General features: G+C 55.3%; 1 protein-coding gene and 1 long non-coding RNA gene across 2 annotated transcripts; both read left to right on the top strand.

Moving 5' to 3' along the window:
- Positions 1–29,920: 29,920 nt before the first annotated feature.
- Positions 29,921–31,772, top strand: LOC144382515 (uncharacterized). Its single transcript, XR_013449528.1, has 2 exons — positions 29,921–30,054; positions 30,314–31,772. It is a non-coding gene; the product is annotated as an uncharacterized LOC144382515 (long non-coding RNA).
- Positions 31,773–46,000: 14,228 nt separating this feature from the next.
- Positions 46,001–56,397, top strand: LOC144382665 (uncharacterized). Its single transcript, XM_078078681.1, has 5 exons — positions 46,001–46,105; positions 52,634–53,026; positions 54,023–54,538; positions 56,173–56,264; positions 56,383–56,397. The coding sequence occupies exons 1-5, from the start codon at positions 46,033–46,035 to the stop codon at positions 56,395–56,397; spliced, it is 1,089 nt and encodes a 362-aa protein (XP_077934807.1). The 5' UTR covers positions 46,001–46,032.
- Positions 56,398–69,907: the final 13,510 nt, after the last annotated feature.

The following is a 69,907-nucleotide window of genomic DNA, read 5'->3' as shown; positions in this document are numbered from 1 at the left end:
GGGAACAAGGAATTTCAAAGATCACAAGTGCTCTCCATGATGTCGCCATCAAAATATTCCTCGAAATAATGATTCGACTATAGAATATAGTCAACCCCATCATTGTAGCTGATTAAGGACCGAAAGCTCATTGACCTGAGAAAGCCGAAGGGTGAACCATCTCATGCCCACAAGGGTGGGCTCTCAAATGATCTCACGGGTAGATGGAAGAATTCAGGACATACTTGGGAGAGGAGGCCCTCTCCTCTCCTCCCACTGAGTATTGGAAGAGGGTGGAAGGCCTCTGAGCAGAAAGAACTGGAAGCAGGACCACCAGACATAGTTTCCAGAACTCGGCCAGCTCTCTTTTCAGTCAAAAGTGGGCAAATGCAAGTTCCGCCCTCAGAGGGCCAGCCACATACAAAGCCTGGGATTGGCAGGTAGTAGCCCCCGGCACTCAGAATCTCAAATCCCGGGGAACTGAATCCCTTCCCCGGCACTCAGACCCCAAATCCCGGAGGGCTGAATCCCCTACCCCGGCACACAGAACCCCAAATCCCGGAGGGCTGAGTCCCTTCCCCGGCACTCAGAACCGCAAATCCTGGAGGGCTGAATCCCCACCCCCGGCACTCAGAACCCCAAATCCCAGAGGGCTGAGTCCCCTCCCCGGCACTCAGAACCCCAAATCCCGGAGGGCTGAATCCTCACCCCCGGCACTCAGAACCCCAAATCCCGGAGGGCTGAGTCCCCTCCCCGGCACTCAGAACCCCAAATCCCGGAGGGCTGAATCCCCACCCCCGGCACTCAGAACCCCAAATAAGGCTGAGTCCCCTCCCTGGCACTCAGAACCCCAAATCCCGGAGGGCTGAATCCTCACCCCCGGCACTCAGAACCCCAAATCCTGGAGGGCTGAGTCCCCTCCCTGGCACTCAGAACCCCAAATCCCGGAGGGCTGAATCCTCACCCCCGGCACTCAGAACCCCAAATCCCAGAGGGCTGAGTCCCCTCCCCCGGCACACAGAACCCCAAATCCCAGAGGGCTGAGTCCCCTCCCCCGGCACACAGAACCCCAAATTCCAGAGGGCTGAGTCCCCTCCCCCGGCACTCAGAACCCCAAATCCCGGAGGGCTGAATTCTGAAGTCCCTTGTTCAGGTCATCTGCCATGTCAGTGGTGGAGCTGGAGTCGGGGATCCTGGCTCTCCCAGGCAGTTTTCTGGAGGGAGTTTTCTACTATGCCATGATGTTTCCTGTACTCTCGTGGCTGAGCACAAGAGCACACTTAAGGAATAATTATCTCGCAATTCTCTGGGATCCTGACTCCCCGAGGTCAGCCTTCTGCTGAGTGGTTACCTTCCATCACTCTGACAGGGTAAGAAGGGGCAGGCGTGGGTTTGCTGTCTTTGACAGAGGTGACAGTGGCCCAGAGCAGGGGGCTTGCCCGGAGCTCAGAGCTCAGCAAGAGAAATTCCGATGCACTGGGGAGAATTTCAAAGGGGTCAGCTTCAGTCCTCAACCGTTTACTTTCTAGGTGGGGATGTGGCATCTGCTTCCTCCAAGTGGGTGGGGGAAGGCAGGAAGCCATGACTAAGCAGGTCTGAGCTGTCTCGCTGCTCCTGGAATGGAGGGGAGAAGGGGAGGAGAGGCGCCAGTCACAGAAGGCCTCTTGGAGGAGGTGATAGGCCTGGATTGGGAAGGAGGAGTGAGAGAGAATATCTAGGAGCAAACGTTTTGTGCAAAGTTTCAGAAACAGAGACAAGCACGCTCATGTTTGCGGCCTGATAAGAACGTGGCCAGAGATAGAGAGCAGGCCTGGCTGAGGGAGCAGGAGAGGTGCCATCGGAGAAATGGGGGGCCTCCTGGACGCTTGGGAGCGCTTTCTCTGATCCAGGGGCCCGGTGCCACGCGTCTGGTCCCAAGGCCAAGCCTCCAGCTCTCTCTGTTCTATGCACATTCCCACCTCCCCTCTGCCTGAGCGAGTCCCAGCAGCACGCCTGATACCTGTCGTCTGCCTCGTGCTTGCCGCGCCAGGCTCGGCCCCAGGCTCCCGGCACATTCTCCTGTGACCAAGGGCAATCTGCACGTTACCGACTAGGAGAGCACAAGTGTGAGAGCTCCGGGAGCAGGGTGACGGAGGCCTGGTACCTGGACCCAAGGAGCCCTGGTCCTTCAGGGTGGCCGGGCCCAGAAAGAGCTGGTGTCACCGTCCCCGTCCTTCCGAGTGCGGGACCCAGCGTCACCGTCCCCGTCCTTCCGAGTGCAGGACCCAGCGTCACCGTCCAGGTTGCCGCCTACGAAACCGGCTGACGGTCGTTGTGGAGACACCAGAGGTGCAGACCTGCGTTTAGCCGTCACTCCTCTCCTCTGCTCGGCCGACGCTCAGCACCCTCCTTCAGGGAGGGAGGGAAGACAGGGAATTGGTGCTGGGAGCTGCCCTTTGGCTGATCCATCCTCAAGGAGCCCTCGCTCCTGGCCGCTGGGGAGCGGGGGAAGCCGCTCCTGGGTGCGGCTCAGGCTGCGTGCAGCCTGGGTGACATGTCGTATGGGTACACCTCCCTAGGTAAAGTGTGAAAGTAGTAAATAGTCTGGGAATTTCTGCCTCTCTAGTGCCCTGTAAGTCTGTTTATTTAAGGCGCCCTTGCTGTGTGCCCCCCACTCTGCTCAGTAGCGAGGGCAGGACGCAGAGTAAGGGGCGGGGATGTCGGCACTCCTGGCCTCAGGAAGTTGTGCGCTCTGTTCGAGGATATAAGATTCGTAAACATTAAATGATCAGAAGACAATGCCAAATAATGTATAATTACACTGTCAGTTAAATATGATGAACTGCCAGCATATACGCCCCACATGGGACGTGCTGTGTGCGGTCTGGACAGAAGCCAGGTGGCTCTGGCGACTGAGCATGGAGGGCGTCCTGCCACGGTGACCTTTGTAGCTGGACCTTGAAGGAATCCGAGAAGCGAGGGGGCCGCTCACAGGTGGTGTGGGAAGTGTGGGAGAACGTTCCTGACGACGCAGGAGGAGAGAGCAAGCCTGGTGACCGCGTGAGCCCGGCAGGTGACCAGACGGGCTGAGCCCCAGGTGGGTGGTGGGCAGGTGGCGGGCTGGGGACAGAGCTCTCACGATGCACAGGCTGCAGGGAACCAGGTGTGAGAGCTTCGGCGTCACGTCACCTTTGCGAGCCGTGATTGTCTCCTAAGATGGTAGTATCTGCCGTTCAAGGTTGTTCTGAGTGATGTGGAGAACAGAGGAAAAAGAAATGTAGATAAAATTCAACTTCCTTATAACCTGCAGCCCATTGGCTAATACTCGAGGCAGGCAGAGGATAACCTTCCTCCAGGAAGCTCCCAGCTCTCTTACTGTTAACGCCTTTCCCAGGGAAAAACAACCTTAGCTTGACCATAGCCAGGCCTCCAGGATTCTGAGTCTTCTTTAACATATGAGAGTCCTTTTGGGAACTTCCTTGGTCATGACCTCCCCCAAATCCCAAGTATATAATCAATTGCTCGTCACAATCCCATAGCAGCTCTTTCTGCCCACAGGTCCTGTCCTCGTGCTTTAATAAAACCACCTTTTTGCACTGAAAATGTCTCCAGGATTCTTTCTTGGCCGCTGGCTCACGGACCCATACTCCAAACGACACCACTAAGGACTGAATAATCAACATAGAGCCTGGCACAGAGTAGAGCTAAACACAAAAGGTTAGCTGTTACGACAATTATTTGGAAGACACGGTCGCTGGGCCAAGTAGGGTCAGAACGTTGCCTGCATGAAATCCTGGCTCCAGTCCGCTTAAGCTCTGACCCTCAGTTTCTTCATCTGAACGTAGACATGATAGCATCCCCACCTTGTCGGGAGGACAAGGGTGAAAGGACACATGACATACAAACACTGAGGCCTGGTTCCTGGTGACCAGTAGCCATTAGGTGTCGTGATGGTGAGCCCTCCCCACGCGTGGTGAAGGCTTTGTCGTTCCCACACTGTTGGGGACGAGAAACAGTGTCAGTGGTTAAGTGACTAGTCCAGGGCCACCCGGGCACTCACTGGTGAGCCAGGACTTCGTCCCTTCCGTGAAGAGCAAACACACCAGTCCAGACTGCCTTCCTCGGGCCGCAGGTGGACCCCCAGCTGTCGGATTCCACAGCTCTCTGTGCTTCCAGGGTAATACTTCGCACAGTCCGACCTGCCCTGCAGTGACTCCCTCCAGGCGACTGGCCCAGTCTCACTCCTCCTGCGTGAACCAGCACCTGACATCAGCCAGCCCCTGGAAGTGCCGTTGACCTGAAATGAAATGAGGTGCCCCGGGTTGGAGCCCCAGAGCAGGGAGGGCTTCCTGTGAGCCTGCATGCCAGGGCAAAGACGACTCCTCTCCCGGGACCGAGTCTGGACCAGGAGGAGGAGGGCGGGGCTGATGGCACAGAAGGGAAGTTGGGAGAAGCTGCTGGCTTGGGTCAGAGAGCAAAGTGGGGGAAGGGGACACGCCAAGGGCAGGTGGTGATGGAGAGACAAGGGCCGTTCACTTAGGATTCTGGGCTCTGAAAAGCCACTGATGGCTCCCTACCCCGAACCCGAGGACTGGCTTGTGACCTGGCTTCACGGTCCCTGCCCGGGACTTGCTCCTGCAGGAGAGACCTGAGACACACCCAGGGAACCGCAGGACTTCGAACACGTGCAGCCACCTGTCAACGCCCAGAAAAGGAAAGGGAGTCCGGTCACTGTGAGGATGAGGAGCTCTGGATGGCGGGTGGGGAGGGGTCCGTCTAGGAGAGCTTCCTGGAGAAGGAGGGGCAGGAGGGGGGTGGGGAGGGAGAGGAGGAGGCTCAGCTTTGGCCAGGAGGGGGCAGCTAGCTGCAAAGGAGGAGGAGAGAATCGGGGGGGGGGGGGTGATAGTCTTTGAGGGAAGAGGAGGCTTCCTGCCTGTGGCTGGGATGCTGGGCGTGGTCCCCTGCCCATCCACGGGAGTTGCTGGAGGAAGAGACCATCACAGGTGTCTCGGGGGGGGGCCCAGAACAAGATCTCCAGGGAAGCAGGACGAGGATAACCACTGTCATGCACGCTTCCAGCTCAGTGGCCTCCCCTCCCCGCGGGGGCTTTGCTTTCTGCCTTGAGGACACCCTGCCAGCCACGGCCTCCATCCTCCATTCCCCAACTCTCCCCCGGGCAGACTGCGGGGAGGAGGGACCACCACCTCCCAGCGAGGGGGGCCGGCCGGCCTTGCCAGCTGTCTGTGCCCTCACCTTGGCCCATCATGATCCCTTCCTCCTCTCTCTCCCGGGGCTGGCAGCACCAGCTCTGGTCCTGACAGACAGGCGCATCCCTGCCTGTGTCCCCCACCCCCTCCCCACCCTCCCAGCTCTGACCCTCTGCCCTCAGCTGGCTGAGAGCCATATCACCCTGATGTCCATGGAGTGAAGGCCTGGGTGAGGCCGCCTCTCTCTCCCTCTTGGGTTGCTGGCCCTGGCCTGTCTCTCCCAGGACATTCTCCATCCTCCCACCCCACCCTCCTCCCCAGTACACCTCAGCTCTACCCTCTGCCCCCAGCCCCTCTGCTCTGCTGTCAGGGGACACCCTCTGCCCCCAGCCCCTCTGCTCTGCCGTCAGGGGACACCCTCTGCCCCCAGCCCCTCTGCTCTGCCGTCAGGGGACACCCTCTGTCCCCAACCCCTCTGCTCTGTCATCAGGGGACACCCTCTGCCCCCAAACCCTCTGCTCTGCCGTCAGGGGACACCCTCTGCCCCCAGCCCCTCTGCTCTGCCATCAGGGGGCACCTTCTGCCAAGAACCCATCTGTTCTTCCGTCAGGGGCACCCTCCGCCCCAACCCCTCGGCTCTGCCATCAGTGGGGCACAGCAGTTCCCTGCCCTGGTCTGGGCCAGCTATGAGTCCCTGGGGGACTGGGGCAGTTCTGCTTCTGGGATTTCCCCAGCCTGCACCAGCCGGAAGTCTGCATGGAGAGGGAAACCTTATTCTTGACATCAGGCCAGCTACGAAACCAGACCAAAGGTCAGGCCAGAAGCCTGTTGCCCTGGTCAGCTGGGGAGTCCCACTGACCTCTACTCTTCAGATCTAGGGGCTGAGGCCTCAGAGGCCCAGAGAGCAAGGTCGGGTTTGGGGCAGGAGAGAGAAGGAAGCATCGGAGGGCATGGGACCCCATGCTGACCCCCGCCCCATCACCCTGTCCTGTCTGTCCCTGCCCTTGGCTGTCCAGCAGTGGGGTGTGCTCTGTGAGCTGCCTTTACCCTCCCAGCAGGCTCCGGGCAACAAGCAGGTGTGGCCTGAGCCCAGAGTGTTCATAAAGGGTGTGTGGCACCACCACCCTCCTCCACCCCCTGGGAACCCCAGTGTGTCCCTAGAGCAGAGCGGGTAGGTGGGCATCCTCCACTCGGGTCTCATCCTGAGGCACCCAGGAATTAGGGGCAGGAGAGGAGGGTAGCTGGCAGCCAGCGCAGTCCTTTGGTGCCTCAGTTTCCCCTCCCTGGGGCTCTTGCTGTCGGAGAAGACAAACCCTGGGAGTGGGGTGGGGCATGGCCTCCTTTCCCAGTGGCTCTGGAGGGGTGAGGGCTGCCTGTCGCCGCCACTCCTCCCTACTCTGCTCTGCCCTCACCCCCACCCCCCTGCCCAGTTCCCTGGCTCCACAGGAGCCCCTGGGGACCCGCAGCAGCAAACACAAGAGGGACAGGCAGGAGCCAGCCCCAGGGAGCACGGCAGACAACACGGTGACCGTGCACATTGCTCCTGCCCAGGCCGCCCTCCTCTGCCCTTCCTCCTCGCCCCCCGCAGCCCCTGCAAACCAGGCTGGCTGCCCTCAGGGCTCTTCCCGGGGCCGTGGCCAGGAATATATCCCAAGACCCGGGCAGCGAGGCTGGAAAGGGCCGAGCCCATGGCCTGGGCTGCAGTCAGGGCACTGGGCCAGGGAAGCCCAGGAGACACAACCCTGGCAGGTGCAGGGACTGAGGGCAAAGCTCTGCGAACAGCGCCCCCTGGTGGAAGAAGCTGCAGCGACAGCCGCCTGCACCCAGGTCTCCCAGCCCCGCCTTCTGGGCCGTGGGGAGCAGGTATTTCCTGGACACTTGAAGGGAGGACAGCACAGCCCTGCCCCAGGCCCAGGCCATCTCTGCTCCGGCCAGAGTCGGGTCTGAGAAAGGTGTTCAGGAGCCAAGTTCGATCCCAGTGACCCAGGGTGTGCCTCCCACCTGTCCCCTGGTTTTCTCACCTGTCCAGCGGTGACTCGGGCTCCTGCCTCCCTTCTCGGGGGTGGGTTATGGGGCCAACTCTGAGGCCTTTCTGGCTCTGGCATCCCGGGATTCTAGGTCAGGATGGACAGGATCGGGCTCCCTGTCACCGCTCTGATCTCCATCTCCTACCTGTCTTGCCTGGGCTCGCGTATGCTCCGGCCACACTGACCTCTTGCTCCTGGAACAGGCCAGGCAGGCTCCCACCTGAGGGCCATTCCACGGGCTGTCACCTGTACCAGGAAAGTGACTCCCCCAGGTGTCCACGGTCACTCCTCACCTCCTTCCAGTCTTTTCTCAGAAGTCTCCTTCTTGAGGAAGTCCGTTCTGACCTGCTGATGTAACCTGGAAACCACACTCCCAGGTGCTGAGCCCCCACCCTGCTCTTTCATCCAGAGCCCTGCTCACCTTAGCTACTGTGGTTCCCACGCACGGCCTTTCCCTCCTAATACAAGGAGGAAGGCAGAGGGTTTGCTGGGTGCACTCGTGCATGTGTGTGAGCCCCTGGAGCAGGGCTGGTGCACAGTAGGAGCTCATGCACTGTTTGTGGAAGGAATGAGTCCACCATCCGGGGAGGATCTGGGTTGGGGGCTGACGGGTCCACCCTAAACAGCTCACAGTCAGTGCGTGGATGAGTTGTGCTACTGTGACCATATAGGGGTTCAGGGAAAGGAGCCCGTAGCCCACGAGCTGCCCTGTGGGGAGAGCGAGAAGGGGTGGAGGGCTCGTGGGGAGAACACAGCGCATCTCGGCCGCTGTCACTCACCGTGTCCGCATGCTGGCGCCCGATTTAGCTTCATCAGAGATTCTCAGTGGGATCCATGGAGCATCAGCTGTGAGAGATGCTCCTCAACAACGGGGGTGGGGGCAAAGATGAGATAAATATGGAAAGGCTACAGACCAGGTCCCTTTGAGATATTCACACTCCCTTCTCCAGAGGAATCTTCAGTTTAATGCTTTAATCTGAGATTCACAACATGTATGACCATAGGATTCAGATTCCTTCTTTGTTTTTTGGAGCAAAGGCTCTATGGAGCTTCTGCCAAGCTAGCAACTGAATCATCGCCTACTCTGGGAAATGCCCACATCCATGAAGAAGCTGAACTCTGAGCCCAGCACCCAGGACTGTGAGGTCCCTGCCCTCCTGCAGCGGGTCCTGGGTCTAGGCATGCTTGGGCGGGGGTGAAGCAGGTGCTCACTGGGGTAGGTCAGGGGTGGTGGGAGCAGGCAGCCTTCTCTGGCAGGACCTCTGGGAACTGGGCGGCGGGCGGCCGAGGAGCAGAGTTCAAGCAGGCAAGGCTCTGGGCTGGGCCTGGAGTGTAGAACACCTTCCGGGGAAAAGTCTAGAGGGAGCCTAAGGCCCTTCATCTTTGGTGATGCCCGTGGGAGGAATCCTAGGTTGTTTCAGGTGTGGAGAGTAACCCACATCTGAGCTTGGTATCCAGAGGAGAATTGTCCCAATTCCACCCCAAAGCTTCTGGAAGCAGAGTCGTCCTCACATCCATCAAATGTGCATTCTGCACCCACTACCTGAAGGGCCGAGTGACGTCTGAGGACACAAGATGGAAAGTGTGTCCTTGGCCTCCGGGGCCTGGATTTCCTATGAAGACCCCAGACTCCCCCCCAGCCGGTCTGGGACCCACAGTCTGGGAGGAGGGGTTGTTGGTCCTGGGGCTGCTGTGCATGTTCATGATGCTCACGTGGCCTGGGACATGGCTCTGCCCACGGTCCTGGCATCCCGGTCGCCGAGCTCTCCTGGCCTTAACCCCGGTCAGCGTGGCCTGGCTCTGCCTCCCTCATGTGGGCTGTCCTGGCTTCTCCTCTCTCCCCTCTGGGCTTGTTCTCACTGGATGGCAGACCAGGACCTGGCTGCAGCTCAGTCCTGCTCTCACCCGGGTCTTCAGGCGCCTGTCCTCAGAGGCCATCCTCTTAGGGCTTGGCCATGTGAGTCACCATCCCCACCCCACAGGGACCCTCTGGCCGGAATCAGAGGGCTGGACGGGGCCATGAGGTGCTGGGTTCTCCCTCCTCTGCCCTGTTTGCTCCCCTCCCCCAAGCTGAGCCCCCCCATCCCTGACCCCCTGGAGGCGTGTGAGGACAGACCGGGACACAACAAGATCCCCGGGCTCACCCCCTCCCCGTCCGTCCTTCCCACCAGGCTGCCACTACTGTAAACTTCCAAGCACGAGGAGCCTGTTTTCTCATCTGAAGTGAACTTCAAGGCCATTCCTGGCCAGCTGCTGACCCCCCTCGGAACTCGCTCCTGCAGACTCCGGAGCAGGACTCCCGCAGCGGGGAGCAGCCTGCCCTGCTTACAGCTGCCTGGGCCTCCGTCAGGAGCAGAGACCCGGCCACAGGGCCTGAGCCGCCTGTCTGCCCCCGTCTGCAGCTCCGTCCCTTCCTGGTGGCCGCGTGCACCCAGCCCCCCGACGGGTCACCCTGCATGCCTCCTCCGAGCCTCCTTCCTGTGTGTTTCCCTGTCACCCTGAGCTGCTCTGGTTCCCTGGATGAAAGAAAATGCTCCGGAGCCTCTACGTGGAGGATCCTACCCCCTTCCCTGAAAGGATCTGTGCTTCTGCCTCCCGCTGGCCTGTGGGCTCCGCTAGGACGACGACTTAGCTTCCTGTCTCTGCTTCCCCGTGCTGCACACAGTAGGTGCTCCTGACCTGTGTGTGCAGGTGAGCTGAGGTGGGAAGGCTTCTTTGCAGCGTCTCTAGCGGCAGTTCGGTCCTCGGCCGCCAGGTGGCGCTGGGGCCTGCGCTCAGGGCCTGGAGGGAGGCTGCTCAGGGAGGCTTGGGGGGCACAGGTGCTGCCCAGGGGGGCGGGGCCGCGGAGCCTCTCCCTTTGCTCCCACACCCCCTACAGGGGCAGGTCGGGGTGGTCAGCGCCAGAGAGACTGGGATGGGCTGGCAGGTGGACAGGGGCCGGCGGTATAGACCTAAAAGTGCAGCCAGGAGTCAGGGATTAGGAGCCCAACCTAGGAGATACTTGGGGGAGAAGGAGACAAGAAGGTGGATAAACTCTGTGGGGAGGGAGGCGTGCTGGGGACCCTGAGGGCACTTCCCGCCTGGTCTCTCCCTGGAGCGCTTAGAGCTGCGGCTCCTGCCTGACTTCCTGTCCAGGCTGTGTGACCCTGGGCAAGTCACCCTGCTTCTCTGTGCCTCTGATTTCTGCTGGGCCCACTGAGGATGCTGATGGGACTGAGCTCATCAAACTGTTCACAGGATTAAAGGAAAAACAACATGAATCGGTAATTAGCATTAAGTACTCAACAAGTAATACCTAATTTAAAAGGTAGTCTCGGGGCTTCTGGCTGGCTCAGTCGGAAGAGCAGGCAATTCTAGATCTGGGGGTGGTGAGTTCAAGCCCCACATTGGGCTTAGAACCTACTTTAACAAAAAGCAGTCTGAAGTTTGTGAGCTTAAATTTTAAAAAATTAACGACACAGAGGAAATAAATTGTTCTATGTTCTCTCGGGCAGGGAGCTCCTGATGACGAAGCTCATGTTGTACACGTATGATTGAAAATTGGAGCAAATGTTTCCAGAATAAAAGTCTCCCTTCCACCTGTGTTTCCCACAGCCCCTCTGCTCCAGGGGAGTCTGTCCTACTTTCTCACAGTTCACAGTGGCTACTGTGTTTTATTGAAGCTACATTGTATGGATCATGCAGATACACCAGTACTTTATGTACCACTAAGTAACATCAATGCGAACATGTATCCTGATCTCAGCAATGTCCACAGTGAGGAAACTGAGCCCAAGGGTTCTTGACCAACTGGAGCCATCAGTCCTCTGCAAGGACAATCACTTTCAATTCTTAACGATTTCTTATGGCATTTACTTCCGTGTTTCTAAAAAATGTTCTTTTGTAAAAATAATCTTATATTACTATTCTCAGACCAGTTTGAGGCAGCACGTCCTTTCCATCATGAAAGATGAGGATTTTCCTCTCTTCCATGGCTCTCCCTCACCTTCCTCCCTCCAACTAATATATATACGGCATGCTTATGGTTAAATCAATTGTATTTATAATCTATAATTCTATAAATAGCTCAACTATTCAGCATGTATTATGAGCTAGTCACCATTCTAAGGTGTGAAGATATAACTACTAATTCATCCAACAGATACTATAGATATCTCAACCTTATAGATGATGAAAACAAAGTGCCTCTTGCTAGGATTTCCGAGATCAAGAAGCCAGTAAGGGGCAGAGCTGGGATTTGAGGCCAGATAGGAGGTCTGCCTCTAGAATCTGAGCTTTAACCACTAGGCGATCCCACCTCCATAGCCTGTTTATGGAGTGCTTACTATTGTGCTCAGTGCTGGGGGTACACAAGTGAATAAAATTAATCCCCAGCCTTCAAGAACTTGTATTTTGGGGGGGACACTGGAAATGAGCAAGTGACCGAGGAGATATGAGGTCAGGGGGGCCAGTGGGAAGAACACAGGAAGCAGAATCAGGCTGGGGAGCTGGTGTTCCAGAAGGGTCTCTCTGGGGAGGTGGCAGAGGCTGAGTCGGGGTGAGCGGGAGCCGTGGAGGTGTGTGGAAGGACGTCGCAGGCAGAGGTGACGTGAGGCGAGGCCCCGAGCTGGGAGGTGCCCTCACTGCTGGAGAAGCTGCCATGGGCTTGGGCTGCAGGGGAGAGATGGGAGCAGCAGGGAGAGGGGTGGGGGAGGCGGCCCGAGCCCCCGGGAGCCCTGGAATCTTCCTAGGTGGGATGGGGGGTCAGCAGAGCATGCTGAGCGGTGCGGGGGCAGGGCGTGAGGCCGGCGGAGAGGCCCCCGTGGCCGTGTGTGGGGGACACAGTGCAGGGCTGGGCGGCGAGGGGGGACCCTGGGAGAGGACCCAGCGGAGGGGCTGCTGGTGGCTTGGCCTCGACTCAGAAGCGAGGGATCTGGAGCCAAAGAGCTAGGCTTCCAACGCGGCTCTGCCCCCTCCTGGCTTCACCACCCTGGACAGTTGAGCGAGAAGAGCTCCAGGTTCTTCACGGGTAGAATGGAGACACGGTGGAGGGGGTGGGACGTGGGGGATTCGGGAAATACTTTGGAGTCAACAGGCCTGCTGATGGGTCAGATGTGGGGTACGTGAGGAGGGGAGGTCCGAGGTGGCCCCAGGATCTGGGCCTGGGCACTATGGAGGGTGGCGGTGTCTTTTCGAGACAGGGAGCCCCGGGGGGGGGTTGGGACTGAGGTCATGCTGGACACACACTGGCCTCCACGTGGGACCCTCAAGCAGGCAATTCCACAGTCGCTTCTGGAGGTCAGGGGAAGGCTGTGTACACAGGGGCTCCCTCCTCTTCTCCCAAAGTCTCGCTCCCCTCAGACCAGGACCCCTGCAGCCCTGGGGGGCAGTGCTGAGCGCAGCCCCCCACGGCCACGTTGTGGGGCTCTGGCCCAGCCCTCTCCCCGAGGGTGCAGGGGGAGCAGTGCTGTGTCTGCGGGTGCTGACTGGGGGGCTTTGGCACCACAGTTAGTCCCTCCTCCCGGTGCACCTGCAGTGCTGGCCTATCCTGTGTGTAGATGAGGCCGCGGTGGACCCGCCCACAAGTGCTCAGCGTCACCGTGGAAGCTGGAGGAGCATCTCCGTCTGTCTGTCCCCAGAGCCCGGCCGCCAGCACACTGCGCTCCCGGAGACAGACCCACTGTGCGCCCTCAGCACGGCCAGGCTGCTGGAGGGAGACGGGGGAGCCGCCCAACCTGAGCCCCGCAGACTGGTCAAGGGGGAGGGCTGGCGAGGAGCAAGGAGCCCCCGTCTGCTTCCTGAAGGGGAGACTTCAGATTCAAGGTGGGAAAGAAGTAGTCTCAGCTGCTCTTGGGAGCCCTGCGGATGCGGCCACACTGCAGTCGGACTCGCCACCCACAGCGAGCTTTCCTGCTGCTTCCGGAGAGCCTCCTTTCCTGGCTGATGAGGCGGTGGGCCGGTGCTGGGGGCCAGGCTATGTGAAAACCGTGTCCTACCCAAGGACACATCAGGCTCCCCGCAGACGGGGTTGAGCTGGAGGTGGCCCTGGCTGCTTGGCACTGGTCTCACGACTCCTTCCCAGCTCCATGGCCCGGGGCGCAGGGGGTCCTCTGAACTGAGCCACAGATGGGCGCGTCTGCCCTGCGGGGACCAGAGACGCTAGAGTCAGGGCTCCTGTTGCTAAAGAGCCACCCGGGAGGACTTAGCAGCATCCTGCTGGCCGGGGGGGTGAGTGGAGCAGGGCGATGGGTCAGGGCCCCACAGGAACCCACAGCTGACAGCGTCCACCTCCAGCTCACTCCAGGGCCGCAATCTTTTTTTTTAAATTTATTTATTTTTATTAACATATAATGTATTATTTGTTTCAGAGGTACAGGTCTGTGATTCATCAGTCTTAACACAATTCACAGCGCTCACCATAGCACATACCCTCCCCAATGTCCATCACCCAGCCGCCCCATCCCTCCTACCCCCCTCCACTCTGGCAGCCCTCAGTTTGTTTCCTGAGAATAAGAGTCTTTTATGGTCTGTCTCCCCCTCTGGTTTTGTCTTGTTTCATTTTTTCCTCTCTTCCCCTATGATCCTCTGGCTTGTTTCTCAAATTCCTCATATCAGTGAGATCATATGATAATTGTGTTTCTCCAATTGACTTATTTCGCTTAGCGTAATACCCTCTAGTTCCATCCACATCGTTGCAAATGACAAGAGTTCATCTTTTGGTGGCTGCATAATATTATATATATATACACACACCACATCTTCTTTATCCATTTATCTGTCAATGGACATCTGGGCTCTTTCCATAGTTTGGCTTCTGTGGATATTGATGCTATAAACGTTGGGGTGTACATGGCCCTTCGGATCCCTACATTTGTATCTTTGGGGTAAATACCCAGTAGTGCAATTGCTGGGTCAAAAGGTAGCTCTAGTTTTAACTTTTGGGGAACCTCCATACTGTTTTCCAGAGTTGCTGCACCAGCTTGCATTCCAAACAGTGTAGGAAGTTTCCCCTTTCTCCACATCCTTTCCCACATTTGTTGTTTCCTGACATGTTAATTTTAGTCATTCTGACTGGTGTGAGGTGGTATCTCATTGTGGTTTTGATTTGATTTCCCTGTTGCCTAGTGATGTTGAACACTTTTTCATATGTCTGTTGGCCATTTGTATGTCTTCTTTGCAGAAATGTCTGTTCATGTCTTCTAGGGCCACAGTCTTTGAAGGGAGTACATATGCTGCACAGGTTCAAGTGCTTGTGTGTGCTCTCTTCTTGTATCTGAGGGCAAATACCTGAATCTGAGTCGTACAGTATGTCTGTGCTGCGTTTCCGCTAGACAGCAAGATGGCTGGCACGGATGTGTATTTGGGCCCAACCCTGATGGGCTGTGCTTGGTCCTGAAGACGTGGGGCACCGCCCAGGATGGGATAGGCTGTGCCCTTACCTGGTGACAGCGTACCTGACTGCCCAGGGCCACTGGGGAACCCGCAGAGAGCAGTTCTCCCTCACTTCCCCAGAAGCTGGGTGGGGCCCTCAGGCGGAGTGTCTGTCCCAGAGCAGGTGCTGGGTGGGTGTGGTTGCCTGGGAAGCCACCACGGGCTCAGGGACGGCAGCAGACGGTTACTGGGGCCGCCCGAGGGACACCTGTGCTCAGTAAACACTGCTGAACGGACACCACTGATGGTTGCCACACCCAGTTTAGCAGAAAGCTGCTGGTCTTACCCAGCACGTATGTGAGTCCACACTGTCCTCACGGGCAGGGTTGGGACACGGGGAGACAACAACACCCCCCTCAGCTGCACCTGCACCAGCCTGAGAGCAGGGCCGCCTGCCTCCCCTGAGCACAGGATCCCAGGCCCCCGTCAGAAGGGGGAGGGCAGGAGCCAGTCTGGGGCAGGACAGGGCAGGCTGCTGGGGCCCTGTGAGTTGCCCCTGGAGGGGTCAGCAGAAAGGTGACGGGGATGACGGGAGGGAAGGGTCTTACCCCAGGGAGCGGGCACAGGTGGGCAGGCTGGGGCTGTGGGGCGTCCACTCTCAGGTCTCTGAGGGTCGGGGCTGGACTGCTCTGAATGGGGAGCTATTTCCCAGTTAACTCTCCTGCTGGGGCTCCCCTCCCCTCTGTATCCCCATGGAGGGGCTTAAAGCTCCCCGGCACATTCTCGGGGGCTGCGAATGGGGATCCACAGATCCACCCTCTTCCCTGTAGGGTGGAGTGGTGGGTCTGAGCCCCTGGGTGGGCAGAAGCTGGTGCAGGTGTGGTGGTCAGTCCTTCCTGCCCCACAGAAGATGCTGAGGGCTGTCCAGCCCAGACCCCCCAAGGAGACCTGAGATAAAGGAAGCCCAGCAGGAGGGACAGACTGGTCAGTTGGGTGGGGTCCCCAGGAAGCTGGGACAGCGGCGGCAATGCTGGATTTCTCAGAGTTCCTTGTTAGGGGTCCAGACCCTGACTCTTGCTCCTCTGGGTGACCTCTGGCAGGTGGTCCAAACCCTCAGGACTCGGGTCTCACATCCATGAAGTGGGTTTAACAGCCAACAGGCTGACCACCTTGAGTGCGGGGCCGCGGGCCAGTCCTGGGATCCAGCCTCAGGATCTGAGGGTCTGAGCAGCTGAGGGAAAGCCCAGGGGGCAGGGAAAGGGGCACCAGCCGGGGTTAGTGATGGGGCTGCTCCCCTGGGGTCCACGGGAGGCCACGGTTCTCAGAGGTTGTGGGAACCCATCTGGGAAGAAGAGGCTGGCCTGACCGTCCGTAGGTGCCGTGAGTCTGAGGCCGCCGAGCCTGTGGCCAGAGCCGCGTGTCCCTCTCCACCCCTGCCTGTGTGTGAGTGCGGGTCCAGGGCTGGCGGAGCCTCACAGGGAAGGGGGGCTGTGGTGCTTCTCCTGGGGGGGGCTTGTCCTGTGTGTGGGGGCAGGGCCGGCCCTCGGCTGCAGACAGAGCCCTGGGGACCTGCAATAGGGACACGCCCACGTGTGCATTGGGGTGTGGGGGTGCACACTTCCCGGGAGCGCTTTGTTCTTGGGCTCCCAGCTTCTCACTTACACATCTGACACTGAAGTTCCTAGAAAATCAGAGAGGAAATGTGACTCGTGAAATGGTGTAAAGACAGAGGACAGGCCCAAAGCAGGAGAGACCCTGCGTCCTTGGCTCTAGGCTGTGACTCTGTGCCTGGCCATCGGCTGGCCCTGGTGAGCAGGGGTCCTGGGCTGAGTGGGAACCCAAGGACACAGGTCAGGGGTCCTAGGGGTGCAGGCTGGGAAAGGGAGACCACCAAGCTGGTTGTGAGCACAGGGACGGGACCTCTCCAGCACCGGGGCCCTGGGTGGGGGGCTGTTCCTCCATTTATTCTGCAGTTATCTCCTGAGGCCCCACTGCAGGAGCTGAGATAACATGAGAGATGGGAATGGCTTACTCTACACTGGACAGTGAGGTCCCTGAACTAACAGCCCCGCCCTTGGGGTGGGGAGGAGCTAAGGGCTCTTCTCAGTGAAGCTTTTCTTCTTTTCTTGCTTCTCAGTTCCGGATGTTTCTTCTACAGACTTCTTGGCCCAGACTGAGCCAGCAGGGAGGCAGCCGGCCATGGGCACCTGCTCAGAAGACCCCCACCCGTGTGGGGCCCCCTGGCCTCTGGGATTCACCAGCCTCCTCCTCAGTGAGTGGCCCGGGCTCCCTGGGAGGGGGGCCTCTGGGTGGGCAGGGAAGCAGGAGCTCCTGGGCTGTCTGAGGGCTTTGCTGAAGAACCAGAGAACTCAGCTCCGTGATGACTGAGCACACGCAATGCATTTGGTTTAGAGCCCTGGGGTGAATGGAAGGAACACAGGGAGCTTTTGGCTGAGGCCAGGCTGGGAACCCTGAGCCCTGGCTGCCCGGCTGCATGAAGGGAACCCCTCCCAGGGGGGTGAGGCCAGGAGAGCCCGGAGCCTCCTGGGGAGAGGGATGGAGGAGACATAGGAGGGGCTGTGGGGGACCCAGCGGTGGGGATGGGCACCCCCGCCTGCCATGCCCAGGGGACCGGGCAGCCTCTGCAGCTGCCGTATGCAGGAGGGCCGACCCAGGCCCCCGTCTGAGCTGAGGAAGCCGCTCTAGTCTGGCTCCTTGGCAAGATGAGGGCCTGAATCCAGTGACATTCTGTTTGCAACGGAAGGAAAGGAGCCTCCAGAATTCAAGGGTCTGCGCCCACCTGCGTGTGTAAGGGTGAGCCCGGAACAGGAGACTGCTGATGGGGCTCCTGGTGGGGCTGACCTGGGGGGGACAGGAGGGAAGCAGAGGGGCCCCAAAGAGGGAACTGAATGACTGTTTTTTTTTTTTTTTTAATGAAAGGAATATATTTTTTTAAGTAATTTTTTAAAAAATTTATTTTGTTATGCTAGTCACCATACAATACATCATTAGTTTTTGATGTAGTGATCCACGATCCATTGTTTTCGTATAACACCCAGTGCTCCATGCAGTACGTGCCCTCCTTAATACCCATCACCGGGCTAACCCATCCCCCCACCCCCTTCCCCTCTAGAACCCTGTTTGTTTCTCAGGTCCATAGTCTCTCATGGTTCATCTCTCCCTCCAATTCCCCCTGCCCATTTTTCCCTTCCTTCTCCTAATGTCCTCCATGTTATTCCTTATGTTCCACAAATAAGTGAAACCATATGATAATTGACTTTCTCTGCTTGACTTATTTCACTTAGCATAATCTCCTCCAGTCCCATCCATGTTGATGTAAAAGTTGGGTATTCATCTTTTCTGATGGCTGAGTAATATTCCATTGTATATATGGACCACATTTTCTTTATCCATTCATCCGTTGAAGGGCATCTCGGCTCTTTCCACAGTTTGGCTATTGCGGACATTGCTGCTATGAACATTGGGGTGCATATGGCCCTTCTTTTCACTACATCTGTGTCTTTGGGGTAAATACTCAGTAGTGCAATTGCTGGGTCATAGAGTAGCTCTATTTTTAAATTTTTGAGGAACCTCCACACTGTTTTCCAAAGTGGCTGTACCAACTTGCATTCCCACCAACAGTGTAAGAGGGTTCCCCTTTCTCCACAACCTCTCCAACATTTGTTGTTTCTTTCCCTGTCTATTTTTGCCATTCTAACTGGTGTAAGGTGGTATCTCAGTGTGGTTTTGATTTGGATTTCCCTGATGGCTAATGATGATGAACATTTTTTCATGTGTCTGTTAGCCATTTGTATGTCTTCTTCAGAGAAGTGTCTGTTCATCTCTTCTGCCCACTTTTTGACTTGATTATTTGTTTTTTGGGTGTTGAGTTTGAGAAGTTCTTTATAGATTTTGGATACCAGCCCTTTATCTGTAGTGTCATTTGCAAATATCTTCTCCCATTCTGTGGGTTGCCTCTTTGTTTTGTTGACTGTTTCCTTTGCTGTGCAAAAGCTTTTTATCTTGATGAAGTCCCAAAAGTTCATTTTTGCTTTTGTTTCACTAGCTTTTGGAGATGTATCTTGAAAGAAGTTGCTGTGGCTGATGTCAAAGAGGTTACTGCTTATGTTCTCCTCTAGGATTTTGATGGATTCCTGTCTCACATTGAGGTCTTTCATCCACTTTGAGTTTATCTTTGTGTATGGTGTTAGAGAATGGCCGAGTTTCATTCTTCTGCATGTGGCTGTCCAATTTTCCCAGCACCACTTATTGAAGAGACTGTCTTTTTTCCATTGCATGTTTTTTCCTGCTTTGTCAAAGATTATTTGACCATAGAGTTGAGGGTCCATATCTGGGTTCTCTATTCTGTTCCAGTGGTCTGTATGTCTGTTTTTGTGCCAGTACCATGCTGTCTTGGTGATCACAGCTTTGTAATATAGCTTGAAATCGGGCAACGTGATGCCCCCAGCTTTGTTTTTCTTTTTCAACATCTCCTTGGCGATTCGGGGTCTTTTCTGATTCCATACAAATTTTAGGATTGTTTGTTCCAGCACTTTGAAAAATGTCATTGGAATTTTGATCGGGATGGCATTGAAGGTATAGATTGCTCTGGGTAGCATAGACATTTTAACAATGTTTATTCTTCCGATCCATGAGCATGGAATATTTTTCCATCTTTTTGTGTCTTCTTCAATTTCTTTCATGAGTGTTTTGTAGTTCCTAGAGTATAGATCCTTTACCTCTTTGGTTAGGTTTATTCTGAGGTATCTTACGGTTTTTGGTGCTATGGTAAATGGAATCGTTTCTTTAATTTCTCTTTCTACAGTTGCGTTGTTAGTGTATAAGAAAGCAACTGATTTCTGTGCATTGATTTTGTATCCTGCCACATTACTGAATTACTGGATGAGTTCTAGTAATTTGGGGGTGGAGTCTTTTGGGTTTTCCACATAAAGTATCATGTCGTCTGCGAAAAGAGAGAGTTTGACTTCTTCTTTGCCAATTTGAATACCTTTTATTTCTTTTTGTTGTCTGATTGCTGTTGCTAGGACTTCTAGTACTATGTTGAACAACAGTGGCGAGAGTGGGCATCCTTGACGTGTTCCTGATCTTAAGGGAAAGGCTCTCAGCTTTTCCCCATTGAGGATGATATTCACTGTGGGTTTTTCATAGATGGATTTTATGAGCTTGAGGAATGTTCCCTCTATCCCTATACTCTGGAGAGTTTTAATCAGGAAAGGATGTTGTATTTTGTCAAATGCTTTTTCTGCATCAATTGAGAGGACCATATGGTTCTTCTCCCTCCTCTTATTAATGTGTTCTATCACATTGATTGATTTGCGAATGTTGAACCACCCTTGCATCCCAGGGATAAATCCCACTTGGTCGTGGTGGATGATCCTTTTAATGTATTGTTGGATCCTATTAGCTAGGATTTTGTTGAGGATTTTGGAATCCATATTCATCAGGGATATCGGTCTGAAATTCTCCTTTTTGATGGGGTCTTTGCCTGGTTTGGGGATTAAGGTAATGTTGGCCTCATAGAATGAGTTTGGAAGTTTTCCTTCTGTTTCTATTTTTTGAAACAGCTTCAGTAGAATAGGTATTATTTCTTCTTTGAATGTTTGGTAGAATTCCCCAGGGAATCCATCAGGCCCTGGACTCGTTTTTTGGGAGGTTTTTGATCACTGCTTCAATCTCGTTCCTGGTTATTGGCCTATTCAGGTTGTCAATTTCTCCCTGTTTCAGTCTTGGCAGCTTATAGGTTTCCAGGAAGGCCTCCATTTCATCCAGATTGCTCAGTTTATTGGCATATAGTTGTTGATAATAATTGCTAATAATTGTTTCTATTTCCCTGGTGTTAGTCGTGATCTCTCCCCTTTCATTCATAATTTTATTAATTTGGGTCCTTTCTCTTTTCTTTTGGATAAGTCTGGCCAGTGGTTTATCAATCTTATTAATTCTTTCAAAGAACCAACTTCTAGTTTCATTGATCTGATCTACTGTGTTCCTGGTTTCTAATTCATTGATTTCTGCTCTAATTTTAATTATTTCTCTTCTAATGCATGGCTTAGGCGTCGTTTGTTGCTTGTTCTCTAGTTCTTTAAGGTGTAGAGTTAGTTGGTGAATTCGGGATTTTTCTATTTTTTGAGTGAGGCTTGGATGGCTATGTATTTCCCCCTTAGGACCACCTTTGCAGTATCCCATAGGTTTTGGACCGATGTGTTTTCATTCTCATTGATTTCCATGAATTGTTTAAGTTCTTCTTCGATTTCTTGGTTGACCCAAACATTCTTGAGCAGAGTGGTCTTTAGCTTCCAAGTGTTTGAATTTCTGCCATATTTTTTCTTGTGATTGAGTTCCAGTTTTAGAGCATTGTGGTCTGAGAATATGCGGGGAATAATCTCAATCTTTTGGTATCAGTTGAGACCTGATCTGTGACCCAGTATATGGTCTATTCTGGAGAAAGTTCCATGTGTGCTCGAGAAGAATGAGTATTCTGTTGTTTTAGGGTGGAATGTTCTGTAAATATCTATGAGGTCCATCTGGTCCAATGTATCATTCAAAGCTCTTGTTTCCTTGTTGATTTTCTGCTTAGATGATCTGTCCATTGCTGAGAGTGGAGTATTGAGGTCTCTTACAATTAACGTATTGTTATCAATATGACTCTTTATTTTGGTTAACGGTTGGCTTATGTAGATGGCTGCTCCCGTGTTGGGGGCATAGATATTTACAATTGTTAGATCTTCTTGTTGGATAGACCCTTTAAGAATGATATAGTGTCCTTCTGCGTCTCTTATTACAAACTTTAGTTTAAAATCTAATTTGTCTGATATAAGAATTGCTACCCCAGCTTTCTTTTGAGGTCCGCTGGCATGGAAGATAGATCTCCATCCCTTCACTTTCAGTCTGGATGTATCTTTAGGTTCAAAATGAGTCTCTTGTAGGCAGCATATGGATGGGTCCTGTCTTTTTATCCAATCTGCAACCCTGTGCCGTTTTATGGGAGCGTTTAGGCCATTCACGTTGAGAGTGATTATTGAAAGATATGAATTAATTGTCATCATGTTGCCTGTGAAGACGTTGTTTTTATAGATTGTCCCTGTAAATTTCTGTTGTAGATCGCTCTTGGGGTCTTTCTCCTTTTATAGAACCCCCCTTAATATTTCTTGCAGGGCTGGCTTAGTGGTCACATATTCTTTCAGCTTCTGCCGGTCGTGGAAGCTCTGCATCTCTCCATCCATTCTAAATGACAGCCTTGCCGGATAAAGTATTCTTGGCTGCATGTTCTTCTCATTTAGTACCCTGATTATGTCTTGCCAGGCCTTTCTGGCTTGCCAGGTCTCTGTGGATAGGTCTGACGTTATTCTGATGTTCTTCCCTCTGTACATAAGGAATCTCTTCCCCCTAACTGCCCTTAAGATGGTTTCCTTGGTTCTAAGATTTGCAAGTTTTACTATTACATGCCGGGGTGTTGGCCTGTTTTCCTTGATCTTAGGAGGGGTCCTCTCTGCCTCTAGGACTCGAATGTTTGTTTCATTCCCCAGATTAGGGAAGTTCTCAGCTACGATTTGCTCAAATACCTCTTCTAGTCCTCTCTCTCTCTCCACTCCCTCCGGGATTCCAATTATTCTGACATTGGAATGCCTCATGGTGTCTCTTAATTCTCTGATTCTATTTTCATGGATTCTGAGTTGTTTTTCCCTGGCCTCCTCTTTTCCCTTTTTATCTATTATATTGTCTTCCAGGTCACTTATTCTCTCTTCTGCCTCAGTTACCCTAGCTGTTAGATTATCTAGATTGGATTGGATCTCATTGATAGCATTTTTAAGTTCTGCCAATTCCCCTTTTATTTCTGCCCTTAGAGACTCTATGTTGCCATTAATTGATTTCTCCATTCTAGCCATTGTCTTCACAATTGCTAGCCTGAATTCCATCTCCGACATCTTGGTTATATCTGCATCCATTTGTAAATCTGCAGCATAAGTCATAATCTCTGAGTCTTTTCTGTTTTGGGGGCTCCTCCTCCTAGTCATTCTGTTGATGGGTGGTTGAGGGAATGTATAGAGTCCAAATTATTGACCAGAACCCAAGCAAGATGCACCTGTTTTCTTGGGACTTAGGGTTGCTGGCCTCTTGTTTTCCCAGCCTGTCTTCTGCGGGAGGGGCCTGCCGCGCTGTTACTCAGGCAACCCTGTTTGGGTGGAGTTGCCCTGCGCCCCTGTGGCGGGGGATGGGCTCAGCGGGAATCAGTCTTTGGGGCTTTTGTTCTCTGGCGCCTTTCCCTGGCGGCTTTCCGCGTCTCTTCCGCGAGTCAGAGCAGAAGAGACCGTTTCCAACCCTCTGCCTCAGAGCAGAGAGACCGCAGTCTGTTCTTCAGTGAGCTCTCCAGGCCACACCGTCTCCGTTTCTGTCTGTGCTGCTATAAACTGCAGCGGCCTGGGTTGTGCGCCCCTCCGCAGCGCCCCCAGTCCTGCCTCCAGGTCGGGGCACGTCTCTGCCCTTTGTGCTTCTAAAACCGCCAGCCACTCCCAGTTCGTGCCCGCGCCTCCGCCGCTTGGGGTCTCCACCCCCGGGGGTTGCAGTTCACCGGTGGGACCCCGGCGCACCGGGTTTCCATCTCGGAGGCTGCAGTTCGCGTGCGCCCGACCCCGCCGGTCTGGTTTTCCACCCCGGGGGCTGCCCTAAAGTCCTTTCCCGACGCTCCCGGTCTGCGAGTCTGTGCCCGTCTGCAGCGCGCGAGGCTGTCACTCACCGGTGGTGTAGGATCCCCATGGCCAGGCTCCCTCCTGCCGCCGTTTATCCTCCGATATCTGCCCGCAGGATCACGGCTCTCCGCTTTGTACCTCACAACCAACCTCCTGCGATATTCTGTTTGTAGTGATCCAGATCTTCTTACATCTCAGGCTGGTTTCGTGGGTGCTCAGAGGGGTCTGGTAGATAGCCAGCTCAATTCTGGGGACCAGTTGAAATAGGGTCCCCTACTCCTCCGCCATCTTTCCCCCTCCCCCTGAATGATTGTTTTAATAAGAGCCACATTTTCTGTTTCTTACTTCATCCAAGGCCATCTGCTTATGTGTAACAAGTTAAATAAGAACAAAGGAGAAAACACTAAGATCTCCAGAACTGTGAATTCTGGGGTCAGCTTGAGAATCTTTTATTGTCTGTAATGTTTGGTTTGAGCGCACCAGCCCCTCCGAGCTGCAGGGATTCTAGGGAATTTCTGGAATCACAGGACATTTGTAAACAGAGACATTACTCATTAGAAAATGAGCTGTGCAAGGCATTGAGATTCTTTTTTTAACAAAATTACTTACGGTCAGTAAATGTATGCTTTCTCTTCAATTTGATCTAACTGGAGACATAATGGGAAATTACAGAGTTTCCTCCATAAATGTCTGAGTTGGAAGATTATGTAAGAAAGAAATGAAGGAAGAAAGGATGAGAGAGAGGGAAATGGACAAAATGTTATGCTGATGGTTGAATGTTGAATTTCATCTTATTTAAATAATCTCTGACTCTCTTGCTCACTGCCGCACTGCCCCTGACCCTCTGTCCCTCTTTGGGATCAGCACCTTCTGCAGATCTGAGAGCTGTCAGGCCTTCCTCCTGTCCTGAGTAGGCGTCCAGCTTCCTCAAGCTCATGCTCTCGTCCAGCTTCTGGGCATTTCCTCCCCGGCAGCCTGAGGGCTGAGCCTCCTCTCTCCTGAGTTCCCCCCTTTCTAAAGCAGGTGCTGGTTAACCCTCAGCTACCCCACGTCCCTGCCCTGCCAAAGCCCGCCGAGTACTGCAGTCCCCTCTCCCGGGACAATAGCTGGGGGGTGAGACCCAGAACTGCTCAGACCCCAGTGACCAAACAGCAGTGCTGGGAGGGAGGAGCTCTGGGCAAGGGGAGGGGAGGGGGAGGGCAGGGGGAGGGGAGGGCTGTAGGGCAGCTCCTTGTAGGGGAGGCACTGGGCTGGGGGAGAGGGAAGTTGGCTCCAGGTCTAGTTCTGCCCTGGGGGCTCCAGGACAGGTTTACCCCCGAGGGAGCCCGTCCTCTGTGAAAGGTCCCCTCAAAGGCCCTCCAGCTGTGACATCCTGGGTTTGGGAGTCTCCTGTGTGGCACCAAACTTTGCATATTTCCACAGGAGATGAGCCTTGGGTATGTTGACCTAGGGTGGGAACCAGGTCATACAGGACAGAGTTTTTCTGTCCTTAATTCATAAGGGAGCCACCAGGCTCATTTATAACAGAAATGCTCATTCCAATACGAAGTGATATTATTTTCCCTTATCAATGTTGCGAAGGGCAGAAAGTTGGGTCACCGTGTGTTGGTGGGAAACCTAAGCATTACTGGGAGGAGAGCAGCGGGGGTCGCTCTCGGGAGGGCGATGAGCAAGGTCTGTCAGAGGCTGAGATGGACCTGCCTTTGGTCCATTAGACCCACCCAGGGGTTATCCCAGTGTCTACACACCGTGTGTGCTGTCTACACAACCATGTGTGACGCATATACATGCACATCTGGCATGCATGCACTCACATGTGACTTACATGTCCTGTATGTGATGTCTGTGCCCCCCCAGATGACCTTTATAAGTCCCTGTGTGCACAGAATCCACCCAAAGCTGCTCAGGGCAACAGTGTTTGCAGGGACAAGATGAATATACTTGTCACACGAGGAGGGAACTAGAGCCCCACTTGGGCCGTGAGCGGCTGTTAAATGAGACACTTCCACGAGTGTAGACCCTGCGGACTGTTGGCCGAGGCTGCCCTCCGTCCCTCCCCATGGGGGTCTCCCCATGGGGCCGCCCACTACACGGCGGCGGGCTTCATCAGAGTGAGCAGGAGACAGAGTGAGCGCAAGACCCTGTCACACCCTTGTAGGACGTGCTGTCCCTGAGGGCCGTCCATCACGTTGGCGGCATTCTGCTCCTTAGAGTGAGTCCCTGGGGGTGGCCCCCAGTCCAGGGACAGAGCTTGCACGGCCTGTGGGCAGGAGGGGTCTCTGCAGCCCCGTGAGAAGCTGCCTCCTGCAGAGATGCACTCGGTGTGGACCGAAAATGTGCTCGTGCTTCGGATCCCAGGTCTCCTGACATCCATGCTCTCACCGTTAGGGCTCAGGACAGTGGAGGGGAGCAAGTTCACGTGACCTGTTCAAGGGACGCTCCCCGGGGACCAGGAGGGATTCCAGCCTCGCCTCAGGTTCATGGCACTGTCCTGCCTTCCAAGACTCAAGGGGAGCACATGGGATGGATTTCATGAAGAAGATGGGTTCTAGGGTTTTCTCCTTTATTCCTAGTGAAAACCACTCACGTTTTCTGTGTCCTATGTCCTAGGCGTCTACAGTGCTGTGACCCAGAGTTCTGGAGCCCTAGGTTCTGGAGTTGAGGATTCTGGAGTCCCTGTTTCTCTGAAGGGGACTCAAGGAGCTTCTGTGTGGTTTCATGTGATCGGAAGTCCAGAATTACCTCCAGAGGTGGGGCTGGAGAAGATTTCATGGGGCATTGTATCCGGGTCAAACTACATAGTCATGCTGCACGTGTTTCCTGGGAGAGATGTTCCAGAATGGGTCAACTTCCAGGACAAGTTCGAGAAGAGGGTCCATGTGCTCAACATAACGACCCTGAGGATTGACAACCTGACCCTTGAGGACAGTGGGCGGTACCGGGCTCGAGAGTCCTACAGGAGAGGAAGACAGCATGACCAGGATTTCCACCTGAGGGTCTACGGTACGTGGCGGCCCCTCCCCCAGTCCCACAGCTGACCTCCTTCCTCTGTCCCTGGGAGTGTCCATGCGCCCCGCTTGCAGGATTCCTTCCCGACCCCAGCCTTCAGACACGATCTTCTCCCCTCAAATTAGATGCCGTGTGTCCATCACAAATGCAGGCAGAGCTGAGACTCACACGAGGGATAAGTCACTTTGGTGCTTCAGGAATGGAACAGGGAATGGGGGGGAAATGGGGATTTTGCCGTAACCCTCACTGTGCCCACGGGACTCAGGGTACTCAGTGTGACTATTAGCTGTCCAGGGCTGCCGTAGCCGGTGACTGACCCCATGGCTGACCACACCACCACCTGCGCGTCCTCCTGGGCTGTGGGGCAGGAGTCAGACCCCAGAGCCTCTGCCATGAGGTCCAGGTGTCGGCAGGGCTGTGCTCCTCTCTGGAGGCCCGGGGAGAATCCATTTCTGTTCCTGTCCCCCCTTCTAGTGGCGCCCGCATCCCCTGGCTCGTGGCCCCTTCCTCCCCCTTCACAGCCGGCACTGGTGGGATGAGTCCCTCTGACGCTGCGTCCTCCCACCTCGTCTCCTGCCTCCTTCCACTTGCTAGGACCCCGTGATCACATGGGGCCTGTCCGGGGATTCCAGACCAGCTCTAGTTTAGGGTCAGCTGGTTCGCAGCTTCAGTTTCCCGTTGCCATGGAACCTAAGACACCTGTAGGTTCTGAGGGTCAGCACGTGGCCATGGTTGGGGGACACTGGTCACCTAGCAGGATCCGGAATCCTGTGTGTGGTTCTCCCTGTCCCTGTCCCCTCGTCCTTCTCAGCTCCAGCCCGAGGCCAGCTCACTCTCAGACTCCACGGGTCCAGCTCTGAACCTCCACTGATGTAGGAGAAGGTCACAGGACAACCCTTCCTCAGACACTCAGTGAACAGCTCTCTCTCCCTGCCCCCCCTCTGCACAGGGAGACGTCCTGCTCCCAAGAGAGTGGCCTTTGCAGCCTCAGGTCTGGGAGATCCCCAAGACTGTCAGTCTCTCCCTTTTCTTTGTGTGTGGACCCCAAGTTCAGGGCATGTTCTAACCACACTCAGGGAGGCCATTCGTAGGGGCCACCACTGTGTCCCCAACCCCAGTCTCTCCTGGTGGGAGGCTGGGCTGATCTCTGGGCTCCCAGATCTGGCCAGTACCCTAATGCACCAGGGCCTGTGCTGTCCCGGGCACCATCCAAGTAGGAGAAGCAGGTCCAGGGTCTGGACAAGGACAAATCCTTCTGTCCCACACTTGTACTTCTTGTAGGGGACACATTACTTTCTTGGATTAATGGGTTCCAGGTAGGTGACGCCAGCATTATTTTCTCATGGGAGATTTTTAAGAATTGTTCACTCTAGTAAATTATATAGAGCCGAACTCAGTGGCTCCCATCCTTATTGTCACGTGCTGTATATTTGGGTCATTTCTGAGTTATCTGTAAACTGCGGTCACCATCCTTAGGGGGAGGAAGCCAGAGCTTCAGGGAGATACCGCAGGAGAAAGCATGAGCTGGGATGTTCTCCATTCACGTGCAGCTCTGTCCTCTTGTCCCTCCCACCCCAGAGCCCGCACCCCTTCCCCAGATCCGGGCCATGGTTTTGTCCCTCACACCAGGCTGGTGCAACGTCACAGTGGAGTGTGACACCACGGGAACCAGGGAGGACCTGACTGTGTCCTGGGAGAGTGAGGATCTCCCCAAGGAGCTGGAGCAGAGACCCTCCCCAGGACCAGCCCCCAACCCCTGGACCCTGGCTGTGAACCTGCCCCTGAGCCAGCCCAGGTCCAGCCTCACCTGTGTGGTCAGCAACCAGGTGGACCAGAAAACTGCCACCCAGGACCTGGGGGACGTCTGTGGCCACGGTGAGTGCATCCTGCCAGAGGGGAGGGGCTCTCCGGGAGCTCAGGCAGCCCTGGGTGAGGGTTCTCCGCTTGTGTCCCCCCATGTTTATGTCACCACCTGCCTCCTGGTCCCTCTGTCCAAGACTCTGGCAGGTACATCCACCCTGCTTCTGTCCTTTGGGTTCACTCCGGTGCTGCTCTCCACCCCTCACCCTGCTGGTCCAGGCAGCACCCAGCAGGTACCTCTCCCCACCCTCATCCATCATTCCCTGTGTGTCCAGGGTGGTTCTCAGGAGAAGCGAGTTGGGGTGTCACTGGTCTGTGCCATCTGAGGGGTCTGAGCCAGTGAATCAGGATTCAGGGCTCGGGGCTCCTCTGCCCGTTTCTGGTCTGACGGACACACTTCACACCCACCTGCTTGCCTGCATTCCCGGCTGGGTCCTGCTGTCCTCAGCTTCCAGCCTCGGCTCAGGCCCCTCCCTCTGCCCTCAGCCCTTCCAAGTCAGGAGTCCTCCACTCCCCCACTTATTCCCGTCTAGGGACCCCTTCCCTGCAGCTGGCTCGGGGGGCCTGTGACCCGAGCAGTCCCACAGGGCCGCGTGCTGGGTGCAGTTCCAGCATGAAGAGAGTTTGCACAGGGGTCCTCAGCCTGGATGGCTCAGGGCCCTGCAGGAGCTGCCGCTGTCCTGCCCTCACACCTCGTCTCCTCTAAGGAGCGGTCAGTGACCCCACACTGACAGCTGATGCTCTGGCCCAGGATCAGTCTCCTCTGCAGCCTGAACCCCTGGAGGGCAGGGGCCATGTCTGCTTCTACTTTGAATGCCTGTCCCACCCTCAGCCTCAGGCAGTTGGCTCACAGTCAGTGTGTCCCTGAATGAATGAATGACCTGGTTCCCCGTGTGCCCCCTCACCCCTCCACCCCCTCCTCCAGTTGCTGGGGGACCTGCTGCCTCAGCATCCCTGATCCCAGAGGAAGCTCATGGCTCAGTGACCCACTGGACCCTCTGGAAAGAGGCTCCTGCCTCCCTCTCATCCTCCTACCCGGCTCCTCCCTGCCTGGTCCCTCTCCTGCCTATCCCAGGGGCTGCTGGATGCTCCCAGGGCTGGAGAGTTGACCCAGACATTCCTGTTCATGGCTCTCCTTCCTGAATGCCGCACCCACCCTGAATATCAGGGAATCTCCTACTCCTCCCTCGAGACAAGGTTTCCCCATCACCTCCTCCAGGAGGCCCTCCCTGAGGACCTGGGTACAAGCTATAAAGCTCTCGTGCCCTGGCATGGCTCTGGCTGGCTGCCTCTGGCATGTTCTCAGCCCTCCCCCCGCTGAGGAGCTCCTCAAGGGCGGGCACCATGTCCTGTTCCTCTCAGCACCTCGGCCCCAAGCAGGAGCTCAGGAACCGGCTGAGTGAAAGCACCTGCCATGCTCCTCCCTCTGGGGCTTCTGACCAGGTCCCTTCAGACGTCTCCATGTGCCTGGCAATGGGCGTCCTCAGTTCTCTGTGTCTTAACCTTCTTCAGTCTGTCTGTGTGACAGAAACAGATCCACCAGGACAGGCTGGTGCTGCCCTCCTGGGAGGCATCCTGGGGGCCATTGTGGTCGTGCTGCTGATCCTCGGAGCTGGACTATATCTTTGGAAGAGACGTGGGAAGAAGGAGAACTTGAAGCCTGGGAGAGGCAGGTTGCACTTTCCCTCCCCCACTGGACCCTGGACACCCTCTCTCCTGCATTTTGCGGCTCAGGGCATGTCCCTGCAGGTGGCTGCCTGGTGTGGCCTTGGCCGTGGGGGTCATGGAGTGGGGGAGGGTCCAGGTGGCCAGGCTCAGACTCAAGCTCCATCTGTGTATGACTCAGGAGCAGGATCGCAGAAGGAGCACGGGGACCCGGATGGTGGCATCCACTATGCAGAACTGAGCCAGCAGGAGGCTGGAGATAACAGGGACAAGGTGAGGCTGGGAGAGGAGGCAGCCTGGGTTCTCCCAAGTCCCTCTGTGCCTGGGTGTGTGCCTGTCAATCCCAGTCATCTGCAGGTTCTGCCCTCCATGCCTCTGTAACCCTTTCCAGACAAGGCAGTATTAACTAAGAAAATTCTCCTGGGCTCCATGCAGTGCTGGGCGCTGGGGCAGGTCTTGTCAGCAGCACTGGGTCTGTGTGGGTCCCTCTGGGGTGTCTGTGTCCCTCAGGAACCCTCTGTCTGCATTCCAGGGTAGGGGTGCACCACATCTAGAAGAGGAGACCTCTCTCACTACCGTCCACAGTGAGGTCCGCAGGCCAGGCCAGGCCATGAGCATGATTTAACGGGAAGAAGCAGGAGAATCCCGCCCTCCGGGGACACCTGTCTTGTGAGCCTGATGCCCGAAGCTCTGGTCCTGCCTTTTCCCCCTCTCACTGCTCTGAGCAGGGACTGCGTGGATCCAACTATCAGCTATTTCTATGCTAAATCGTTCTGCACAAGTTCCCCATGAGACCCAATATCCTGCCTCAACCAATCTTGGACACCAGCCAGCGTCAGTCATGTGCTGAGAGCTGTTCACAGACGATGTGAATCCGTAATCGTCAGCACTGGCTGAGGGCTGGCCCGGTGACACGCACTCTCTGACCATTCTGCCCGCTCCTAACGCACCGGGTCCTCGTGGACTGTCTGTGAGGTGGGGATCGTTGTGCCCACTTTACAGATCATTAGAGGGAGCCAGAAAGGCTGACTCTCCAGGCCACACAGCCGGGAGCCCCGGAGTCAGGACTCAGCCCAGGGAATGTGCTCCAGGGCCCGTCTCTCCAGCCCTCGGCTGTCCTGTGTCCTGGCAAACCTCCTTCTGTCCTGTCCTGTTGGTCAATGGCCCAGCCTCCCATTGCTCAGGAAAAAGCAGAAGTTCTAGTTCCTGACAGTTAGCGTTAACTGACTGCATTGGTAGACACCTGTGTCCCTCTCTCTCCTGTCCCCATGGAAGACGGTGAGCTCCTCGGGGCTCAGTGAGGACTTTTCCCTGCACTTCAAGGCCCTTCTCTGGGGACCTGTCCTCTCCTGCATTCCTGTCTCTGGCTCGTCCCCGTGACCCTGCTGCTCCTTCCCTGCAGCCCTCAGCTGGTCTCCGTGCTGCCCCTGCTCCACACCTGAGCCCCCACCTTGACCTCACCTTATGGGGACCCCTAGAGAGCCAGGAAGTGACCCCCACGTGACACCATTGATGCCCCTTTCCTGCGCCAACACCCTCTGCCCTCGGGTCCCTGACGGCCACTCTCCTGGACCCCCCGGCCCACCTGCCACCCTCCCAGACTCCTCAGCCGTCCCTTCAGGGCTGCTCTTCGTTCACAGGGCGGTGAGTCCGACGGTCTGGGCAGGACCCTTCCCATCCCCTGTGTCCTTCTCTCTCTGGGGCCCCTGCTCCAGGGATTCAGTGACCAGTCACACCGCTGATGCCCAGGCCTGCCTCCCCGCCCCACGCCCTCTGCTCAGCCCCACCCCTGCCCTCCAGCCCCATTGGCCACATCCCTGCCCCTGTGCCCTCCTCCACCCTCTCCTCCTGCGGTCACAGACCCCACTTCCCTTTCTGTAATACCAGGACCTGGTGAGAAAGAGCAGGAGCTCCTCTCCCACAGGAAGGAAAGCAGAAGCAATTATTACCCATGTAATCAGACAATAAATGTGCACATGTTGTTTGTGGGAGAGGTGTGAGCAGTTCACTTGAGCCCAAGAAAAATACTATAGGGTCACCTCTTGGTATGGGACACATTTTCTCTCCTTCCATGCTCTACCACCATTTCCCCAGGTGACGAAGAAGCCTGCGGTTTGCCCGAATTAGTAATTCAAGCAAGACAAAAGTAGGTCTCAATTGTCCCTTCCTCTCCAGTTCCAGTGGAAACAGGTCGATCCCCTGAGATCAGAGGAAAGCAGAGAAGCTTATCATCCCTAAAACCTCAGCGTCTGCACGGGCACACACACACACATGCACACGCACACACACACACACACACATGCACACACACACACACACACCAGCCTCCAGCCAGGCAGCTATGTGTGGGTCAGAACTAGGTCTGTCCCACAAACATGCAGATCACAATATGAAGGAGGACTCTAAGTGTCTGAGAACACTGTCAGCATCTGGACAGCTGGCAGAGCAGGGCCGTGTCTCTGAATCGTGCAGCCCATTTCTGAGCTCAGCTCCTTTCCCTCCAGGGTCCCTACAGCTCACCCTTGCTGGTGGGTGGGGAGCAGGGAAAAACCATTTCCTGGACACCGGGGTGCGGTAACTCCAGCAGGTGGTGGGTGATGTTGTCATTACCACACTGCACACGGTCGGTGACAGATGTTTGACGTGATTCCTATTCTCAGTCTAGACCAGACAGTGGGGGGTGAGGGCTGGAGGTGAGAACACGAGGCCACGGTAGCCCCCACAGAGCCTCACGGGGCTCCCTGGCTCCCGCGCCCTGTCCCACCCTCTCACCCTTTTTGTGGGGCTGGACTAGATGCCTCTCCAGGTCTGCAGACCACTCAGGAGCCTCAGGGTGCTCCCCACGACCCGGAGCACAAACGTCTAAATCTGTGTTCAAGTCCTAACTGGTGTAATGACGGGGGCCTTCCCTCCCTGTTGGCCTTATATCCTGCGGTCTTGGTGAACTCACCAGTCCTAGGAATTTTGTGTAGAATCCCTGGGATTTTCTGTCAGACAAACATATAAACAATGTCTATGATAAACACAGGTGTTCTCTTTCCCCTTTCCGAACTATGTATTATTTTATTTCCTTTTCTTGTCTTATTGCACTGACCAGACTTCCAGGAGAATGTGGAATAGCAGTGCTGAGAACAAACAGCCTTACCTCCTTCCCAATATTAAGGGAAAAGCTTTCAGTTTTCACCACTAAGTATGATATTAACTGTAGGGATGTTTGTAAATATGCTTTATTAGATTCATCAGTTACATTTTCTCTGCTCTTCTCTTTCTGATTTCCTTTCTTTGAATTGCTTGAATTTTGTTGCTCTTACTTTCCTAGATTCATAAGGTAAATGCTTAAATCATTAATATGAAGCATTTCTTCTTTTGTAATATCTGCCTCTCATTATATATATTACCATATAAGCACTGAGTGAGCTTCTTTTCACACATTTTTATATCTTGTATTTTTCATTTCCATTCACTTCAAATATTTAACAGTTTACCTCAAGACTTCCTCTTTGACCTGTGGATTATATAGAAGTCTTTAATTTCTAAGTGGGAATTTTCCTGTTATCTTTCTGTTATTAATTTCTACTCTAATTCTATTAACGTCAGAGAAAATATATTATTGCACATCTTTAAAAATTCTCCAGCTTTGTATTATGACCCAGGACAGGACATTATCTTGGGGAAGTTCCCGTGTGTACTTGAAAGGAATGTGTAGTCTGCTGCTGGGGTTGAATGTTCTCTAAATGTCAGTGAGATTGAATGGGTTCGTGCTCATGTTTATTGTCTGTTTTCTTGCTGATTTTCCATCCATTAGCTCCACTCTGGGGAGAGGACACTCTGGGCAAGAAGGTAACACCTGAAATCGGTATTGTTCATCAGAGCAGATTTTCGTTGTAGAAGTTTTTTGGGAAAATGCTGTTTACAACAGTAAAAGGCCGGCTGGGAAGGAGAGAAAGGCTGACAGACACTGACAGGCATGTGCCCAGTGGCTGTGGTCCAGCTGCAGCATGGCTCTTCATTTGCCACACAGCCAGAGGTAGGGGACACTGGAGGTGCAAGTCCCTGAGAAGGCACTGGACACGTGGTCTCCGAGTGGTCCAGCCCTGACCGTCCACGTTAGAGGGTTGTGGGAAGGGAAACTGAGTGGCTCCATGATGCAGAAGACAAAATCCAGGTGGATGGGACCTGAGATGTCCATAAATCTCTGAGTGGATCTCGTTCCTTCTACTGCGTCCCCATCCAGCTGGAGTGGAGAGGGACCCAGGTGTCTCTGGCCCCTCTAGTCTCTCTGCCATCTCGCTGCCATCCAAACTTCCACATTCAGGGGCATTAGTGGGATAGACCAGACCCTGGGTCCTGGTCGACTGTCCTCCAGGGGAGACTCTCCAAGACTGTAGAGTCCCTGCTTTCCTGATTTCTTTGGCAAAAGTGAGCAGATAGAACTTGTGAGAGGAACGGTCTCTCCTCTTCTTGCTTCCCTTTCTCAGCTGCTCCCTGTGCTGCTCACAAATGCTGTTTGTGCTCACGGGCGTCCTTAGTTTCAGTGTATTTTCTCCCTCACTAGTCTGCAGGCAGCCTGAGGGCAGAAGCTTCACCTTGTTCTCTGCCCCATCACCTGTGACTCGGACAGAGCTGCTTCCTGGTAGCTGTTCAGTAATTGTTGGTGGGAGATGAGAAGCATTTGCTCAGAAATCATTTGTCCCTCGTCTGGGCTGCTAGGGGAGCCCACCCAAGCCCCCACATCAGACCATGTGAAGTAATGTCATTGTCCCTGCAGACGACCTACTCTGAGCTGCCCACGTGGTTCTGCCCAGAGAAGCTCCAGGGTCTCCTGTGTCGGACCCGCTCAGTGTGCATCCAGCCATGGGAACTCAGCTGTGCTGTGATCATAGCTGCTAGGATCATGTCTCACTCCGTCTGCCCTCGTGCTGATCTCCCATCAGGGATTCCATCATGTCAATGTGACCAAGTGAGAAGGAAGTAGCAGGTACACCAGATGTCCCTGCACACACAGAAGCATCAGAAATGGATTATAAATCCCGTGAAAATCAAGAGTCCCAACATCATAGTATAGTTCCTAGTGGGTCCAATCATTTGGGGGAACATCATATCCCTTCAAAGTTACTTAAGGTCTTGGTTATCTAAAGTTCCAGGTTTAAATATTTATTCTTCTGTATCATTGTTTGTCATCCACATTTTATATAATCAACATGGTTTATTCTCATCACAGAAAGACTTATTTTTCAACTCTGTATGCCTGAAGTTCATCAGGCAGAGTGAGTCCAGTGGGGTGTCGAAGGATTCAATGGAAGGAGGGGCCCTGGGGGGCACATGTTGACCTGGTAACAGTGCCTGGGAGGGAGTAGGGAGGAATAGGTGTGACCAAGGTCTGGGTCCCACAGTTGTGGACTCCCTGTGGGGCAGCCGGTTCCCCTCCCAGACCCTGATGTTCCAGGTTAGCCTCCTCCTGGGTGAGTGGCAGTTCAGTGGGGGGCTCAGGGGTGGGTGTGACTGGGGGGTCAGGGGGGACCAAGAAGCAAGTGTGAGGGAGGCAAGTGAGCAGTGGGGGTTTGCGGGTATCCACATACTGATGTCTCCAGAGTCCTGAAAGATTGAGGGAGAGGAAGGGGGAACTAGGGACTTTCTGGGATGCCCTCAAATTCCCCAGGACAGGAAAATCACCCTCAAACCTCTCTTAGGAAAGGCAGTTCTTTGCCCTGCTCTGGGGGCCGAGGCTGAGATCATCAGTAGCTCAGTCTCACTTTCCAGAGTCCTGCTTTGTCCCCGGAGCTGTGTCTACAATCTCAGACCCTTGGGTGCACCCCCTCCGCACCCCCCAGCCTGCTTGTGTCCCCAGCTCCCAGGCTGAGGAGGGCGTGTGTGAGTGAGGGCCAGGACAGCCTCCCGTGGCCCCCGCAGTAGGGACAGCTGAGCTGTGGCACCGTCGCAGAGGGGGGTGGGGCCGGGGAAGGGGACCTTCCCTTCTTATCTGCCTGTGACCTTTCCGTGTGGTTCCAGCTGTTCCCAGGCTCTGGTGGGGGAAGGGGGTCCCCTGCAGGCGGCCCCATGTGCACCAGGCTCCCACGTGGTGGCCTGGACCCGCCCTTGTCCCCAGAGCTCCTCATGGTGCGGAGAGGGGCTGAACTGTGCCGTCAGACCCACTGGGTGTCTCGTTCTGCTTCTGCCGGAAGCTTTTGGACAAATTGTGCATATGCTGAGACACTGGCTTTACCTTTCTGAGCTCTGTGTCCTTCACCCGTCAAACGGACAGAATAATCCCTCACCCGAGGTGTTATTTGGAGATGAATGAAACAGCACCCTTTCCAGCCAGAGCCTGCCACGGGGACGCAGGTCACTCCTGCGTGTGATGTTGCTCATTTCTCACTCGAGGAGAAACCGGCCAGTAGTCCCAGGAAAAGAAGGAAAAGGGTGTTGTTCCATTTTGTCCTTGTTCCCTAACTGACAGTTTCCCCGTGATGCACTGGAACAGGGTTCCCTTTGGGGCCGGAGGGGGTCGTGGCAGCAGAGAGATCACACGCTCTCCTGTGCTCCCACCCCTCTGCCCTCCGCACGGACGTGGACGCTGAGGGCACCTTTATAAAAGCTCAGGCCCCCTCGCCCATCACGGAGAGAAGTCGAGCCACCATCGTCGCTACACGAGCAAAGGGCGTGAGCACCGGACGCGCAGAGAAGAGACAGATCAGGCGCACGAGCCCGAAAGATGGTCGTCCTCACAGCTCAGCGCACGAATGCAAACGGACCATTCTGCTCACCCTATTTGCCTGTCAAACGAACCCACTTGTGTCTGTGGTGTTGAGAGTCCTGAGTGCGGTGACGGGGTGGGGACAGGCTTTCTCCTGTCTCCCCGGCAGCTGATTAAGGAGGAAGAGCTCCTGGCGGTCGCTGTGACGTGTCAGAGACCCTGAACCATTTCACACGTTGACACCGTGTCCTTGGTCATTCCCCATCTCGGGTTGAAGCCAGGGAAGACCCCATCATGCTGAGGAAGATCCTGCACAGACGTTCATTTTGTTCTCCTCACAGGGGTGAGAACATGGAGCCACCGAGAGGGCAGGGCCCCGACAGGCACGGTTCAGCATTCGGGTGGGGACGATGTTCGCGCTGGTGGAGAGGGTGGGCTGGTGACGCAGAGGACAAGGACTTGGTCAGAGGATGGACTGGATGAAGCAGGTGTGGAGCACCTGGTCAGTGACCCAGCTGTCCCAGGGATGGAACAGCCGAGGTCGGGTCCCTCCTCGCCCACCGTGTGCTCTGCAGGGACAGAGAGGTGGGAGGGCCAAGGGGGGCCAGACCCCGCTCAGCACCAGGCCCTGCGACCTGTGTTGGGATCTGGGGTCTCCAGCAGCCCCACTCAGCAGACGTCCGCCCTGGTTGTGTGTGTGAGGAGCCCGAGGCTCAGAGAGCCCAGTGACCAGGCCTGAGCTCAGAACTACTGGGAGCACACAGGGTCCGGCAGCCCCAAGCCCCCGTCCTGCTGGGGACACAGAGAGCCGGGGACCCCGCTGCTGCCCTCACTGTCCTCCCCTGCCCCCCATGCACCGGCCTCGGGCCCCCCAGTTCAGGGGTTGGGGAGCTGCTGCTATTTGAAAGAAATTACTCTTCTCTCTCAACAGTCCCTCTGCTCTACCCTGGCCTCTGGGAACATGATGACATTTGTGTTTCTCAACTGGGAGACAGCTGCCCCCCCCCAGGGTCCCCCCCCATCTGAATCTCTTTCCTCTTCTACCCACAAATGCTGGGGTTCCTGATTCGGGTCCCGGAGGCTGTGGGGTGGGTGAGCCGGCAGGGAGCCCATCTGGGGTTCTTCTTGGAGACGCAGGTGCATCCAGGCTGCTCCTCCGTGTCCCCAGAGCTCTGCCACTGTTGAGCCCGCACAGCGTCTGTCCCCGACCTCAGAGAGCTGTGAGCTGGCAGCGTGAGGTCGGCCCCGGAAGCCATCTGTGCCCCCAACACACCCGTGTGTGTGTGTGTGTGTGTGTGTGTGTGTGTGTTCTGGGCTGCCCAGCAACCACGGGGGCCGAAGCATCAGGAATTTCACTACGGAAATGAGTGGATGGTATTCAGCAGCCATCACATTCTGCACAGGAAAATCCAGAAGGAAGTCTTTAGACTCTGTGTATATGGTAAGGTGAACCCCAGTCAGGATCCAACAACCGCTTTATCTCAAGTACATGACCGAAACAGGTTTTTAAAAAAAATCAAATCTTCGGGGCGCCTGGGTGGCTCAGTCGTTAAGCGTCTGCCTTCGGCTCAGGTCATGATCCCAGGGCCCTGGGATCGAGCCCCGCATCGGGCTCCCTGCTCGGCGGGAAGCCTGCTTCTCCCTCTCCCACTCCCCTGCTTGTGTTCCCTCTCTCACTGTGTCTCTCTCTGTCAAATAAATAAATAAGATCTTTAAAAAAAAATCAAATCGTCTTTAGGAGTATTCGCATCTTTTTTGATGCCCTAACCTTAAAAGTAAACTTTTAAAGATGTCCTCTTAGAAAAAGTAGCTAAAATGTCATAAAAAGTATAAAAAGCACATGAAATGGGGGAGGGGCAGGAAGCCATCCAAAAGGATAACAAAGAACTATCTTCAATTGCAAATTATTGCAAAACTGATTATGAGAAGTACAGAATTATATCAGAAATGTTTTTAACCAGAAAAAGAAAAAAAAACTAAAATAAAAACTCTCAAGTGACCCAAAAGGTTGGCAAAACAAAACAAGAAACCAGATATCAGAACAGTGAGGAGCAACCCCAGGAGGGAGACCGAGGGTTAGAACTCGACATTGGGTAAAACCCTTTCCACCACTTGCCCTGCATCCACCAGGGGGACCACGGATGCAGCCCCGTCCTAGACCAAGTGGAGGACACAGAAGGACCACAGGCCCGGCCCCTGAAGCTCCTGGGCCAGCGAAGACCCCCAACCCCCCGGAGCAAAGAGCCGGAAAGACAGTGCAGGGGGAGCAGGACAAAGGGAGGAGAGGAGCAGAGCCCGGGGTGTCTGCCTGCCCGAGCTCTCTCCCATTGGTCCCCTGCTCCAGGCACCATGGCGGCCTCCTCCCTGGCTTCCCTGTCCTTGGTCTTCCCCTCCAAATCCCCCTCCACCTTACTGCTCTGTTACTGCTCTGTTGAGCTTTCAGAAATGCAGCATCCTCCTGTCCTTTCCCTGCCTACAGCCAACCTGCTCCCGCCCCTACTCCCCACAGGATCAATGGCACTCAGGAGAGGGAGTCTAACCCGCCCAGGATCTGGTCCCTGGCTGTCTGTCCAGCTGTGTTTCCAACACTGTCCTCCCTGTTCACCTGTGTTGCCCTTCACCGCACCTGGCTGCCCACTCTTTCCTCCTGCCCAGATGCTGGGGGCTCTCGGGGGGCTACCCATACCTCAGCCCTTGCCTGCATAGTGGGCAAATGTTCCTGTACCCAGTCCTGTCCTGGACCATCTTTCTCTGCCTTGCACTGGAGTTACTGGGTCTGGTCTACTCTTCACCTCACAGCCCCATTCCCGGCCCCACCCTCTGTGGCACCTGCCCGAGGTTGTACCCAGCTCCCGGCAGGCACTCAGCGGGTGTCCTTCAACTGGGTAGGTGTCAGCAATATGTAAAGGAAACCTACAGAAACACCTAAAGTTTCTCAAAGTTTTGGTTATTCAAGCCTGATTCATATTCCTTCACCTGTTGAAAAGAGCCTGTAACAAACATTCACATAAACCAACTGCCGAGCATATGCATACCGAAAAGCAGCTTTCTGAATGCCTGTGTGTGCTTCCTTACACTTTGTAACAGACTTTCCTTTTGATTTTATATTTAAATTAAATTTAAATTTAAATTAAATTCTGCACCCAGTACCTGAAGGGCCCGAGTGACGTCTGAGGACACAAGATGTAAAGTCTGTCCTTGGCCACCGGGGCCTGGATTTCCTATGGAGGCCCCAGACTCCCCCCCCAGCTGGTCTGGGACCCACAGTCTGGGAGGAGGGGTGTTGGCCCTGGGGCTGCTGTGCATGTTCATGATGCTCACGTGGTCTGGGACACGGCTCTGCCCACGGTCCTGGCATCCCGGTGGCCGAGCTCTCCTGGCCTTAACCCCGGTCAGCGTGGCCTGGCTCTGCCTCCCTCATGTGGGCTGTCCTGGCTTCTCCCCTCTCCCCTCTGGGCTTGTTCTCACTGGATGGCAGACCAGGACCTGGCTGCAGCTCAGTCCTGCTCTCACCCGGGTCTTCAGGCGCCTGTCCTCAGAGACCATCCTCTTAGGGCTTGGCCATGTGAGTCACCATCCCGACCCCACAGGGACCCTCTGGCCGGAATCAGAGAGCTGGACGGGGCCATGAGGTGCTGGGTTCTCCCTCCTCTGCCCTGTTTGCTCCCCTCCCCCAAGCTGAGCCCCCCCATCCCTGACCCCCTGGAGGCGTGTGGGGACAGACCGGGACACAACAAGATCCCCGGGCTCACCCCCTCCCCGTCCGTCGTTCCCACCAGGCTGCCACTACTGTAAACTTCCAAGCACGAGGAGCCTGTTTTCTCATCTGAAGTGAACTTCAAGGTCATTCCTGGCCAGCTGCTGACCCCCCTCGGAACTCGCTCCTGCAGACTCCGGAGCAGGACTCCCGCAGCGGGGAGCAGCCTGCCCTGCTTACAGCTGCCTGGGCCTCTGTCAGGAGCAGAGACCCGGCCACAGGGCCTGAGACGCCTGTCTGCCCCCGTCTGCAGCTCCGTCCCTTCCTGGTGGCCGCGTGCACCCAGCCCCCCGACGGGTCACCCTGCATGCCTCCTTCGAGCCTCCTTCCTGTGTGTTTCCCTGTCACCCTGAGCTGCTCTTGTTCCCTGGATGAAAGAAAATGCTCCGGAGCCTCTGCATGGAGGATCCTACCCCCTTCCCTGAAAGGATCTGTGCTGCTGCCTCCCGCTGGCCTGTGGGCTCCGCTAGGACGACGACTTAGCTTCCTGTCTCTGCTTCCCCGTGCTGCACACAGTAGGTGCTCCTGACCTGTGTGTGCAGGTGAGCTGAGGTGGGAAGGCTTCTTTGCCCCAAGTCTCTAGCGGCAGTTCGGTCCTCGGCCGCCAGGTGGCGCTGGGGCCTGCGCTCAGGGCCTGGAGGGAGGCTGCTCAGGGAGGCTTGGGGGGCACAGGTGCTGCCCAGGGGGGCGGGGCCGCGGAGCCTCTCCCTTCGCTCCCACACCCCCTACAGGGGCAGGTCGGGGTGGTCAGCGCCAGAGAGACTGGGATGGGCTGGCAGGTGGACAGGGGCCGGCGGTATAGACCTAAATGTGCAGCCAGGAGTCAGGGATTAGGAGCCCAACCTGGAAGGTAGAAGCCCAGGTGAGCAATCCGGGGTGAGGTCCTGATGTAGGAGGGGTGCAGACTCCGGGTTAGGGCGGGGGATCTGCAGTTCCACGACTGTACTTGGGTCGGGTCAGCCTTCTTTGGGGCTGAGAGTGGGGTGGGTTACCACTGGGAATGGGGGAACAGTTGAGGATCCTGAGTCTGAGATCCAAGCTCTTGATTCCAGGTGTCTGGAGTGAAAGAGCCTCAGGAGTACAGGGGTCCCCGTCTCACCCCTTTAGGCATGAAGGCAGATTTCCTTGGGGGTGGGGAGATGGGACAGGGGTTCCTGGGGTGGCAGGTCATTTGGGGGACTCACCTGGCCCTGAGAGAATGTTTTGATCCCTGGAAGTGGAGTCTGCCTGGAAGGACGGAGAAAAGTGAGCAGCACACCCTACTCCCCAGTGAGGTGTCTGTCACCCTGTCCCTCCCTACCTCCTCACCTCTCTGCGCTGGCTTTCTTTTCTGGGGAGTAGATGGTCACCCAGTCAGGCAGGTGGAGACACTCTGAGAGGTAAGGTGAGGGTGCTGGGGACCCTAAGGGCACTTCCCCCCCAGTCCCCACCTGGAGCGCTCACAGCTGCGGCTCCTGCCTGACTTCCCCTCCGGGCTGTGTGACCCTGGGCAAGTCACCCAGCCTCTCTGTGCCTCTGATTTCTGCTGAGCCAAGTAAGGATGCTTGCTGATGGGACTGAGCTCATCAAGCTATTCACAGGATTAAATGGAAAAGCACATGAATCAGTGCCTAGCATTATGTACTCAACAAGTAATACCTAATTTCAAAGGTAGTCTCGGGGCACCCGGCTCACTCATTCAGTGGAACATGAGATTCTTGATCTGGGGGTGGTGAGTTCAAACCCTCATTGGGCATAGAGTCTAATTGAAGAAAAAGCAGTCGGAAGTTTGTTAGCTTAAATTTTAAAAGATTAATGACACAGTGGAAATAAATTGTTCTATGTTCTCTCGGGCAGGGAGCTCCTGATGACGAAGCTCATGTTGTACACGTATGATTGAAAATTGGAGCAAATGTTTCCAGAATAAAAGTCTCCCTTCCACCTGTGTTTCCCACAGCCCCTCTGCTCCAGGGGAGTCTGTCCTACTTTCTCACAGTTCACAGTGGCTACTGTGTTTTATTGAAGCTACATTGTATGGATCATGCAGATACATCAGTACTTTATGTACCACTAAGTAACATCAATGCGAACATGTATCCTGATCTCAGAAATGTCCACAGTGAGGAAACCTGAGCCCAAGGGTTCTTGACCAGCTGGAGCCATCAGTCCTCTGCAAGGACAATCACTTTCAATTCTTAAAGATTTCTATGGCATTTACTTCCGTGTTTCTAAAAAATGTTCTTTTTCAGAATAATGTTCTTATATTACTATTCTCAGACCAATTTGAGGCAGCACGTCCTTTCCATCACAAAAGGTGAGGATTTTTCTCTCTTCCATGGCTCTCCCTCACCTTCCTCCCTCCAACTAATATGTATACGGCATGTTTATGGTTAAATCAATTGTATTTCTAATCTGTAATTCTATAAATAGCTCAACTATTTTCAGCATGTATTATGAGCTAGTCACCATTCTAAGGTGTGAAGATATAACTACTAATTCATCCAACAGATACTATAGATATCTCAATCTTATAGATGATGAAAACAAAGTGCCTCTTGCTAGGATTTCCGAGATCAAGAAGCCAGTAAGGGGCAGAGCTGGGATTTGAGGCCAGATAGGAGGTCTGCCTCTAGAATCTGAGCTTTAACCACTAGGCGATCCCACCTCCATAGCCTGTTTATGGAGTGCTTACTATTGTGCTCAGTGCTGGGGGTACACAAGTGAACAAAATTAATCCCCAGCCTTCAAGAACTTGTATTTTGGGGGGAACACTGGAAATGAGCAAGTGACCGAGGAGATATGAGGTCGGGGGGCCAGTGGGAGGAACACAGGAAGCAGAATCAGGCTGGGGAGCTGGTGTTCCAGAAGGGTCTCTCTGGGGAGGTGGCAGAGGCTGAGTCGGGGTGAGCGGGAGCCGTGGAGGTGCGTGGAAGGATGTCGCAGGCAGAGGTGACATGAACCGAGGCCCCGAGCTGGGAGGTGCCCTCACTGCTGGAGAAGCTGCCATGGGCTTGGGCTGCAGGGGAGAGATGGGAGCAGCCAGGGGAGGGGTGGGGGAGGCAGCCCGAGGCCCCGGGAGCCCCGGGATCTTCCTAGATGGGATGGGGGGTCAGCAGAGCATGCTGAGCAGTGTGGGGGCAGGGCGTGAGGCCGGCGGAGAGGCCCCTGTGGCCGTGTGTGGGGGACATAGTGCAGGGCCGCGCGGCGAGGGGGGAGCCTGGGAGAGGACCCAGCGGAGGGGCTGCTGGTGGCTTGGCCTTGACTCAGAAGCGAGGGATCTGGAGCCAAAGCACTAGGCTTCCAATGCGGCTCTGCCCCCTCCTGGCTTCACCGCCCTGGACAGTTGAGCGAGAGGAGCTCCAGGTTCTTCACGGGTAGAATGGAGACACGGTGGAGGGGGTGGGACGTGGGGGATTCGGGAAATACTTTGGAGTCAACAGGCCTGCTGATGGGTCAGATGTGGGGTACGTGAGGAGGGGAGGTCCGAGGTGGCCCCAGGATCTGGGCCTGGGCACTAAGGAGGGTGGTGGTGTTTGCAAGGGCGTTCTGGAGCAAACAGGAGTCCCCTGCAGCCTGGGTGAGCTCACTGGCCCCCCACAGACCCGGGGACTCGCCCAGAGACCCCTGCAGCAGCTGCCCATCCCCCCTGTGCTGAGAGCTCGGGGGCTGGGGGCCGTCCAGCCCTGTGTCCAGGGACACGCAGGGAAGGTGTGGGGAGGAGGGGACTCAGCCTCACTGTGTCTGGTCCCAGAGCCCGCGCTCCCCCGGCCGCAGACGGAGTCTCTGCATCTCCAGGAGGGTGTCCAGCCCGAAGCCCAATGTCAGCACAGAAGCCACACTGCCTAGTGCGTGTCCTCGCATGAGCTCTCTGCCCACCAGGGAGCTGTGTCCAGGCAGGATGGAAGTTTCCGGAAGTGTCCAAGAGTGGGAGAAGCAGCCCCCACCCTGAGCTGGGCTGGAGGGGTGGCCGTGTGTGACGCAGCAAGTGTAGGGCCGGTGGGCGGCTGTGGTCGGCAAAGGGCTGCTGTGGACCTCAGAGGCTGCAGAGAAGCAACCACAGGCCTCCTGTCCTCCGCCTGGGGGTGTGAGACAGGAGAGAGGCTGCCCTGGGTCAGGCCTGGACTCCCTCCCCCTCAGTGTGGCTTCTCAAGGACTGCCAGGGACTTGGGACTGGAAAGACCAGTGGCCTAGAGTTGTAAAAAGTCCCAGGGGCTGCCCCAGCATGGCATGTGGGCTGGCTGACTCTCCGGGGTCCCCGGCCTGCAGCTGCTGGGGGCTCCCTACTGGGCCCCTGCGCCCCACCCCAAGCTGTGGTTTCCACAAGCAAACAGTTCTCACCCTGAGAGGGCTGGCCCAGGGCTCTGGGGACAGGGACAAGGGCATAGCTGACTTGGTCCCCATCACCCTGAAAGGACCAGGGCATGGGCTGCCCAGATTAGAACTCCATCCGAGGGGCTTCTCCACTCAAGGCTCAGGGACGGTCCGTGGAAGGGATCCCCCCATCACTGGGTGGGAGGGGGGAACAAGGCAGTGCTGAGTGCTCTCTGGTCTGAGGGGCGCAGAGCAGTTCGGGGGAGCCCAGACGGGTTGCGGTGACTCGCTGGAGGCCACACAGTGGGATGGGACAGCGGCAGCAATGCTGGATTTCTCAGAGTTCCTTGTTAGGGGTCCAGACCCTGACTCTTGCTCTGCTGGGTGACCTCTGGCAGGTGGTCTAAACCCTCAGGACTCGGGTCTCACATCCATGAAGTGGGTTTAACAGCCAACAGGCTGACCACCTTGAGTGCGGGGCCGTGGGCCAGTCCTGGGATCCAGCCTCAGGATCTGAGGGTCTGAGCAGCTGAGTGGGAGCCCAGGGGGCGGGGAAAGGGGCACCAGCCGGGGTTAGTGATGGGGCTGCTCCCCTGGGGTCCACAGGAGGCCACGGTTCTCAGAGGTTGTGGGAACCCATCTGGGAAGAAGAGCCGTGAGTCTGAGGCCTGACCGTCGTAGGTGCCGTGAGTCTGAGGCCGCCGAGCCTGTGGCCAGAGCCGCGTGTCCCTCTCCACCCCTGCCTGTGTGTGAGTGCGGGCCCAGGGCTGGTGGAGCCTCACAGGGAAGGGGGGCTGTGGTGCTTCTCCTGGGGGAGGGGGCTTGTCCTGTGTGTGGGGGCAGGGCCGGCCCTCGGCTGCAGACAGAGCCCTGGGGACCTGCAGTAGGGACACGCCCACGTGTGCATTGGGGTGTGGGGGTGCACACTGCCCGGGAGGGCTTTGTTCTTGGGCCCCCAGCTTCTCACTTACACATCTGACACTGAAGTTCCTAGAAAATCAGAAAGGAAATGTGACTCGTGAAATGGTGTAAAGACAGAGGACAGGCCCAAAGCAGGAGAGACCCCGCATCCTTGGCTCTAGGCTGTGACTCTGTGCCTGGCCATCGGCTGGCCCTGGTGAGCAGGGGTCCTGGGCTGAGTGGGAGCCCATAGACACAGGTGGGGGCCCTAGGGGTGCAGGCTGGGGAGGGGAGAGCACCAAGCTGGTTGTGAGCACAGGGACGGGACCTCTCCAGCACTGGGGCCCTGGGTGGGGGGCTGTTCCTCCATTTATTCTGCAGTTATCTCCTGAGGCCCCACTGCAGGTGCTGAGATAACATGAGAGATGGAATGGCTTACCCTACACTGGACAGTGAGGTTCCCGAACTAACAGTTAGCCCCGCCCTTGGGGTGCGGAAGATCCTAAGGGCTCTTCTCAGTGATGCTTTTCCTCTTTTGTAGACTCTGAGTTGTGGTATTTCCTCTGCAACCTCATAGGTCCAGGCCAAGCCAGCAGGGAGGCAGCCGGCCATGGGCACCTGCTCGGAAGACCCCCACCCGTGTGGGGCCCCCTCGCCTCTGGGATTCACCAGCCTCCTCCTCAGTGAGTGGCCCGGGCTCCCTGGGAGGGGGGCCGCCGGGTGGGCAGGGAGGCAGGAGCTCCTGGGCTGTCTGAGGGCTTTGCTGAAGAGCCAGAGAACTCAGCTCCGTGATGACTGAGCACATGCAGTGCATTTGGTTTAGAGCCCCGGGGTGAATGGAAGGAACACAGGGAGCTTTTGGCTGAGGCCAGGCTGGGAACCCTGAGCCCTGGCTGCCCGGCTGCATGAAGGGAACCCCTCCCAGGGGGGTGAGGCCAGGAGAGCCCGGAGCCTCCTGGGGAGAGGGATGGAGGAGACATAGGAGGGGCTGCGGGGACCCAGCGGTGGGGATGGGCACCCCCGCCTGCCATGCCCAGGGGACCGGGCAGCCTCTGCAGCTGCCGTATGGACGAGGGCCGACCCAGGCCCCCGTCTGAGCTGAGGAAGCCGCTCTAGTCTGGCTCCTTGGCAAGATGAGGGCCTGAATCCAGTGACATTCTGTTTGCAACGGAAGGAAAGGAGCCTCCAGAATTCAAGGGTCTGCGCCCACCTGCGTGTGTAAGGGTGAGCCCGGAACAGGAGACTGCTGATGGGGCTCCTGGTGGGGCTGACCTGGGCGGGACAGGAGGGAAGCAGAGGGGCCCCAAAGAGGGAAATGAATGACTGTTTTAACAAGAGCCCCATTTTCCGGTTCTTACTTCATCTTAGACCAGCTGCTTATGTATAACAAGTTAAAGAACAAAGAAGAAAATACTGTGATCTCCAGAATCGTGAATTCTGCGGACAGCTTGGAAAGCTTTTATTGTCTGTAATGTTTGGTTTGAGCGTACCAGCCCCTCCGTGAGCTGCAGGGATTCTAGGAAATTTCTGGAATCACAGGACATTTGTAATCAGGGAGATAAGTCATTAGATAATGAACTTTGCAAGGCCCTTTTAATGAGGTAACTCCTCGTCAGCGACATGTGGGCTTTCTCTTTTCAATTTTATTGAACGAGAGAAATATGAGAAATTACATTGAATTTCCTCCATAAATGTCTGGGTTGTAAGACTGAGAACAATAGAAAAGAAAGAAACGAAGGAAGGAAGGAAGGGAGGAAGGAAGGGAGGGAGGGAGGGAGAGAGGGAGGAAGGGAAGGGAAGGAAGGATGGAAGGAAGGAAAGAAGGAAGGAAGGAAGGAAAGGAAGGATGGAAGGAAGGAAAGAAGGAAGGAAAGGAAGGAAAGGAAGGATGGAAGGAAGGAAAGAGGGGAGGAAGGAAGGAAGGAAGGAAGGAAGGAAGGAAGGAGGAAAGGAAAGAAGGAAGGTAAAGAGAAAGAAATGGACAAAATATTATGTTGGTGGTTCAAGGCTGAATTTCATCTTATTTAAATAATCTCTGACTCTCTTGCTCACGCCGCCCCGCCCCTGACCCTCTGACCCTCTTTGGGATCAGCACCTTCTGCAGATCTGAGAGCTCTCGGGCCTTCCTCCCGTCTTGAGTGGGCGTCCAGCTTCCTCAAGCTCATGCTCTTGTCCAGCTTCTGGGTAGTTCCTCCCCGGCAGCCTGAGGGCTGAGTCTCCTCTCTCCCGGGTTCCCCCCTTTCCAGCAAGTGCTCGTTAACCCTCAGCTACCCCACGTCCCTGCCCTACCAAAGCCCGCCGAGTACTGCAGTCCCCTCTCCCGGGACAATAGCTGGGGGGTGAGACCCAGAACTGCTCAGACCCCAATGACCAGACAGCAGTGCTGGGAGGGAGGAGTCCTGGGCAGGGCAGGGCAGGGGGAGGGCAGGGGGAGGGGAGGGCTGTAAGGCAGCTCCTTGCAGGGGAGGCACTGGGCTGGGGGAGAGGGAAGCCGGCTCCAGGTCCGGCTCTGCCCAGTGTGACCCGGGACAAGTTCCCCCCCGAGGGAGCCCGTCCTCTGTGAAAGGTCCCCTCGAAGACCCTCCAGCTGTGACATTCTGGGATTGGGGGTCTCCCCCAAGACGGGACTGGCCTGTCGCTTCTCCGAGACCTCTGCTCTGTGTCTTCCTCCCGTCATGTCCTCGTCCTGCGTCCTGACAGCTACTGACAGCTGGGAGCCTGCTTGGGGCCCCTTCAGAACCCAGAGCCCAGGCCTTTCTGTGGTCCCGGCCTCAGCCCTCCAAGGAGGGAGGGGATGCTCTCTTCGAGGCCCCCGGCAATCCTCTGGCCTCTGCCGTCTCTGTCTCTGCCCCTGAGCGGGGTCTGCAGAGCACCTGCTGCAGGACCCCGGCTCCCGCCCCAGTGTGTGGACCCCGGTCGGCATGGCCCGGTCAGGACAGCGAGGTGCAGCGGGAGCCGCTGAGAAGCTGGGCACGAACCGTCTGGCAGGAGCCGCGCAGGTGCCGCCCATGGTCACCAGCAATGCCAGCTTCTGTCTCCCTGTCCCCCTGGGGCGGACCCCTCTGACGCACGGGGGGGCACTGAGAGGGGCAGGGTGGGCTCAGAATTCCTGGGGAGCAGCCGGCGGGCAGGTGCCGCCCTGTGGACGGAACTGCTATCCCTCAGGGAGCCCTAGGCACAGCACCCCTGTTGGAACAAGGCTGCTTCTCTGACTCGGGGTTAGCATCCTGTGTGCACCAGACTCTGCACATTTCCACAGGAGATGAGCCCTGGCCTCCTGGACTGGGGTGGGGACCCGGGTGTGACAGGACACTGTTGTTCTGTGCATGAATTCATGAGGAAGCCCGGTCACAGGAAGAGTCAAAGTCCAGCCCTTTACAGGCCACCAGGAACCCCGATCGATTTACCCAGATGTCCTGTGTGTGCACGGGTTTATCGTGTTTGTGGCCGCACAGAGAGAGCACGCACATCCTTGATGGTGCTGACTTTTGGGAGGAGGCGCCCCTGGAACTTCTACTTGAATCAACCCCAGGATCCGTAGGATCACTTTGGATGAGCACAGAATACTTTCCAATCACGAGACGACCCGCTGAGCAGAGGGGACGTGCCCACACCAAGTCCAGGGCACAGTAGACATTGTTCTCAGCCGTGCGTGGGAGAACGCGTAGCTGGTCCTCCCTCCATCTCCACCACTCTGCCCAGCAGCTCGGGGGTCTCGGCTACCTGGTGACGGGGGACGGGACAGGGGCCACAGAAGCCAGCTGCTGTGGACACAGCCAGGAAAGTCCTCTCGGTCAGGAAGGCCCCGGCCGGACTTTGACTCCCCGTGGACACCGATAGGGTCACACCATGGGTGTCTGTGTCCCGGGGGCCCATCCGTGACCCCAGGAGGAGCCCCCGAGAGGGGCAGCTCGGGGAGAGACATGGGCTCCATCCTGGGTCCTGGGAAGGCCGGGCTGATCCCAGGTGTGCTTGGTCGAGAATAACCATTGTGGTTGTGAGAGCGGCTTACAGGGATGGGAAGCCTCCCTCTCCTGAAACCCTAGCACTCATTCTGGGAGGGCAGCACGGCTATTATGTCCCTGTCCCAGAGGGAAGGCTGGAGGCAGGGAGGTCACGTGACTGCTCCTGTCCACACGCTCACGGGTCGGAGGACCTGGTCTCACGCCTCCCGGACCCTCCCGTCCAGGCTACCGACCGCCCTGCTGCACCTGACCTCCTGGTCTGACCGCAGCACATTCCCTGTGTGTCAGACTCACACACGAACACTGAAATAAGAAGGCTCTAGAAGGAAACAAGAGAGAATTAGGAGCACACTTTGATGTGGGGGGTGATCTTTTGATGCCAGAGGTAAACCAGTAAGCCTTAAATGATCCATCTGTTCAACTTCATGAGGACAATAGCAGGGCTAATAGTCCAGAGATAATGGTGAAAGACAAACCGGAAACTATTTATATTATTTTGTTGGAAAACAGGCTAATCTTACTAATACAAGTCTAGCTCCTACATGCTAATAAGAAAAACAGAATCACGGGCAGAGGACATGAGCCAACAGCTCACAGCGGCCAGAAAAGGAGATCAACAGTCATGGGACATGGTGACCGGGTTCATGTACAGGAGAAATGCTCATTCCAATACGAAGTGATATTATTTTCCCTTATCAATGTTGCAAAGGGCAGAAAGTTGGGTCACCGTGTGTTGGTGGGAAACCTAAGCATTACTGGGAGGAGAGCAGCGGGGGTCACTCTCGGGAGGGCGATGAGCAAGGTCTGTCAGAGGCTGAGATGGACCTGCCTTTGGTCCATTAGACCCACCCAGGGGTTATCCCAGTGTCTACACACCGTGTGTGCTGTCTACACAACCATGTGTGACCTGTATACACTAAGTGTGGTGTGGATGAACCAGCGTGTGATGTGGATGCCCGTGTGTGTGACGTATGAACACCCGAGTGTGACGGATGTGCCCCTGTGTGTGAGGCAGGATACGCTCCCACGTGCTGTGTGTCCATCCGCACGAGATAGACATGCCCTGTGAGTGACATCCGTGCCCCGCGTTCAACAGGTACGCCCCCATGGGTGAGGCATGTGCACCTGTCGACTTCTGTGCACCGAGTGTGATGGACGTGCCCCCGCGTGTGACGTGCGGACATCCGTGTGTGCAGAGCCCCCAATCCCAGGCTGCTCAGTGGGACCGTGTTTGCAGGGACACGAGCACCCTGACGGCCCGGCACACGTGGAAGGAACTAGAGCCCACGTGGGGCCGTGGGCAGCGGATCACAAGACTCTTGCCCGCGTGCAAATGCAGGTGCAGCCCTGCCCGAGCCGTGCAGAGAAGAGGGGGGAGCAGAGCAGCGGGCGGCGTGGGGTCGGGCACGTGGAGACACACGTAGGCGCCAGTCAGTGCAGAGACCCCCTCCGGAGGGACACACTCGAACCTGGAAGAGCACCGGCTGTGGGAAGGGCAACTGGGCAGCGGGGCTCAGAGGTCGGAGAGAGGATGCATTTCCATCTCCAGCGCCCCTCCTTTACTGGAATGCAGAATCTGCTTAACATTTAACACAATTTAAAAGCTGCTGAGTGTGGCTGAAATACAACCTTCCCATCCTTGGAACGGGGACAACACTCTGCAACCCGCCACCTTCAGTGGGTTGTCCTGGGATCCTTAGACGCTCAGCATCTGACGGAGCAGCTGATGTAGGGACTGGGAATCACGTTCATGGGGAACCCTGGTCTCGGGTGAGCAAGCGGCAGGTGGATCCCACTACCTGTCAGTTCCCCGCCCCCCCAGGCCCTAATACAGTGAGGACGGCGACAAGGAAACTCTTACTGTGGGTGATTTTCCTGTGTCGTCACATTTAATCCTTGCAGGAGCCCCGTGGACACGCTCAGCTCTCGTCCCCGTGCTTCCCATGCGGGACCCCGAGGCTTAGACAGTTTAGGAAATCGCCCAAGGCCTCTCAGCTAGTAAAGGGCAGATCTGGAACCTGAACACAGGTCTGTCTCACCCCAGAGCTCACGCCTCGGGGACCTGCTGGCCAAGAGCCCAGGTCTGGATCCCCGGGAGCCCTCACCCGGTCCACATGGCGTGGGGGTCGTGCTAGCTGGGCTCCTGCCTCAGTTACCTGGGGCTGTCAAAAGAAAACAGCATAGATCCGGCAGCTTAAACAACAGAATCTTTTATTCACACAGTTCTGGAGGATGAGAGTACAAAATCAAGGTTTTGGCCAATATGGTTTCTGATGAGAGGGATTCAACGCTGTGCTGTGGGACTCATGACATTAGTGTCCCGATGTGCTAGGAGGGATGGGGTAGCCGTGTCAGTGACCCAACTCAGTGGACCTTGTGGGGGCCAGATTGGGGCCTCACCTCTCCCTGGCTGTCACCTGCTGGGGTAACCAGCCGCCCCCTCGGCGCCTGGACACACACCAGGTGTGGGCTCCCAGCTCGAGCGGGTCAGGACCCAGGGGGGCTCAGCTGGGTCCTCAGGCCCAGGGTCTGTGGGACGGACACTAAGGTCTGGCTGGGGCTGCAGGGAGCTCAAGGGTCACCCGGGAGGTGTGCATCCAGGCTCCCGCGGGCGCTTGCTGGCGGGGTGCTCTTCCTGTGTCTGCTGGACGGAGGCCTCACCCCTCCCTGGCTGTTGGCCGAGTTTGCCCTCCATCCCTCCCCATGGGTATCTCTCCACGCGGCTGCCCACAACACGCGGCGGGCTTCGTCAGAGCGAGCAGGAGACGGAGTGAGTGCAAGACCCTGTCACACCCTTGTAGGACCTGCTGTCCCTGAGGGCTGTCCATCATGTGGGCGGCACTCTGCTCCTTAGAGGCGAGTCCCTGGGGGCGGCCCCCAGTCCAGGGACAGAGCTTGCACGGCCTGTGGGCAGGAGGGGTCTCTGCAGCCCCATGAGAAGCTGCCTCCTGCAGAGATGCACTCGGTGTGGACCGAAAATGTGCTCGTGCTTCGGATCCCAGGTCTCCTGACATCCATGCTCTCACCGTTAGGGCTCAGGACAGTGGAGGGGAGCGTGACCTGTTCAAGGGACGCTCCCCGGGGACCAGGAGGGATTCCAGCCTCGCCTCAGGTTCATGGCACTGTCCTGCCTTCCAAGACTCAAGGGGAGCACATGGGATGGATTTCATGAAGAAGATGGGTTCTAGGGTTTTCTCCTTTATTCCTAGTGAAAACCACTCACGTTTTCTGTGTCCTATGTCCTAGGCGTCTGCAGCGCTGTGACCCAGAGTTCTGGAGCCCATGGTTCTGGAGTTGAGGCTTCTGGAATCACTGTTTCTCTGAAGGAGACTCAAGGAGCTTCTGTGTGGTTTCATGTGATCAGAAGTCCAGAATTACCTCCAGAGGTCGGGCTGGAGAAGATTTCATGGGGCATTGTATCCGGGTCACACTACATAGTCATGCTGGACGTGTGTCCTGGGAGAGATGTTCCAGAATGGGTCAATTTCCAGGACAAGTTTGAGAAGAGGGTCCATGTGCTCAACATAACGACCCTGAGGATTGACAACCTGACCCTTGAGGACAGTGGGCAGTACCGGGCTCGAGAGTCCTACAGGAGAGGAAGAGAGCATGACCAGGATTTCCACCTGAGGGTCTACGGTACGTTTCCACTTTCAAGGACCCTGTGATCACATGCAGACTGTCCGGGGATTCCAGACCAGCTCTAGTTTAGGGTCAGCTGGTTCACAGCCTCAGTTTCCCTTTGCCATGGAACCTAAGACACCTGCAGGTTCTGAGGGTCAGCACGTGGCCATGGTTGGAGGACAGTCGTCACCTAGAAGGATTCGAAATCCCACCTGTGGTTCTCCCCGCCCCGTCCCCCCTTTCCTTCTCAGCACCAGCCCGAGGCCAGCTCACTCTCAGACTCCAAGGGTCCAGGTCTGAACCTCCACAGATGTAGGAGAAGGTCACAGGACAACCCTTCCTCAGACACTCAGTGAGCAGCTCTCTCTCCCTGCCCCCCCTCCACACAGGGAGACGTCCTGCTCTCGAGAGAGTTGCCTTTGCAGCCTCAGGTCCGGGAGATTCCCAAGACTGACTGTCAGTCTGTCCCTTGTCTTCCTGGGTGGACCCAAGTTCAGGGCATGATGTGACCACACTCAGGGAGGCCATTCCTCGCGGCCACCACTGTGTCCCCCACCACGGTCTCTCCTGGTTGGAGTCTGGGGCTGTTCCTGGGCTCCCAGAGCTGTCCAGTGGCCTAATGCACCAGGGACTGTGCAGTCCACCATCCAAGCAGGAGAAGCAGGGCCAGGCCCTGGACCAGGACAAACTTGTCGCAGACTTCTTCTTCTAGGGGACACCCCACACTCTTAGAATTAGTTGGTTATGGGTAGGTGACTCCAGCAGTAACTTCTCAAGGGAGATTTTTAAGACGTGCTTAGTCTAGTGAAATCACATAGAGCCGAACTCAGTGGCTCCCATCCTTATTGTCACGTGCTGTATATTTGGGTGATTTCTGAGTTATCTGTAAACTGCGGTCACCATCCTTAGGGGGAAGAAGCCAGAGCTTCAGGGAGATACCGCAGGAGAAAGCATGAGCTGGGATGTTCTCCACTCACGTGCTGCTCTGTCCTCTTGTCCCTCCCACCCCAGAGCCCGCGCCCCTTCCCCAGATCCGGGCCATGGTTCTGTCCCTCACACCAGGCTGGTGCAACGTCACTGTGGAGTGTGACACCACGCGAACCAGGGAGGACCTGACCGTGTCCTGGGAGAGTGAGGATCTCCCCAAGGAGCTGGAGCAGAGACCCTCCCCAGGACCAGCCCCCAACCCCTGGACCCTGGCTGTGAACCTGCCCCTGAGCCAGCCCAACTCCAGCCTCACCTGTGTGGTCAGCAACCAGGTGGACCAGAAAACTGCCACCCGGGACCTTGGGGACGTCTGTGGCCACGGTGAGTGCATCCTGCCAGAGGGGAGGGGCTCTCCGGGAGCTCAGGCAGCCCTGGGTGAGGGTTCTCCGCTTGTGTCCCCCCATGTTTATGTCACCACCTGCCTCCTGGTCCCTCTGTCCAAGACTCTGGCAGGTACATCCACCCTGCTTCTGCCCTTTGGGTTCGCTCTGGTGCTGCTCTCCACCTCTCACCCCTGCTGGTCCAGGCAGCACCCAGCAGGTACCTCTCCCCACCCTCATCCATCATTCCCTGTGTGTCCAGGGTGTTTCTCAGGAGAAGCGAGTTGGGGTGTCACTGGTCTGTGCCATCTGAGGGGTCTGAGCCAGTGAATCAGGATTCAGGGCTCGGGGCTCCTCTGCCCGTTTCTGGTCTGACGGACACACTTCACACCCACCTGCTTGCCTGCATTCCCGGCTGGGTCCTGCTGTCCTCAGCTTCCAGCCTCGGCTCAGGCCCTCCCTCTGCCCTCAGCCCTTCCAAGTCAGGAGTCCTCCACTCCCCCACTTATTCCCGTCCAGGGACCCCTTCCCTGCAGCTGGCTCGGGGGGCCTGTGACCCGAGCAGTCCCACAGGGCCGCGTGCTGGGTGCAGTTCCAGCATGAAGAGAGTTTGCACAGGGGTCCTCAGCCTGGATGGCTCAGGGCCCTGCAGGAGCTGCCACTGTCTTGCCCTCACACCTCGTCTCCTCTAAGGAGCAGTCAGTGACCCCACACTGACAGCTGATGCTCTGGCCCAGGATCAGTCTCCTCTGATGGAGGGCAGGGGCCATGTCTGCTTCTACTTTGAATGCCTGTCCCACCCTCGGCTTCAGACAGTTTGCTCAGAGTCACTGTGTCCCTGAATGTATGAATGAATGAATGACCTGGTTCCCCGTGTGCCCCCTCACCCCTCCACCCCCTCCTCCAGCTGCTGGGGGACAAGGTGAGGCTGGGAGAGGAGGCAGCTGGACCTGCTGCCTCAGCATCCCTGATCCCAGAGGAAGCTCATGGCTCAGGGACCCACTGGACCCTCTGGAAAGAGGCTCCTGCCTCCCTCTCATCCTCCTACCTGGCTCCTCCCTGCCTGGTCCCTCTCCCACCTGCCCCAGGGGCTGCTGGCTGCTCCCAGGGCTGGAGAGTTGACCCAGATATTCCTGTTCATGGCTCTCCTTCCTGGAATGCCGCACCCACCCCGAATATCGGGGAATCTCCTACTCCTCCCTCGAGACAAGGTTTCCCCATCACCTCCTCCAGGAGGTCCTCCCTGAGGACCCGGGTACAAGCTGTAAAGCTCTCGTGCCCTGGCATGGCTCTGGCTGGCTGCCTCTGGCATGTTCTCAGCCCTCCCCCCGCTGAGGAGCTCCTCAAGGGCGGGCACCATGTCCTGTTCCTCTCAGCACCTCGGCCCCAGGCAGGAGCTCAGGAACCGGCTGAGTGAAAGCACCTGCCATGCTCCTCCCTCTGGGGCTTCTGACCAGGTCCCTTCAGACGTCTCCATGTGCTCGGCAATGGGCGTCCTCAGTTCTCTGTGTCTTAACCTTCTTCCCTCTGTGACAAAAACAGATCCACCAGGACAGGCTGGTGCTGCCCTCCTGGGAGGCATCCTGGGGGCCATTGTGGTCATGCTGCTGATCCTCGGAGCTGGACTATATCTTTGGAAGAGACGTGGGAAGAAGGAGAACTTGAAGCCTGGGAGAGGCAGGTTGCACTTTCCCTCCCCCACTGGACCCTGGACACCCTCTCTCCTGCATTTTGCTGCTCAGGCCATGTCCCTGCAGGTGGCTGCCTGGTGTGGCCTTGGCCGTGGGGGTCATGGAGTGGGGGAGGGTCCAGGTGGCCAGGCTCAGACTCAAGCTCCATCTGTGTATGACTCAGGAGCAGGATCGCAGAAGGAGCACGGGGACCCGGATGGTGGCATCCACTATGCAGAGCTGAGCCAGCAGGAGGCTGGAGACAACAGGGACAAGGTGAGGCTGGGAGAGGAGGCAGCCTGGGTTCTCCCAAGTCCCTCTGTGCCTGGGTGTGTGCCTGTCAATCCCAGTCATCTGCAGGTTCTGCCCTCCATGCCTCTGTAACCATTTGCAGAGTATGAAGTATTAACTACGAAAATTCTCCTGGGGTCCATTCAGTGCTGGGCGCTGGGGCAGGTCTTGTCAGCAGCACTGGGTCTGTGTGGGTCCCTCTGGGGTGTCTGTGTGCCTCAGTTGATCCAGGAACCCTCTGTCTGCATTCCAGGGTAGGGGTGCACCACATCTAGAAGAGGAGACCTCTCTCACTACCATCTACAGTGAGGTCTGCAGGCCAGGCCAGGCCATGAGCATGATTTAAGCGGAAGAAGCAGGAGAATCCCACCCTCCGGGGACACCTGTCTTGTGAGCTTGATGCCCGAAGCTCTGGTCCTGCCTTTTCCCCCTCTCACTGCTCTGAGCAGGGGCTGCGTGGATCCAGCTATCAGCTATTTCTCTGCTAAATCGTTCTGCACAAGTTCCCCATGAGACCCAATATCCTGCCTCAACCAATCTTGGACACCAGCCAGCGTCAGTCATGTGCTGAGAGCTGTTCACAGACGACGTGAATCCGTAATCGTCAGCGCTGGCTGAGGGCTGGCCCGGTGACACGCACTCTCTGACCATTCCGCCCGCTCCTAACGCACCGGGTCCTCGTGGACTGTCTGTGAGGTGGGGATCGTTGTGCCCACTTTACAGATCAGTAGAAGGAGCCAGAGAGGCTGACTCTCCAGGCCACACAGCCGGGAGCCCCGGAGTCAGGACTCAGCACAGGGAACGTGCTCCAGGGCCCGTCTCTCCAGCCCTCGGCTGTCCCGTGTCCTGGCAAACCTCCTTCTGTCCTGTCCTGTTGGTCAATGGCCCAGCCTCCCTTTGCTCAGGAAAAAGCAGAAGTTCTGGTTCCTGACAGTTAGCGTTAACTGACTGCATTGGTAGACACCTGTGTCCCTCTCTCTCCTGTCCCCACGGAGGACGCTGAGCTCCTCGGGGCTCAGTGAGGACTTTTCCCTGCACTTCAAGGCCCTTCTCTGGGGACCTGTCCTCTCCTGCATTCCTGTCTCTGGCTCGTCCCCGTGACCCTGCTGCTCCTTCCCTGCAGCCCTCAGCTGGTCTCCGTGCTGCCCCTGCTCCACACCTGAGCCCCCACCTTGACCTCACCTTATGGGGACCCCTAGAGAGCCAGGAGGTGACCCCCACGTGACACCATTGATGCCCCTTTCCTGCGCCAATGCCCTCTGCCCTCGGGTCCCTGACGACCACTCTCCTGGACCCCCCGGCCCACCTGCCACCCTCCCAGACTCCTCAGCCGTCCCTCCAGAGCTGCTCTTCGTTCACAGGGTGGCGCTTCCGAGGGTCTGGGCAGGACCCTTCCCATCTCCTGTGTCCTTTTCTCTCTGGGCCCCTGCACCAGGGATTCAGTGACCAGTCACACTGCTGATGCCCAGGCCTGCCTCCCCGCCCCACACCCTCTGCTCAGCCCCACCCCTGCCCTCCAGCCCCACCGGCCACATCCCTGCCCCTGTGCCCTCCTCCACCCTCTCCTCCTGCGGTCACAGACCCCACTTCCCTTTCTGTAATACCGGGACCTGGTGAGAAAGAGCAGGAGCTCCTCTCCCACAGGAAGGAAAACAGAAGCAATAAATATGCACATGTTGTTTATGGGAGAGGTGGGAGCAGTTCACCTGAGCCCAAGAAAAATACTATAGGGTCACCTCTTGGTATGGAACACATTTTCTCTCCTTCCATGCTCTACTACCATTTCCCCAGGTGACGAAGAAGCCTGCGGTTTGCCCGAATTAGTAATTCAAGCAAGACAAAAGTGGGTCTCAATTGTCCCTTCCTCTCCAGCTCCAGTGGAAACAGGTCGATCCCCTGAGATCAGAGGAAAGCAGAGAAGCTTATCATCCCTAAAACCTCAGCGTCTGCACAGGCACACACACGCACACGCACACACACACACACACGCACACACACACACACACCAGCCTCCAGCCAGGCAGCTATGTGTGGGTCAGAACTAGGTCTGTCCCGCAAACATGCAGATCACAATATGAAGGAGGACTCTAAGCGTCTGAGAACACTGTCAGCATCTGGACAGCTGGCAGAGCAGGGCCGTGTCTCTGAATCGTGCAGCCCATTTCTGAGCTCAGCTCCTTTCCCTCCAGGGTCCCTACAGCTCACCCTTGCTGGTGGGTGGGGAGCAGGGAAAAACCATTTCCCGGACACTGGGGTGCGGTAACTCCAGCAGGTGGTGGGTGATGTTGTCATTCCCACACTGCACACGGTCGGTGACAGATGTTTGACGTGATTCCTATTCTCAGTCTAGACCAGACAGTGGGGGGTGAGGGCTGGAGGTGAGAACACGAGGCCACGGTAGCCCCCACAGAGCCTCACGGGGCTCCCTGGCTCCCGCGCCCTGTCCCACCCTCTCACCCTTTCTGTGGAGCTGGACTAGATGCCTCTCCAGGTCTGCAGACCACTCAGGAGCCTCAGGGTGCTCCCCACGACCCGGAGCACAAACGTCTAAATCTGTGTTCAAGTCCTAACTGGTGTAATGACGGGGGCCTTCCCTCCCTGTTGGCCTTATATCCTGCAGTCTTGGTGAACTCACTAGTCCTAGGAATTTTGTGTAGATTCCTTGAGATTTTCTGTGCACACAAACATATAAATGATGTCTGTAATAAACACAGATGATTTCTTTCTCCTTTTCAATCTATATATTAATTATTTCCTTTTTCTTGTCTTACTGCACTGACCAGACTTCCAGGAGAATGTGGAATAGCAGTGCTGAGAACAAACAGCTTTGCCTCCTTCCCAATATTAAGGGAAAAGCTAGTTTTTCACCACTAAGTATGATATTAACTGTAGGGAATTTTTTAATATGCTTTATTAGATTTATCAGTTTCATTATCTCTGCTCTTGTCTTTCCTATATCCTTTTTCCACTTGCTCTGGGTTTATTTCACTCTTACTTTTCTAGATTCATGAGGTAAATGCTTAAATTATTAATTTGAGCATTTCTTCTTTTGTAATATCTGCTTCTCATTATATATATTACCATATAAGCCCTGGGTTAGCTTCTTTTCACACATTTTGATATCTTGTGTTTTTTATTACCATTCACTTCAAATATTTAAAATTTCCCTCAAGATTTCCTCTTTAACTCATGGGTTATTAAGGAGTAGATGTTTAATTTCTGCATGTTTGCAAATTTTCCTGTTATTTTTCTGTTTATAAATTCTACTCCAGGGGCATCTGGGTGGCTCAGTGGGTTCAACATTGGCCTTCGGCTCAGGTCGTGATCCCAGGGTCCTGGGATCGAGCTTTGGGTCAGGCTCCCTGCTCAGCAGTTCTCTGCTTCCCCCTCCCCAATGCTCATGCTCTCTCTCTCTCTAATAAATAAATAAATAAAATATTTTTAAAAATGCTACTCTAGGGGCGCCTGCATGGCTCAGTCGTTAAGCGTCTGCCTTCGGCTCAGGTCATGATCCCAGGGTCCTGGGATCGAGCCCCGCATCGGGCTCCCTGCTCCGCAGGAAGCCTGTTTCTCCCTCTCCCACTCCCCCTGCTTGTGTTCCCTCTCTCGCTGTCTCTCTCTCTGTCAAATAAATAAAATCTTTAAAAAAAAAATGCTACTCTAATTCTATTACGGTCAGAGAAATACATTATTTTAAATCTTTAACATTGTCAAGCTTTGTGTTATGACCCAGGACAGGATGTTATCTTGGGGAGGTTCCCATGTGCACTTGAAAGGAATGTGTAGTCTGCTGTTGGGGTTGAATGTTCTCTAAATATCAGTGAGGTGGAATGGGCTCATGGTGGTGTTTATTGTCTGTATTCTTGCTGATTTTCCATCCGCTAGCTCCGCTCTGCTCTCTGTCTGGGACACTGCATTCATGTGCTTCTCCTTTCAATCCTGTCAGTTTCTGCTTCATGTGTTCGGTGCTCTGCTGTTAGGTGCACACAAACCTAAGATTCTTCTCATTTCCTGCTGAGTTGACCTTTCGTTATTCTGTACTATTTTTCATCCCTGGAAATTCTCCTTGCTCTGAAGTCTGCTCTCTCTGATGTTAATTGAACCTTCGAGCTGTCTTTGGATTAGTGTTTGTGTGGTGTCATCATTCATTTCATGCATCAATTTGGCTGGGCCGCAATGCCAAGAGTTGTGGTCAAGTATTATTCTGGATGTTTCTAGGAGGAGATTTTGGATGAGATACGCTTAAATGGATGAACTTTGAGTAAAGCAGACTGCCCTCCACAATGTGGGTGGGCCCCTCCAATCAGTTGAAGGCTGAGCAGGAGCAACGACTGACCTCCCCTGAGCAAGAAAGAATTCTACAGCAGACGGCCATTGGACTGGAACTATAGCATTGACTCTTCCTTGTGTCTCCTCCTGACGACCCTGGACTTGAAACCCAGCAGCAGATCTTCCCTGCTTCTCAGCCTGGCTCACCCGCCCTGCAGACTCTAGACTCACCAGCCTCTATAATAATGTGAGCCATTCTTTACAGTACATCTCTCTGGATTTATAAGCATCCTATAGTTCTGCTTTCCTGGAGAATCCTGAGTACTATCCACAGCACATCTTTTCCTATCTTTTTCCTGCTAACCCAGCTCTATCAGGCCAGACTGGGAACTGTGGTTCCAGAGTGACCTGGGCCCTTCAGTCCTGTGTCCACTTGCCTATCTGCTCTCCCATCTGAGGCACTCATTGACCTTCCTCTGCCTGTTCCTGTTCCTACCCCATCCGAGCACCCACACTGAACGACCCCACACAAATCCCATCACTCCGCTCTCTACACAGGGCTTTCGTTTTGCCATCAGCTGATTTTCCTGAGATCTTCTCACTCACCCTCTTTTCTTCCTACATATTCTCCCAGTCTCACTGACGGTCCCAGTGAGTGTCATACTTCCCTTGTTGTCACAGGGGTCCACCAGCCTGAGGGGACTCGCAGGGGACCTTCTGTCCCAAGGAGACCTCAGCAGGTGCATGAACATCACACCCAGACCGGGATAAAGAGGGCGGACAAATGTGGGGAAGGAACTGAGCAGTGATGCCTGGACAGGTCTTGTCCTTCCAGCCCCTGCTGAGGTTCTCGGGACAAGAAGGTAACACATGAAACCAGTGCTGCTCATCAGACCAGATTTTCCTTGTAGAAGATTTTTAGGAAAATGCTGTTTACAACAGGAAAAGGCCGGCTGGGAAGGAGAGAAAGGCTGACAGACACTGACAGGCATGTGCCCAGTGGCCGTGGTCCAGCTGCAGCATGGCTCTTCATTTGCCACACAGCCAGAGGTAGGGGACACTGGAGGTGCAAGTCCCTGAGAAGGCACTGGACACGTGGTCTCCGAGTGGTCCAGCCCCGACCGTCCACGTTAGAGGGTTGTGGGAAGGGAAACTGAGTGGCTCCATGATGCAGAAGACAAAATCCAGGTGGATGGGACCTGAGATGTCCATAAATCTCTGAGTGGATCTCGTTCCTTCTACTGCGTCCCCATCCAGCTGGAGTGGAGAGGGACCCAGGTGTCTCTGGCCCCTCTAGTCTCTCTGCCATCTCACCGCCATCCAAACTTCCACATTCGGGGGCATTAGTGGGATAGACCAGACCCTGGGTCCTGGTCGACTGTCCTCCAGGGGAGACTCTTCAAGACTGTAGAGTCCCTGCTTTCCTGATTTCTTTGGCAAAAGTGAGCAGATAGAGCTTGTGAAAGGAATGGTCTCTCCTCTTCTTGCTTCCCTTTCTCAGCTGCTCCCTGTGCTGCTCACAAATGCTGTTTGTGCTCACGGGCGTCCTTAGTTTCAGTGTATTTTCTCCCTCACTAGTCTGCAGGCAGCCTGAGGGCAGAAGCTTCACCTTGTTCTCTGCCCCATCACCTGTGACTCGGACAGAGCTGCTTCCTGGTAGCTGTTCAGTAATTGTTGGTGGGAGATGAGAAGCATTTGCTCAGAAATTATCTGTCCCACATCTAGGCTGCTAGCCGAACCCACCCAAGCCCCCACATCAGACCATGTGAAGTAATGTCATTGTCCCTGCAGATGACCTACTCAGAGCTGCCCACGTGGTTCTGCCGAGAGAAGCTCCAGGGTCTCCTGTGTCAGACTCGCTCAGTGTGCATCCAGCCATGGGAACTCAGCTGTGCTGTGATCATAGCTGCTAGGATCATGTCTCACTCCGTCTGCCCTCGTGCTGATCTCCCATCAGGGATTCCATCATGTCAATGTGACCAAGTGAGAAGGAAGTAGCAGGTACACCAGATGTCCCCGCACACAGAGAAGCACCAGAAATGGATTATAAATCCCAAGAAAATCACGGGTCCTGACATCATAGTCTAGTTCATAGGGAGTCCAATCATTTGGGGAAACAACAACATATTCCTTCAAATTTAAAAACAAATTTGTCTCTCCTGTATGCTCTGTCATGAGGAAAGAGACACCATGCTTCCTAAGCATGTTTGTGTATCTGGAGCCAGATTTATGACAACTGGGTGTGCTATATCACTATATTTACCAGTAATCCACTCAACAACCAGCTTGGAAGAGCCAAAGAAGACTCCTAGCTGGTGCAGGTTACAATGTAAATAGCTCTGCTCTTGATTCTTACTGTCCTGGAGCCCCACAGCTGTTGAAGTGGTATTTAATTGCTCATAGGGGTCTGATAGAGCCTCTGATACTAAGCACATCTTCTTTGGAAAGTAACTCTTATCCCATATAGATGTAGACTTGACATTGGACTCTAGTAGACACTTAGTAGCAGAGCATGGGACACACCAAATGACCATGTTCCCCTGCCGACTGACTTCAGCCATGCATTTTCTGGTCCCTGAAATCATACCATCAGTCATGTCTAGTTACCTTCCATTATCAGGTGGAAGTTATATACAAACATAGGCTCCAGCAGGACCTGGGGACACAACTAAGTTGCATGAGCAGGCGCCTTACCATCCCGATGCACCTGCTCCTGCTACCAAGACCACCTCTAACACTGATGGAGACAGGCGGAGAGGACAAATGGAGATCCACACGGCATATGTCTACATGTGGTTAAATGCTAAATAAAACAGGTTCAACTCTCCTACCTGGAAATCTTGTCCTGTGAGCATACTTGAACGAGTACATTCCAAAAAGTCACTCATGAAGCTGTGAGCTGGACATTGGTGTTAATCCGATGGAGCCACAGGTCCTTGAGAAATCAGAAACTTTCCTGGGAGGGAATGCAGGCCTGTGGCCAACCCAGGCTGAGGGTGGCCTCCTCCCTGCTCCACTCGATGCACAGAGTCTCCTGAAGCCTGCCTGCTGCTGCCGGGGGACCCGCCACCAGGCCGGCTCTGGCCCCCCTTCCTGCTGGAGGACACAGGCTCCCGGGAGCCGCAGACTTCGCAGAAGCGCAGGACCGACACCCAAAAGCAGGCCACAGTGTGGTTTGGAGGCAGACAAGGGACAGGTAGAGAAGGTCTGCAAAGCCCGCTGTTAGAGACCAGGTCTGGGTTTAAAGCTGCCGATGCCTCTTTCTCTGTGAAGTCAATGCCTGGTGGGATTCCCTCGCTGTTTGGTTCGCTGAGACCTGCACGTGAGGCTTCTGAGCACACATCAGCCCCAGGGAGGGAGAGGCCTCTGCAGACGTGTTGGGATTGGAGAGATGTATTTACTAGAGAGTGACAAAAAGTTGCATAGCATCGTGGGAGAATCTTCGAGGAAGTCTTACAGGGGAGGCCTCGACTTCCCCAGATGGGCCTCCAAATTACTGTTCTGGATGCAGCACGTTTGAGGAGGAAGCAGGGATGGTGGCAATTCACCAGCGACTGTGTTGGGTGGGGGACATCAGTCAGGATCAAGGATTGGGAGGCAACGCAGGGATGTTGAGCCCCTAAAGCTAGATTTGTGCAAAGCAGCCCTCCGGGCTGGGAGGGCAAAGAGCGTCCACCTCCACCATGGAAGGGACCTCAGCCTAGATGTGTAGGGAGCATTGTCACATGCAATGGCCACTAACTAATCCTCATGCCTGTGGGATGGGACAAGGAGCTGTCACAGTTAGGAGCACCTTCCCCTAGTACCTAGCAGTCCTGGTATATGTGGTGTAGATTCAGGCAAACCAAAGTGCTGCCTGGATCCTGGAAAGCAGAAAGTCCTAGTGGCTTGTTTCAAGTTAAGGCAAGAAAGGGTATTATTAGAACTGGCTCCATAAGCAAACCCCACCCTGGGAATCCAGGAATTAAAGCCAGGACATGAGGGGTGTCAGAGTGATGGGTCATTTTAGACGGAGAGGTAAAAGACCTTAGTAGATAAACTTTTCTGCTCCCCTTGAAAGAGGAAGGACACCTAGAAAAGGATGCTCTCTTCCAGTGGGCAGGGAGGGATACCAGGTGCGCTCTGAGCTGCGTCAGGCAGGCCGTGTGAGCAGACCAGCTCTGAAGCCCGAAGGCGGCCGGATTTGATCCAACGAGAGCGGCACACGTCCCCGCTCGAACCCCAGCACCTCCGGCCGCACATTCTGGCCTCGATGCCTCTGTAACCCGTTCCAGGCAATGCAATATTTACTAAGAATATTCTTAGTATTGGCATACTAGTGGGGAAACCTTGTCTCGAGGGAGGAGTAGGAGATTCCCCGATATTCGGGGTGGGTGCGGCATTCCAGGAAGGAGAGCCATGAACAGGATGTCTGGGTCAACTCTCCAGCCCTGGGAGCAGCCAGCAGCCCCTGGGGCAGGCGGGAGAGGGACCAGGCAGGGAGGAGCCAGGTCGGAGGATGAGAGGGAGGCAGGAGCCTCTTTCCAGAGGGTCCAGTGGGTCACTGCACGTGCCTGCTGGGCGGGACAGGTAAACCCGTGTTTGGTGAACTGGTGCCCCTGAGGAGAGGGCCAGAGCCTTAAGGGACCACAAAGCTCCAGGGACGGAACAGTTGCAAGTGCCCCAGAGAAGAGTTCTACCCCCACCATTAGACAAAGGACAGAGTGTGAGATCCCACGGGACAGGGCGGCCTGTATCGCAGCTGACTGTTGTGGTTTGTCTTCTCCTTTCCCACCTCGGGGGACAGATTGTGCAGGGAGCTACAAGGACTCCTCCAAGAAGATGTGATGAGACACAGAAAATGTTACTCACCAAGATTCCAGAGGTTGAGGAGGCGGACCGGCCAGAGGAGGACACGGGACAAGCATTCGGAGTGGAGAGCCTGGACTCCCCTTTGAGGGAGGTCACTCGTTGGGAGAGAACGTCTTGGTTAGGAGGTGCACAGCGAGGGGTGCTGAACAGGTGGTCAGGCTGCGCGGGCAGCCCCTTAGGGAAGCCTCCAGATGCCGGATGGAGTCACCGGCTGGCCAGGCGATTCACTCAAGTGGAGCATTCTGGAGGGATGCCAAGGGGCCAGATCTGAAACCCTGTCGGGGTTCCTAATGGAGAAGGCAAGGAGGGAACTAGGAGGACGCAGACCTCAAGTGTTACTGAAGCCTGAGGTTGGCGTGTTCATCACGGGCTGTGAAAGTGAGATTCAGGCCGAGTTTAATGACGTTCCCATCTGGTTACATACGGATTGCATTCCAAGAGCTGCTGGAGCGGATGAACTCCCGGTCGTTGGGTTTTCAGTGACAAGTGTGTCATCCATCGGTGGTGCATGGGGTTTTATGTCGGGTGGGCGCCCAGAAGGCGTCTCCCCGTTCAGGCTGGGTGAGTCAGCCGCAGCAGGAATCAGCCTGGCCTTCAGCAGGGACTGCGCTGATGGTCCTCCTCCTCTGAGCCATGACCACCCCTCCCCCTACGGACATGACCCCAGACGGAGCCCCTCACTGTGAACGCTGTATGGAAATTGAAGCGGCAACTTCCCAGAACATTCTGAACAACCGCTTCTCTGTCTCTCTCCTCCTGCAGCCCTCGCGACTAGCAAGCAACCCCCTTGGACTTTTCTTCTTGGTTTGAATTGTACTGTGTCCGCAAGAAAACTCGATTTCTCCCTCAGACTCCATGTCACAGGAGTTGTCTGCTTCGGCTCACTCAGCGTTTCACTCATCTCCGGTTCTGAATACTCTCCGCAAGCCAAGTCCAGTGTGGACCGTTCGGATGGGGGTGAGGGACGGTAGGGATCGGAGAGAGTGGAAGAGTCTTTTCCCTGGACAAATTCCTTTTCCTCAAAGCCAACAAGCTGACTTGTAAGAAGATGCTCGAGTTCACTAGTGATGTTATGGAACCTGGACTGGATCGCCCGACGGAAGAACGAAGCGGCACCCAGAGATCTTGGAGGACGGGAGGTGTATTTAACGCTGGCGGGCTCAGAGGAGAGTGGTCTCCAAAGGTCTGAGCCCTGAGCACAAAGGGGGCAATTTATACACTTGTACTTCTGCCTACTTGGCACTTTTGGCACGTGCGCGAAGCGGGGCAGGGAGAAGAACCCGGAAGAGCCCCAGGGCAGGGGCTGGGACTCTCTCGCTGGCTCGGCCGGCCATCTCAGGACACAGATTTTCCTTATCAGTGATCAGGGAGATAAGAAGTGAAACAGATGCCATCTTCATCTCTCAACCTGACAATCAGGAGAATGATGTCCAGCACTGGCGAGGCTGTGGAAAATGGGGACTCGCCTACACCGTTGGTGGGTGTGACAGTGTTGGAACGAGGGACAGTGTATGATGTCGTAAACGTACCGTGCACTTTGAGCTTGAAATTCTACCTGCAGGAATATATTGCAGCAGGAGCAAGCCTCGTCGATGCTCCAAGAGACATGTTTGCGGATGCTATGGCTGGAGCTGCTAATGGCCTTTCTGCTCTCTAGTCTTTCCATTTCTAACTATATATTTGGTGGTAATTATGTCAGTTATGAAAGTGACATTTCCCAGCCCTTTGTAGGACAAGGAGGGCTACTGAAATACAAGCAAGAATTCATCGGATGGAACTTGAGGAAAGCCCTCTCACCCTTCCCCTCTTTCCTCCTTTGTGGCGTCTGGACCTGATGGCTAGAGTCACAGCAGCCACTTTGTGACCTTGAGGATGGACGCCACACACTAAGGAACAGAAAAATACAAGAAGCCCGGGGCCTCAATGCCTCATAGAGTTATCATTCCTACCCTGAACGGTTTGCCTGCAGATTTGTCCTGAACACAAGAGAAAAACAAGCCCATGGTCTGTCTAGGTCACCATGACTGGGTCTGTCACCGGCAGCCTGTATACAGGAGCCCCTGTTGTTCGTGGTTTCATGTTCCGTGGTCAACCGCAGTCACGAAGTAGATGATCCTCCTCCTGACGCATGCTCAGAGGGTCAGGAGTAGCCTAACGCTACGTCACAGCGCCGACAGCCCTGCCCTCGCATCCCTCACCACACGGACATTTATCACCTCACATCCTCATGCGAAGGAGGAGGGTGGGTGCAGAACAGGAAGATATTTTGAGAGAGAGACCACATCCACATAGCTTTCATACAGCACATTGCTATGACTGTTCTATTTTTATTAGTACTATTGTTAATCTTGGACTGTGCCTAAGCTGTAAATTAATCGTTATCACAGGTATGTGTGTACAGGAAAACACATAGTGTCTATAGGGTTCGGTACTCTCTGTGCTTTCAGGCGTCACTGGGGGTCTAGGAGCGTGTCTCCCGGGGAGAAAGGGGGACTTCTGTATTCCTCACAGACACAGATATTGGTGGTAACATTGTCTTAAAATAGAGGAATAATGTAGGCGGTCTAAACGTCCCTAGCTTCCCCTTTCCTGAGGTTTTCCGGATCTGAGCCCCATCTCCGTAGGCAAGACCCTGACCCTCAACCTCTTTCTCATAGCAGAACCTCAGCTGGGCTCTGCTTGTTCACATTCCTCCCACGCTGCCAGAGGAGCAGCGTGTAATTCAAATATTTCTAAATTCCTGGAAAAGAAGACATGGAGTCACTGAGAGTCAAGACTTTTAAGTTGTGTTTAAAACCCCAAATTAGGGGTGCCTGGGTGGCTCAGTTGGTTGGGCGACTGCCTTCGGCTCAGGTCATGATCCTGGAGTCCCCGGATCGAGTCCCGCATCGGGCTCCCTGCTCAGCAGGGAGTCTGCTTCTCCCTCTGACCCTCCCCCCTCTCATGTGCTCTCTCTCGCTCTCTCTCTCTCTCAAATAAATAAATAAAATCTTAAAAAAAAAAAAACCCCCAAATTATATCAACAAAAACTGAGAAGTAGGAGAGAGAGCAAATGTGCTCCATTCTCACTGAACTAGGAATGGAAATAGCTGTCTGCTCCTGGCTTGACTAGAGACAAAGTAGGTTTAAACTCTTCTTTATTATTTACAGGAAAGTGCTAGTAAAATTGAAAATAAGATGTTTACCTTCAGAATCATTGGGAGGTAGAGAGGCAAAGAAAGTCTATGTTAGTGGTCCATTGGTTGTATGGCCGGATACAAAAATAAGTTAAAAGATCTTAAGCAGGCAATCTCACAACAGAATATTTATTAATTTGTGACTCATACATTTTAAAGCAGATGCCAAACATTAAAACCTATGAAATTACGAGCTATCCATGTCCATGAAAGAAACCCCATTGTAACACCTTGCAGTTGGTGACGACTTCATACATTAGCTCATCCCTCAAGGCTCCAAAGGCATTTAGAGTGAGAGCCCTATCCCAGCAGTATGGCCAAGCCAGAGTGCATACGGTCTTCTTGACTACTTTGCAAGTTTGACTTAAAAAATTCAGGGCGGGGACATCTAGAAGCTAGGGAAATTAAGACGGTTTACATTATTCCTCTACTTTAAAGCCATGTTACAACAAACATCCGTGCCTGTTAGAAACACCGTTGGGGGCTAGTCAGAGAGATCTCACCCGGTGACCTAAACACGCGGGAATCCGGGGTCAGCTTCTTGTCTGATTTAATCGGGTCACCTGTGCGGCCTCACACTGCGCAGATGCGGAAGTCTGCCGGGCGCGGGACCGGGGCCAGCTCGGTCGTTTTCTTGTCCTTTGTCTCGTGTGCGCTGTCTGCGGTCTGTGAACGCTGGGAGGAGATCTTTTCCACACCTCGGCCCACTCAGCGCAGTGACATCCATGCTCCCAAACAGCAAGAGTCTGGACTTGACCCAGTGAGGGGCAGGGCCCTCGAGGCACAGTTCGCCCACACGTGACCGTCTGACAAACACACCAAGCCCGAGAGCCAGGGACATTCTATTACATGTTCAAAGTGGGGTTTTTTCCTGATCAAAATAAAAATACAAATAGACATTCTTGTATTTTCTTTGTGTACCGCAGTGGATCATCTCGTACCGACACACTGGAGACCAGTACTTTATCTAAAAAGGTAACTTTTCTCGATGTTATTTTAAAATGGTCAGAACGACATACACAGAGGAACTATATGTGAACGCTCGGGACTGCCTAAAGCTTGGGCAGAGGACCCGAGCAGACGGTTTTTAAAAGAAGACACCCAGATGGCGGACAGGTACATGAAAGATGTCAACATGGCTGATACCAGGGAAATGCAAGTCAAAACCACCGTCTGTCAGGGTGGCTGCTATCAAAAGGCAAGGGACAGAGCGTTGGCGGGAACGCAAACTGGCGCAGCCAGCGTGGAAAACAGTACGGAGCTTCCTCAAGGCACTGAAAATACAACCACCACATGACCCCACCATTCGGCGTCTGGGTGTTTATGAGGGAA

Source organism: Halichoerus grypus, chromosome 7, assembly GCF_964656455.1.
Source record: "Halichoerus grypus chromosome 7, mHalGry1.hap1.1, whole genome shotgun sequence".
In the NCBI taxonomy this organism is placed as follows: Eukaryota; Metazoa; Chordata; class Mammalia; order Carnivora; family Phocidae; genus Halichoerus; species Halichoerus grypus.
This window is presented reverse-complemented; position numbering and strand designations above follow the sequence as displayed.

Coding starts and splice junctions, on each gene's coding strand:
- LOC144382665 (XM_078078681.1), top strand. CDS start 46,033: ATGGGCACCTGCTCGGAAGACCCCCACCCGTGTGGGGCCCCCTCGCCT. Junction 46,106..52,633: donor ATTCACCAGCCTCCTCCTCA/GTGAGTGGCCCG, acceptor CCTATGTCCTAG/GCGTCTGCAGCGCTGTGACC. Junction 54,539..56,172: donor GTCCAGGCAGCACCCAGCAG/GTACCTCTCCCC, acceptor TGTATGACTCAG/GAGCAGGATCGCAGAAGGAG.